Source organism: Euleptes europaea, chromosome 14 (genome assembly GCF_029931775.1).
Source record: "Euleptes europaea isolate rEulEur1 chromosome 14, rEulEur1.hap1, whole genome shotgun sequence".
In the NCBI taxonomy this organism is placed as follows: Eukaryota; Metazoa; Chordata; class Lepidosauria; order Squamata; family Sphaerodactylidae; genus Euleptes; species Euleptes europaea.
In genome coordinates this window covers 49,702,471-49,773,440 of record NC_079325.1, presented here as the reverse complement: position 1 = coordinate 49,773,440, position 70,970 = coordinate 49,702,471, and the positions used below count along the sequence as shown (strand labels likewise).

General features: G+C 45.8%; 3 protein-coding genes and 1 non-coding gene across 4 annotated transcripts in view; 1 reads left to right on the top strand and 3 right to left on the bottom strand.

Annotated features, from left to right (window-relative positions):
* Positions 1–14,304, bottom strand: part of ST6GALNAC4 (ST6 N-acetylgalactosaminide alpha-2,6-sialyltransferase 4) — a 19,702-nt gene extending 5,398 nt beyond the window's left edge. The window contains exons 1-3 of the mRNA XM_056860553.1: positions 14,256–14,304; positions 2,791–2,976; positions 1,180–1,592 (exon numbers count right to left, since the gene is read on the bottom strand). Of these exons, the coding sequence (XP_056716531.1) occupies positions 1,180–1,592; positions 2,791–2,976; positions 14,256–14,267 (611 nt within the window). The 5' untranslated portion in view covers positions 14,268–14,304. The remainder of the gene's footprint in view (positions 1–1,179; positions 1,593–2,790; positions 2,977–14,255) is intronic.
* A 23,262-nt stretch (positions 14,305–37,566) lies between these two features.
* On the bottom strand, positions 37,567–59,999 carry PIP5KL1 (phosphatidylinositol-4-phosphate 5-kinase like 1). The gene is made up of 10 exons (XM_056860158.1): positions 59,979–59,999; positions 55,879–56,079; positions 54,078–54,128; positions 51,646–51,800; positions 48,843–48,967; positions 47,921–47,955; positions 45,557–45,612; positions 43,426–43,538; positions 40,017–40,179; positions 37,567–38,137 (listed from the first exon to the last, which is right to left on the bottom strand). The coding sequence occupies exons 1-10, from the start codon at positions 59,997–59,999 to the stop codon at positions 37,567–37,569; spliced, it is 1,491 nt and encodes a 496-aa protein (XP_056716136.1).
* A 6,802-nt stretch (positions 60,000–66,801) lies between these two features.
* On the bottom strand, positions 66,802–70,349 carry DPM2 (dolichyl-phosphate mannosyltransferase subunit 2, regulatory). Its single transcript, XM_056860157.1, has 3 exons — positions 70,194–70,349; positions 69,279–69,381; positions 66,802–66,916 (listed from the first exon to the last, which is right to left on the bottom strand). The coding sequence occupies exons 1-3, from the start codon at positions 70,347–70,349 to the stop codon at positions 66,858–66,860; spliced, it is 318 nt and encodes a 105-aa protein (XP_056716135.1). The 3' UTR covers positions 66,802–66,857.
* On the top strand, positions 68,182–68,253 carry TRNAV-CAC (transfer RNA valine (anticodon CAC)). Its single transcript has one exon. It is a non-coding gene; the product is annotated as a tRNA-Val (tRNA).
* Positions 70,350–70,970: the final 621 nt, after the last annotated feature.

Below are 70,970 nucleotides of genomic sequence, written 5' to 3'. Positions count from 1 at the left end.
TAAACACATTGAACATATGAAGCTGCCTTCTACTGAATCAGATCCTTGCTCCGTCAAAGTCGGCATTTTCTACTCAGACCAGCAGGGGCTCTCCAGGGTTTCAGGCAGGGGTCTTTCACATCACCTACCTGGCCTAGTCCCTCTAACTGGAGATGCCAGGGATTGCACCTGGGACCGTCTGAATGCCAAGCAGATGCTGTACCACTGAGCCAAAGCCCCTTCCCTAAGCTCTCCAGGGTCTCAGGTTGAGGTTTTTCACATCACCTACTTGCCTAGTCCCTTTAACTGGAGATGCTGGGGATTGAACCTGGGACCGTCTGCATGCCAAGCAGATGCTCTACCACTGAGCCACAGCCCCTCCTCCTTCTCGATCGCCTTCTGTATTTTCCTCTGCTTTGCTGCAATCTTTCCTAAACCTGGTATGGTACGATCAACTGCCTTTGCATACTTTGCAAAAAGGGGGGAAATGTGCATCTTTGCAGGTCCCATCCATATCAGTGTCCTTTTCCTTGCTTCAGTCCCCCAATGATATTCCTCCCCCCCCCCTCTGTGCCAGTGAAGGACTTAAAAAAAGTCATGGGTGGGCTGGGACAAGACAGGTTTGGGTTATGCCACTGCGTGGATGCTCCATCACCAGTACGAAGGCCTCTACATTTGCAGCAGTGATGGAAGAAGCAGGAAAATCATTACCACGTGGATGCAGCCATAGTCCCTGGCTACATGCATGCCGACGCAGTCGTTTAGAACAAAACCATCCCGTATTCCCAGCTGCGGGGATAAGAACAGCACGAGACAACAAAAGAAGACTCTGCAGAGACCTCTGATGGTGATGAAGAAGATGATGATGATGAAGAAGAGCTGGTTTTTATATGTTGACTTTCTCTACCACTTAAGGCAGAATCAAACCAGCTTACAATCTCCTTCCCTTCCCCTCCCCACAACAGACACCTTGTGAGGCAGGTGGGGCTGAGAGAGCTCGGAGAGAACTGTGACTAGTCCAAGGTCACTCCTTCATGTGGAGGAGTGGGGAATCAAACCCAGTTCTCCAGCTCAGAACCCACCGCTCCAAACCATCGCTCTTAATCACTACACCACGCAGAGTAAAACCTGTAAAGCATCAAAAGACACGTTTCACCACATTCCTCTACCTGTGGGGCGTCCCCACTAAGCAGCTCTCACCTGTCTTTCCCCGTCTCGACCTGGAAGAGGTCGTCACAGTGAGCCATCATCCTCTCGGTCAGCGTGTAGAGCTTTAGGCTGGGGTACATCTCCTTCACCTTGAGGAGCGTCCTGTAAGCCAGGCCCACCTTCTCCCTGCTCATCAGCTTCGGGGGGCCCCAAATGACGTAGACGGTGTCCCGGGCCTGTTTGAAGAAGTAGGACTGGTTCCTCAGCAGCAAGGGAATGCTGGTGTGGGAAACCACCCGGAGGGTGCTCCGGGCCCCGACGTCGTCCTCATAGCCTTGCGTGGGGGCCTGGTTCATACGCAGGACACACTCTTTGTCGTCAATCTCCTTCCCCGAACGCGAACCTGACATCTGCCCGGAGCTGGACACCACAGCGCACTGGCGGCACGGGGTTCGGACCAATGGCTAAAGAGAGAAGAGAAGCAAGGTTAGAAGAAGCTCGGCTTGTTGGAGGGAGATGGCGAGGCTAAGGCTGAGACGACCCCTCAGTGTTTCCTTGGCCAAGCACAAAATGGCAGGAGCGCCTCTCATAAACATTTTTGCTCCCTGCCCACAGCACCCACTCTGGGGGGCATTTAGTGGGTGTGCCAAAACAGCCAACCACTGGTCATTAACAGCTGGTGTAGAGGTTAAGAGCGGTGGACTCTAATCTGGAGAGCCGGGTTTGAATCCCCACTCCTCCACATGAGCGGTGAACTCTAATCTGATGAACTGGGTTTGTTTCCCCACTCCTCCGCATGAGAGCTGTGACTAGCCCAAGGTCACCCAGCTGGCTTCATGTGTAGGTGTGGGGAAACCAACCCAGTTCACCAGATTAGCGTCTGCCGCTCATGGGGAGGAGTGGGGAATCCAACCTGGTTCTCCAGATTAGAGAACACCCTCTGAAGCCTCTTCCATTCTTTTTTCACAGGCTGCTCACAGCCTATTTGGCAGCTGCTGTGATGCCTTTTTTAAAAATGGCCTATTCTGTGTGATCCCAGCCAACTGGGGATTATGCAATGAGCATGACAGTGCTGATGAAGCCAGTCATATTTGGCTACGTCTCCATGTTGTGAGGTCAACTCAGACTGAGGGCAGGGTGCCTTGCCCTCTCTCAGAACGGTGCTACCATTCCCTTCCCAGAGTGGTTTGTTTTGGGTCCATCCCTGCTGGAATTCAGGTACCAAGACCTCTAGAGATCAGTTAAATTTTACCTCATCAGAGGCAAAGAGAGAAGACAAAGAAGAGTTGGTTTTTATTCCCCTATTTTCTCTACCTTTTAAGGAGACTCAAACTGGCTTACAACTACCTTCTCTCCACAACAGACACCTTGTGAGGCAGGTGGGGCTGAGAGAGTTCAGAGAGAACTGTGATTAGTCCAAGGTCACTTCTTCCCCTCCCCACAATAGCCCCACCTACCTCACAGGGTGTCTGTTTTGGGGAGGGGAAGGTGATTGCAAGCCGGTTTGGTTCTTCCTTAAGTGGTAGAGGAGGTTGGCATATAAAAACTAACTCTTCCTTCTTCATAAACCCGTCCTGTGGTGCCCAGAAGGGTAGGGTTCAATCGGTTATCACCCTTAACGTGCCAACAATCCCTGCTGGCCTCAAGGTGTCGATAGCCCACCTTGCCATCAGGAACACTGATGTAGCCCCCGAACTCGACGGCTCCAGACACCGCTGGCAAATGTCCTTCTTGCCCTTCGGGATGCTGGCAGCTGAGCCAACACAGGGATACGCAGAAGCGAGGGCAGAGCAAGAAATAAAGGAAGGAGCAAGTTCCCAGCACGATCAGAGTTAGGAATAGTCGAAGCTGAAAAAGAAGGTCAGAAGCTGCTGTTAACAACAGCTGGAGTCACATCTGTACCTGAATTACCTGGCAGGTAAAGTTAAAAAAAAGTCTGCCCTGCTATTATAAAGTGCTCAGAATATTATATTTTAAGTATGCAAGGAAAGGTGCAACCTGACCCACCCCGAGGATAACAGTATGTTGGTTACTTTATCCTATCCCTCTGGAGAATCACCACATCTAGAGCCGAGTATCTTCTGGAGACAGTGCAAGGTATTTTTCTTCAAGTGGGCTTTTGGGCAGCCAGGCCCTCCCAAACCACCTGACACCATTTCCTGCAGATCCACATGCTTGGCCTTTGGTGAGTCCCCCAAGGAAGATAAAAGCTGTACTGTCGAACGTCGCAAACATGGTGGAACTCCCTCACGGCTCTGACATGAATATCCGGCAGCCTGGATCAATAGGGAGGAGCTGTGGCTTAGTGGTAGAGCATCTGCTTGGCATGGAGAAGGTCTCAGGTTCATCTCCAGTTAAAGTGACTAGGCAAGTGGGTGATGTGAAAAACCTCTACCTGAGACCCTGGAGAGCCGCTGCCAGTCTGTGTAGACAATACTGACTTTGATGGACCGAGGGTCTGATTCAGTATAAGGCAGCTTCATGTGTTCAATGTGTTAACCTCTCCTTTTCTCTTTAAAGGTAAAGGACCGGATCATTACTGACCCATGGGGTGACGTCACATCCCGCCATTTACTAGGCAGACTATGTTTACAGGGTGGTTTGCCATTGCCTTCCCCAGTCTTCTACACTTTACTCCCAGCAAGCTGGGTACTCATTTTGCCGACCTCGGAAGGATGGAAGGCTGAGTCAAACTTGAACTGGCTATCTGAAACTGACTTCTGTCGGGATCAAACTTGGGTCGTGAGCAGAGCTTTTGACTGCAGTAATGCTGAAAGTTAGAAGAGAAAGTGCCAAAGCAGGACTACAACTGAACATCAAGAAAACAAAAGTAATGACTACAGGAAAATTACACAACTTTAAGGTTGACAATGAGGAATTTGAAATTGTTGAAGACTTTCTATTCCTTGGCTCCACCATCAACCAAAAGGGAGACTGCAGCCAAGAAATCAGAAGGAGATTGAGACTGGGAAGGGCAGCCATGAAGGAGCTAGAAAATATTTTAAGTGTAAGGATGTGTCACTGGCCACCAAGACTAGATTAATTCATGCCATCGTATTCCCTATTACTATGTATGGGTGTGAAAGCTGGACAGTGAAGAAAGCTGATAGGAAGAAAATAGATTCCTTTGAAATGTGGTGTTGGAGGAGAGTGTTACGGATACCGTGGACTGCCAAAAAAAAAAAAAATCAGTGGGTTATAGATCAAATCAAGCCTGAACTGACCCTAGAAGCTAAAATGACTAAACTGAGGCTATCGTATTTTGGTCACGTCGTGAGACGACAAGAGTCACTGGAAAAGACAGTCATGCTAGGAAAAGCTGAGGGCAGCAAAAAAAGAGGAAGACCCAACAAGAGATGGATTGACTCCATAAAGGGAGCCGTGGCCCTCAATTTGCAAGACCTGAGCAGGGCTGTCAAAGATAGGACATTTTGGAGGACTTTCATTCATAGGGCCGCCATGAGTCGGAAGCCACTTGACGGCACTTAACACACACACTGCAGGTTACCACTCTGTGTCATGGGGCTATAGTGGTTAAGAGACTTGATTTGGAATGTTGGTTTGTCGTGGTTAAGAGTAGTGGTTTGGAGCTGGGGACTTTAATCTGGAGAACCAGGTTTGATTCCCCACTCCTACAAGAGTGGCAGACACTAATCTGGTGAACAGGGTTGGTTTCCCCACTCCTACACATGAAGTCAGCTGGGTGACCTTGGGCTAGTCACAGCTCTCAGAGCTCTCTCAGCCTCACCTACCTCACAGGGGAGGTGAAGGGAAGGTGATTGTAAGTTGTTTCTCCCTTAAGTGGTAGAGAAAGTCGGCATATAAAAACCAACTCTTCTTCTTTTCTCCATTCCATTTATTTACTAGCTCCTTTGACCAAAGGTCTTGAGCTTAACCATAACAATAATACATAATACAACAACACATAATCAATTTACAACACCCAACGTATACTTAAGGTTAAAACACAGTAGAAACAATTACTAAACATAGCATCACTAATACCATAACAATATATTCCCCCTGAGCCAGTCTCATTGAAATCACAAAATCTGTTTCAACATTCAACTCGTAGTTTACGTGCTTGTTTTATTTTGACGTTTGAGCGACATCACCTCCGCCAAAAATCTTGCAACAGAACTAGTGATATCAGGATGAATATCTCCCATTATGTGGGATATCACCCAGGACTCCAAGGGAAGTTTGTATTTAGACAATATTGGGGTGATCCAACGCAACCGAGGAGCTGACCAGTGCTGACAAAACAATAAGAGATGGTGTAAAGTCCCAATATCTCCAGATTTACATTCACAAACTCGATCTGAGTATGGAGTTTTCGCAAAACGACCTGACATCTCTGCAGTTGGGTAAGCATTTAATCTGGCAAGCATAAAGGCACGTCTATGGCTTGGGATTGTCAGCAAACTCACATAAGAGGGCACGAACTCAGGAGGGGGAATCCCCAGTGCAAGGGTAGAACATACGCGCCTAGCGCGGAATGTAGTGCTAACACACTCAAGATTTCTCACCCTTGACCTTACTAATTTAAGTGCTTCAGAAAAGTTTAAGTTGTTAAGAACTAATGGTGGAAGGTCAAGCAGTACCAGTTTACTATCTATATGTCTTCCCCACGTCCCTCTGTAGTTATCTTCCTTTAATCTATGTAACAGGCCCCCTTGGATGTTAGGAGTTGAGTAGAGAACCTTCAGCCTTAATTTGAAGGCAGCAATCCAGGCCCTAGATTCAAAAGAACACTGTGCAAGTTCCATTCTAAGTGCCGTTCCCGCCACACACTTTGGAGAGCCTGTCAAACGCCGCAGAAAATGTATAAGTATATTGTCAACAGACTCCGTGATTTCATTAATCCAAATGGGAGCTCCAAATAGAAACTGAGGGATTATTTTGGCATTGAAAGCTGTAATAGCCATAGGAACATATTGGCCTCCCCTGGAATAAAAGAATCTTAACAAAGCATTCGAATTAACTTTGGCAGTTTTATTTGCCAAGCTAAGATGAGGTTTCCAAGACAAATTTTGACTAAAAGTAACTCCCAAATATTTAAATTGGGACACCATCTCTAATTCACCCCCCTCAACTTTCCATGGATTTCGTTTTACTTTGATCTTCTTTGAGAAAACCATTACTTTTGATTTACTATAGTTAACTGATAGACCCTCCTGGTTACAATAATCAATAAACCTATTAATAGTCTTACGAAGGCCCACCTCAGATCTAGACAAAAGGACTGTATCATCCGCATAGAGCAAAATGGGAACCTCATGACCAGCTAATATTGGTGCATGATAAGCTGTCTTTTGAATAAACGGAATCACATCATTAAAATAAAAATTAAACAGCATGGGGGCCAAAAGGCAACCTTGTTTCACCCCCTTTAAGAGGTGAATACTATTAGTAAGTTGGCCTTCAACTCCACAACGGACCTGAGCGGTAGGGTTCTCATAAAGCTTAAAAATCAGCCAAAGTAATCTCTTATCTATGGTTGTGGTTTTTAATTTAGCCCACAGTCGGCCTCTAGGCACTGAGTCAAAAGCTGCCCTTAAATCCATAAAGGCAACATACAAAGAGCCCCCTGAGTTTGAAGAATACTTATCTGCAAGATGATATAATATAAGACAATGTTCCAAGACAGAGGTGCCTTTCTTAAACCCAGCTTGTTCCGGATGTATTATTTCTTCAGTTTCTAGCCAATTCGATAATTTTGACTGCAAAAAGGCTGCATATACTTTACCTATTGATGAAAGCAAACTAATAGGACGATAGTTTTTGGGATCGTTTTTTGGTCCTTTTTTATAAAGTGGCACAATTATTGCATGTTTCCATGCTGCGGGAATATCTCCTGTGTTATTTATTTGCGTGAAAAGAGAGGCCAAAATATGGCTCCACCAAGACAGATTTACTTTCAAAAGGTCAACCGGAATTAAATCAGGACCTGGAGCTTTACCTGACCGAAATTGTTTAATTAAGGCACTCACACATTCAGGGGAGACCTGTGGCCAACTATCCATTTGGGGGGGTTCAACCAGTTCCTCATCCAAATCAAAACCAGGGACCGTTACAAAATTAGAAGTAAAGTATTTTTCCCAGATCCCAGGAGTAATGCATGAAGGGATACTAGCCACCGTAGAGAGTCCTCTATTCACTAGATTCCAAAAAGTCTGGGTTTCGTTATTATTTATTGCTGAGATGAGTAATTTCCAGCATTTATATATGTCCAGCTGTTTTTTAAACTTTATCAGGGACCTAAATGACTTCTTTAGCCGTATAAGATCTAACAGATGTATATTTGAGCTGGTATTTTTATATAAGCGGTGAAGAGATCTTATTTTTTTAATACTTTCTCTACACTCACCATCAAACCAGCTATTTTTACGTTGGAATCCTCGGGACGATGATGGTTTTGAATAGATTGGTTTAAAAAGGTTTAAAATATTAGTTAACGATTCTATCATCTGCACCGTATCCCTCTGTTTAAAAAATTCAGTAAGGGCGGACCGACATTGATTTGAATGCATAATATTCACTACAATAGGAGTTAACTCAGGTGACCATCTAACGGGCCTCAAGGCCTTTCGTCCTTGTAATAGGTTTGTTGATAAACCGGGGAATAAAAAACAATCAGGAGACAATGAAAGAGTTAATTGTAAGGGAAGATGGTCCCCTCCATAATACTCTCCTATCTTAAAATCGTGAATTCGCGGTAGCAAACCTTCTGATACTAACATGTAATCAATCACACTGGCCCCTTTGAACGTTACACAAGTAAAATCTCCTGTGGGATCAAACTGCCTGTGCCCATTTAAAATTACCAAACCTTGATTCACAGCGCACTCAAACAATTGTTTTCCTGCAAAATTAACCTTAGAATCTTTTGAGAATCTCTCACACAAATGTGGGGGGGGCAGCTCCGTCGTGGGCCAAACTAACCCAGCTTCATCATTGGTGCCAATACGGGCGTTAAAATCACCTGCTACCAATAATGGAATTCTGGGATATCGCACAGTGATCTTATCCAAAAGGGATCCCAATTTGTCCCAAAGAATCCTAATGTCATTTCTTGAGTTTAGTGGAGGGAAGTAGCTTGTAATAATTATAAAAGAGAACCCTGGGAACTTCAGCAATAAAACAATTACAGAATTAAAAGAAGGGATCAAAGTTATACTTGTGCAATTTAAAATTGAAGAAACCAAGCAAGCCAACCCCGATTTGGGACGACCCCGGGTTGGACCAGAAACGGCATCTACAGTATAAACAACATACCCAGGTACATCAATAGTATCCCTAACCCAAGTTTCTTGTACCAGAATAATATGAAAATCCAACAAATAGGTCCTGACACCAGGATCTCTCAACCTGTTACACCAACCTGTAATGTTCCATGATAAAATTTTAATATAGGGAGGTGGTGGCGAAAACAGTCAGTCTGATAGAGGGGCAGATCCCATAGTTCCCTGACAGGGAGCTGAATTGGACTTAGTATTTCTATTATTGATTAAAACTACTGGTTCTAAGGGGATGTGGTTTGTCGTTTGGATCAGAGGATCTGTTATTTGAGGGAGTTCATCACTAACTTTAGGAGGGAATACATGAACTTGGGGGTGTTCTATTTTTGGATCTGTTTGTACCAAACTGCCCTTCCTAATATCATCGAGCGAAATCACTAAGACTTTAAGTCGGTTTATCAACTCATCTTGTTCGCTAGGAGGGAGAGCACCAAAAGATGATAAAAGAGCAGACTCCATGTCCTCAACTGTTCCAGAAGTTTCCAAGTTTATCAATACCTCCTTTGATTCAGATATAGCAGGGAGTATAATTTCAGGAGTTATAGGAGTTTGCAAGTTCACTACCTTACTAGGAGAATGCAAATGGACAACTTGCATTAAATTTTCTGATCCCTCTGGACTGTCTTTTCTTTGAATTGTTTTATTATTTAATTTATTTCTACCCACATTTTGACATGGTGCTTGGGGATTCAATTTTACTAAAGGTTGGATTGTAGGATTTTTAAAATGTCTCTGAAACCTGACCCCATATTTAATAAATTCATATCCGTGAGCAAGCACCTGGGATGGAATGCTGCTGGATCGAAAGTACAAAAGAAAACGTTCATGTCGCAGGGACCCAAAAATCCGTTCTACCTTAATAAGATCTAATGCAGATGGGTTAGTTTTGAGGAGAAATGCCAGATGATTTGTGGCCCATCGCCTTGTCGACCAATTTATATGTCTTCCTTGATAAGGGAAGACATTAACAACAACACATTTAGAATCATAAATTAGTGACCCAGGGCCTTCTGACTTTCTATCCAGGCCTTCCAAGTACATTTGTTGGTTAGGTCTCAATTCCAAAACTCTGCCTTTGTCCATACTTCTGGTCTTCGTCTGCTTCTCTTTGAAATCTTGCGGCTCATTTTTAAATGGATAGCTGGATTCCTTTTCAGAAAGTAAGACTATTATCTTATCAAGTTTCTCATAAATATTGTGTAGAGACTCCGCAATTAATTGGGACTGAGTTGCTAGCAGACTCATTTCATCAGCTCTGCTAGCCTGCTGCTGTGGAGATGGGGAACACAAATCTTGAGTAGCTGCTCCATTATCAGAGTTAATTGTTTGTTCCAAGAGGCAGACACTTTCTTCCACAGCCAGGCACTCAAATCTATTTGCATGCTGAAATGGGGCAAAAAAGTCCTCCAACCTTGACTGTTTACACACAGGCGTTTTACAGTCCTCTTCAAAAGGGTAAGCTCTTTTAGGGCCCATATCCCAACGTATAACTCAGCTCCTTTGAGTTTCCTTTGCCTTTCGCACTCTTCTATTCCAGAGCTCCTGCTTCACTCATGCAGCACCAACTCGACATTAAAATCACAGAATGTCCGGCTTGGAATATTAGAGATGTTATAATTCTATCTTGGCAAACAGTCAAACTTCGCAGACCCAAACACCGGGCAATTAAACAATCAAGCAATCGCACAGGGAGTAGGTTGTTTAGCGGCCTGCCGTTTCAATCCTTCTTCTTATCCAGAAGAGTAACAACTTAAAATTAGGAAATGATAAAAGCTCACAAAATAAAACAACCGTTTAAAAGAGCAATTTTAAAAGTTTAAAAGGTTTAAAACAACGTTAAAACTTATCTCCAACGGAGTGAAAAATCTTGCAACCGACTTCCTCAAAAGCCGGAAGTCCTCCCCCATTCTTCTTTTCTCTTTAGTACCAAATATCTGTTTGTTCTAATAGCAGGCAATCAGCAGGTTCATCAGTATCTAACAACCACCTCTGCTCTGGTAACCTACATCCATCATTCATAGAAGAGGGCTTTTTTTTTGGTGGGGGTGCTTTAAGCAGGTAGAAGCTTTTAAGAGGCTTGCTTGAGATACAGTAATTGTCTTAAGGCCTGTTAAGAGGAAGCTACCGCAACAAATTAGCAAAGAAGCTTAAAGGAAAGGAGCTCCAGTTTAACTAGAGGAAGGCTAATCAGTTTGCCATCATAACAACAGCCTTTCAAACTGAGTTGCCGTGTGATGAAGAAGAAGAGTTGGTTTTTATATGCTGACTTTCTCTACCACTTAAGGCAGAATCAAAGAGAAGAGAGAACATAAGAAAGGCCCTGCTGGATCAGACCAAGGCCCATCAAGTCCAGCAGTCTGTTCACACAGTGGACAACCAGGTGCCTCCAGGAAGCCACAAACTAGACAACTGCGGCAGCACCATCCTGCCTGTGCTCCACCGCACCCAAAATAATAGGCATGCTCCTCTGATACTAGAGAGAATAGGTATGCAGCATGACTAGTACCATTCTAACTAATAGGCATGAATACCCCTCTCCTCCATGAATATGTCCACTCCCCTCTTAAAGCCCTCCAAGCTGGCAGCCATCACCACATCCTGGGGCAGGGAGTTCCACAATTTAACTATGCGTTGTGTGAAGAAATACTTCATTTTATCTGTTTTGAATCTCTCACCCTCCAGCTTTAGCAGATGACCCCGTGTTCTAGTATTATGGGAGAGGGAGAAAGAGAGGGACAGCACAAAACCCAACTGTGTTGGAGCCATGCACCCAAACAGAGGTTTGTCCTGATATTTGAAAGCAGCCATTATGTCTGATTTATAAGTATGGGATCCAGCCTTGTGTTACACAGCCGTGCACTCTAGAATCAAACTACATGCTACAATTTGTATATATAAATTTTATTGATTTTTTAAATCTATAAATTCTCCATAATTTTGACAACAGCGTAAAAATAATATCACAATCGCAATTATATTGATTGTTGTCTTAATTACCATTAAACATAAAAAATATGACAACTTCCCCATCACCTCCATCTACCTCTTAATAAAGTATTATTAGCCTTCGTTAACATATACTGATCCTAGCATTAATTTCATTCTAAAGTTTCATGTTTTATAAAGTTTTACATTCTGGATCAAAATAAAAAGTAGCCTTCCATTATTCCCAGATCTTGTACATTATCACAATGATTCCTTCAATACTCCCCTTTCCCCCAGTTTCTCCAACTCCACCAGTTCTAGCGTTAAAATGATTTAATCCCTTTATTCTGAAACCTTTGTCCCTTTCCATTTAACATAAATTTAAAATAGCCATGCCACCCGTCCACACTGTCAAAGCCTTCCAATCCAGCAATCATATTTAAGTCAATCCTTTAACCATGGTCTAATACTTCCTTCTGTAACTGAAATAAATCAGTCAGGTATGGGAACAAGATTTCTTTGTTTTCTCTCATTTCCTCAGGCAAGGTGCATATCCAAAAATAATTCTTTCTGGGCTTAATCCCCATCGTGGCTTCAATCTGTGCTCCTTGATCTGCTCTCTTCTTCCTTGTATCCACACGTCCTTCCATGTCTTTTTTAAATGAAAAGTCCATTTCTTGTATGTCTGGTCTCTTTGTCGCCGGCTGGTTACTTTCTTGAACTTCTGTCTTCTTCTTTATATCCTGATATTCTTCCGTGACTTTTTGGGCAGAAGAATCCATTGCTTGTATGTCCATATTTGTAGTCATCATTTGAATTTTCAAGACTTTTATGTCTTCTGTAACCAGATTCAACTTCTGATTACATACCAGTGATGATTGGTCAAGAGTCATCATCACTGAAATCAATTGAGCCATCTGTGTAGAAATCTGTTTTAATTGTTTAATTGTCGCCTCAGAATATTTAGCAAACATGTCCTGTACTTTTTTTTCCATGATTGAATTCAGTAGAATTCCCTTTGATTTCATAAGAGCAGAGCTATGTATTTAGCCAGATCAGGGAGAGGCTCCAGAGTATGTAACTTTATTAAAAATTTGATGGTCATCTAGCAGGAGTCCAGCATGTAGTTAATAGAGAATACTTTATTGTCCAACTTAATATCTTTTTCGGGTTGAAAAAATAAGTATTTAAACTTAAAAAAACTTTTTAAAGTTAAAAATACCAACGAGTTTTACCAGACGCTCTAGATCGGCTGAGCCAGGAAGTATTCCAGGGATTACCTAATCGTAGACCTTCTATCGTCTCTTCTCTATGGTTATTACCTTCAGGAGTGGTTTTGGTGTAACACGAGTAAGACGAATTTCCGGTCTTACGACCTTCTTCCTGTTGATTTGTAGAGCAGTGGAGAGGTAAAGCACAGAGTCTTCCGGTCAAAGGATCCTCTTTGTTGTACACGTGGCTGGAGGACCTTTTTTTCCTCATGTAACTTCTCAAAAGTTCCTCCCTCCCCTTCCTTTAAGAACGCGTCGGATTGGCAGATCTTACATCAATCATTCAAGCTCGTTGTTTTAATTTAAGTTGATCAGTTTGATAAGGCTCCTGCTGCTTTATCTGATGGATCTCATACAACAAAATCATCCAGTTCAATTAAGGGAGAAAAACGGTTACCAGGAATATTTTCTTCAACCCCCTGTTATTCGATGACGCCAGTGAAAGACGAAGGATTCTTATCTACTCACTTGGGCGCCCGGAGGTGAGGCTTTAATCTTAATGTAGTCCTTATGATGTTTATAGGGTGCTGGAGGGTAGAGTCTAATGCCGAAGTTGCGCGCTGGCGATTTCAATCCCTTCGTGCCCACGGGACCAAACGTCTGAAACTCCGGGGGGCTTATTAAAGCTACCTCAGAGTATTCAGGAGGTCAAACCGCATATATGGCTGCAGGGAATTCCTGCCTCTCAGCCCACTTGCAAGGGCTGGGTTGGGGTGCAATAAAACACCCCAAATCACACGCAAACTTGGATACTCCCCAGGAGCCCCTGGGAAGACGCAGCACTCAGCCCAGCTCAGCACCGGAAGTTACATGCTACAATTTGTAATGTGTAGTGTCAGGGTCTCCTCCGCCTGACTTTGCCATTGGGAGTCTATGCGCCGGAAGTCTACAAACTCAAATCAGGAAGTATTTGAATCCCCGCCCCTTAAAATGCTGCTTCTTAATTGGCTGTCATGAGAGAAAAGTTCCCTCCCCACCACACACCCAATTGCTGCATAAAAAAGCATTTTAAGAACATAAAACAAAAAAACAGAGCGATCTGAAAAGAAGTGTGGGGGGGGAGAAATCCAAGCCTAGGTTTGAAAAAGCTTTTCTTGTGCTCAGAACGAGCTCCCAGGAAGCAGGAAGTATTTGAATCCCTGCCTCTGGACATGCTGCTTTGTAACTTGGTGTGAGCGAAACTAAGCTTGCGTGTCCCGCACTTTGCCTTGCGCACGGGGATTTCACGCGGGCTGAGCTCAGGGGAGAGGGAAGAATCGGGTTAACAGAGGAACAGGAAGGTCCGGGATTTGTGAGGGCTGGCAGCAAGGTCATCTCTAATGGAGGTAAAACTCATGCATAACTCCAAGGAACAAACGAGACAGACCGGGGGTGAACATGAGTGAAAGCACCCATGCATAAACCACCTTAGACAGTCATGTGTCTGGGTACGAGTGAGCTAGCCTTTTCCGAAAGGCAGTTCCAATCCCAGTTGTCCCACAGGGCTGCCTCTTTCACATTTTGAACACATACTGCACCATCCCAAAGAAGCATGCAAGGGCAAAGAAGCAGACAGAAAGTTGATCAGAAGGGCTCTTCCCACTGTCAGGGGTGTCACATCTCCTAAAGGCGGCTTTCTTCAGATACTTACAAACACCCACATTCTTTTAAGGTCTTATCAGCCATATATTTGCCTTGGGCCCGGAGGAGTTCAGTGCCCTGTAACAAAACAAAACAAAAAAGACACAGATTGTTCAAGAGATTAGATCTCAAGGTGCACCACAGCAGCAAGGAATATTGATAACCGCCCTACCTGCTGCAGCACTCATTCTGAAAGAATTTTGGTCCGCAGCTATCAGGAGGCAGTTCCAGCCCTGTGTTGAGGGACCATAAAGCCAAGGTCCCATTTAGGAGCAGGTCAAGCAAAAGAGAACCAAAACAGCTGGTGTGAATCTGGACACTCCAGGGCAGCACAACCCACCAGCTCCTTTCTACCCAGTCAGCCAGAGACCAAGAGACAAAAAGCCCTCCTGGGACTAAGATCAAGAAAGTCACCCTTGCAAGGTCGGACGCCTACAAGGTGAGTTCCAGCCTGGTAGCTGTAGCCAACAAAGGCTAAAGTACTGGATTCGGATTGAAGCCTGCTGAATTCAAGCACACCACAACAATATATGTAAAGAGTTTTATTATAGAACTGTGCAGGAATATTCAATAAAAGAGTAGTGAACAGTGAGGATAAAATAATAAAGCTAGAAACCTAAACTAAGCACATTTACAAGCATTGGTTCAAGATCCAGATGCTACCCAGTAAGACTGAATCTAACAGGGTTCCGAAATCCTAAGTCCAAGATAGCATTTCTGGTATGATTCTCTCCCTAATGCTTTTTAACATCTATATGCTACCCCTCGCCCAGCTAGTCATGGGTTTCAGGCCAGCTGGGTGACCTTGGGCTAGTCACAGCTCTCTCAGTCCCACCTACCTCACAGAGTGATTGTTGTGGGGAAGGGAAAGTGATTGTGAGCCGGTTTGATTCTTCCTTAAGTGGTAGAGAAAGTTGGCATATAAAAAAAATCTTCTTCTTCTAATGCTACAGATATGTACTGTATGCACACATTCACTAAACATGAAAAATAAAATATAAACCTGTCCAGCATTAAATAATGTAAGACACCTGCATTTTATGTTGGGGAGGGGGACAGAAGCATAAAGTTACTTTGCTGATGGATCCCAAAACACAAGGTGTAGGAGCAGGTCCCACTTCAAAAAATTTTTTTTGCAAACCACTGGATCAGAGAGTGAGTCTCAGTGGAACTGGGTTGTTTTAGAAGTATGAGGAAGTTTCCGAATGGAGGGGGAAATACTGGGGGCACGGTGCGTGGGTATTAACACCTCGAGTCCCTGTTTAGATTTCTACCGCAGCAGGGAACAGGGCTCATATATTTTGTTCTTTTTCCTCATTTCAGGTTTCTTAGTGAAAGGCGATTACGGACTTAATACTGGAAGGAACTCGGAATGCACTCAGCTTGTGCTGAGCTCCTGATTCAGAACTGGGCACCGGAAACACACAACAGAGCTGAGGCCCACCTCAATTTTAAACCCAGTTTACACATGCAGGGGAATGAGGTAGCACACTTGACCGCACCACTTCAGACAGCAGATACAGGATCACAATCTGGAAGAGCTCCCATGTGCTAAAAATCCAATAGCTCCAACTTCAAGAATCTCTCAACCAAAACGATCAGGGGACTAGAGTAACTGCCCTACGAGGAGCGGTTAAGACGCTTAGGGCTGTTTAGCTTGGAAAGAAGGTGGTTAAGGGGAGACATGATAGAGGTCTATAAAATTATGCATGGTATGGAGAGAGTGGACAGGGAGAAACTTTTCTCCCTCTCTCATAATACTAGAACATGGAGTCATCTGCTGAAGATGGAGGGTGAGAGATTCAAAACAGATAAAAGGAAGTGTTTCTTCACACAACACAATGTTCAATTGTGGAACTCCCTGTGCCAAGGATGTGGTGATGGCTGCCAACTTGGAAGGCTTTAAGAGGGGAGTGGACACGTTCATGGAGGAGTACTCATGGCTACTAGTCAAAATGGATACTAGTCATGATGCAGGCCTATTCTCTCCAGGATTAGAGGAGCATGCCTATCATATTATGTGCTTTGGAACACAGGCAGGATGGTGCTGCTGCAGTCGTCTTGTTTGTGGGCTTCCTAGAGGCACCTGGTTGGCCACGGTGTGAACAGACTGCTGGACTCGATGGATGTTGGTCTGAACCAACATGGCCTTTCTTATGTTCTTATATTCTCTCCCCCCTCCCCGACATTGTTTTCCCTCCTAAAACAGCTGCTTCCCACACTGGGGGAGGTAAGAGTCCTTTAGGTTCTGCAGTGCACTTCCGGTTGTCATGGGAACTGTTTGCTGGCCCGAACTGAGGATCCATGGTTTCAAATTCCTTTATTGAGTCTTTCTGGGGAGAGAGTCACACCTGCAGGTACAAAATCAGAAGCACCCGTCTCCATCCAACAGTTCCCGCCTCTTTCTTTGTCCAGCCTGGTTTTTCCAGTTACTATTGTTCTTCTCGCTTTACCCGGATAGCCCAGACTAGCCTGATTCGTCAGATCCGGGAAGCTCAGCAGGGTTGGCCCTGATTAGGACTTGGAAGGAAGACCACCAGGAAGTCCAGGGCTGCTACACAAAGGCAGGCAATGGAAAGCCACCTCTGGACGTCTCTTGCCTTGAAAACCCTACAGGGTTGCTGTAAGTTGGCTGCAACTTGACAGCACTTTCCACCACAATGTTCTTTCTATTGAGAGGCAGATGCCAAGAAAAGCCGAAGAAGTCTAAGTCACACATGCTGAACAATGCACTTTCAATCCACTTTCAGTGCACTTTGCCGCTGGGTTTTACGGTGTGAAATGGCAAAATCCCCTTGCAAGTGATTGGTAAAGTGCATTGAAAGTGCATTATCCAGCATGTGTGAAAGCACCCTATGTTGAAAATGCATTTAACTCCAAAAACACATTGCCTGAGGCGGCAGTCGTAGGGAGATATGCCTGGGAGGAGCCCCACTGCATAAAACTGGACTTATTTTTGGAGTAGCCTGCTTAAGATTGCTCCCTGAGTCTCAGCAGATCTGGCAGAGCTTGTTAGGGCACTTACCAACTGACCTAGCAAATACTGTCAGTGGTCAACTGACCCCCTATAATTTTAGCATGGTCAGATATTCCACAAAGGCCGAGGACAGTGATGGTTTCCATCTGGCTGGCCTCCCCTCCTCCTCCTCCCCCCTTCCTTCCCCCCCCTTACTTTATTTTTGAATTTTTATTTACTTGTCTTTTATTGGATTTTGTTTATTGTTTTCCCTCTGTATGGTTCCCACTATTGTTACTGTCATTACTATTGTTACTGCATTCTGTCGCTGCTAAGGTTTGAAGGCGCCTGGATTTTATTATGGTTAAAGTTTTTAATTGTAAATGTTCTTATGTTCTTATGTGGACTGATTATAAACGGTCTTTAAATGGCTGGGAGCTGCTGGGAGCCTGACCCGGTCAGGAAAGGGAGGTCTAAAAATCCAATAAATTAATGGCAAGGGCACCCGTGCCTAAAGAGTCAGCCTAACCTGACAGCATCCGGGATCCGTTGATAGCACAGGCAGCAGCGTGGGCCCCTGGCTTCCCATTTGCAACCACATGCAACTCAGGCACACATAACCTCATCCGGGAGCAAAGATATCCTTCCCTGACGTTAACAATCGTGACTTTTTTTCTTTTCTTTGTTTTGCTGTCAAGTTATAGGCGACTTATGGCAACTCCGTAGTGTCTTCAAGGCAAGAGACATTCAGAAGTTGTTTGCCATGGCCTTCCTCTGCACAGCAACTGTGGCATTCCTTGGTGGTCTCCCATCCGAACACTAACCAAGGCCGACCCTGCTTAGCTTCCGATATCTGATGAGATCGGACTAGCCTTGACTATCCATGTCAGGACCTTTTCCAGCTCCAGTTCCAATGCAAAAAGAGCGCTGGTATGCAAATGAGCATTTAGGCGTAACTTGATTATAACTTTCAGTGTATCTTCAAAGTGGCTGTTAAGTAGTAAACTACTGATCGAGTAACAGCCTTATCATTACCAGACAGCAGACAGATTAAGTGGTAGTCGTGAGAATGTACAGGAAAGTGTGAAATCAATGGAGTAATCAAAGAAGATCTTAGAAGAACATAAATCACAACTGAATAAAAAATGGGTGTTTCTGTCTTGGTCTTTCCACATATCTGTTCGATCGAGCTTCCTAGGAATCTGCCAAATAATTTGTTGAGGGGTAAGGCATTATGTCTGGCCAAGAAGAAAAGTCTGCGAAAAGCAGGAATGGTTAACCAAATAAGCTGGGAGCACTGGAAAAGATGGGGGCCCTTTTCAAGACTGCTCTTTGCCATCAAGTCACATCTGACTTATGGTGACCCCCTAGGGTTTTCAAGGCAGGAGATGTTCAGAGGTGGCTTGCCATTGCCTGCCTCTGCATAACGACCCTGGTATTCCTTGGAGGTCTCCCATCCAAATACTTGCCAGGGTGGAGGCTGACTGGCCCAAGGTCACCCAGGAAGTTACCATGGCAGAGTGGGGTTCGAACCTGGGTTTCCCAGATCCTAGTCCGATATCTTAACCACCACACCATGCTGGCTCTCTTTCACAACTGCTCATGTTTTTCATGTTCTATAAAACATGTTAAATACTTGGATTTACTCGAGATGTTGGTTCAATCTTTATTATAGCCCATGAGCCACACAGAAGCAGAACAAACAATGTTAATTAAGTCGCTAAAATTATATCTCTACATATGAAGAAGAAGAGCTGGTTTTTATATGCCGTCTTTCTCTACCACTTAAGGGAGACTCAAACCGGCTTACAATCACCTTCCCTTCCCCTCCCCACAACAGACACCATGTGAGGTAGGTGGGGCTGAGAGAGTGTGACTAGCCCAAGGTCGCCCCGCAGGCTTCGTGTCTAGGGAAGGGAAACAAACCCAGTTCACCAGATTAGCCTCTGCTGCTCATGTGGAGGAGTGGAGAATCAAACCCGGTTCTCCAGATCAGGCTCCACTGCTCCACCACATATATCATTCAATGTAGTGTATCAAACAAGAAAGGGGCCAGAGGTTATCAGAATAAATTATACGCAACCCGTTATCTCAGCCCGTATTTTCATAGCATTGGACAGAAACTTTGATGCTTGTGCAGCAATTCTTTGATCAACCCCAGTAAAATTTTAAGAGTCTTCTGCTCAGAAAACAGTTGTTTTTAATCACCCAAAACAGGTTCCAATAAACCCAGGTGTGCCCAAACATAAGATCTACAACGAAGTAACTCCTGAGCCAGTGATCTGATCTAATTATCAGAGCAGGGATGAAACCAGAGCAGGAAGGAACCAACTGCTCAGCCTTTTAAATATCTCTGGCGTACATTTAGCAGCATTTATGGCGTACAGTTGGCCATAAATGCTGCTAAATTAATTACCTTCTCAATCCTGCGCTTCATTATAGTCACTGAGATTGGCCCAGGATACAAGGCAAAGCTAATGCGCCCGCCCCCCCTCGCAACAAATTCTTTCAAACTCTGCCTAGTTCCACATTTAAGTTTATAGCCTTTGGGGTTTTCTATAATGAGCTTAACAGCTCCGCTAACAATTCTAAATACTTGGCCCCAGGGTAGGATCGGACAGGTCACAATCCATGAACAGGATGAAGCTCAGAGAATCTGGTCATTGCCTAGAGGGGGGGGGCCCTTATGGCACCCCCACCCACCCTCTATACCCACCTTAGGAGGCTAGACAGATATGAAATCAATTAAAATATATCAGACCTGTCAAATAATCCCGGCAACCCCAACTGTTGCAGTTTAAGTATTCTTTCCCCAAACGTCCACATACTCACCGCGATGGTTCTTTTCACGGGATCTCGGCTTCTCAACACCCACCTCCCTGAAGAAATGAAAGCAAAAGGACAGAATTAGTGTTGCTCCAACGTGTCAAATGACTTCACTGTTTCCCAACCCCCAACTGTGCAGAAACCACAGTAGAAGGAGAAGAAGAGCTGGTTTTTATATGCCCGACTTTCTCTACCACTTAAGGGAGACTCAAACCGGCTTACAATCCCCTTCCCTTCCCCTCCCCACAACAGACACCCTGTGAGGTTGGTGGGGCTGAGAGAGTGTGACTGGCCCAAGGTCACCCAGCGGGCTAGGAGTGGGGAAACAAATCCAGTTCCCCAGATTAGCCTCCGCTGCTCATGTGGATCCAGATCAGAGTCCACTGCTCCAAACCACTGCTCTTAACCACTACACCACGAGCAAAACTCCACTAGCCCTTTAAAGACTAACAACATTCCTGGCAGCTCATTTCTTCAGATACCGCTAGCTTTCGTGAGCCACAGCTCGCTTCTTCAGATACAGCGGCATCTGAAGAAGCGAGCTGTGGCGGGCGAAGGCTGACACCCTGCCAGGAATGCTGTCAGTCTTTAAGGGGTTCCTGGGCTCTTGCTCTTTTCTACTGCAGTAGTAGAAAAGGGCCAGAGTCCAGTAGCACCTTAAAGACTAACGAAAATATTTTCTGGCAGGGTGTGAGCTTTCGTGAGCCACAGCTCCCTTCTTCAGATACAGCTAGAATGTGAATCTATCTGTCTTTAATGCACAGTGGGTCACTGTGTTAGCCTGTCTGCAGTGGTAGAAAAGGGCAAGAGTCCAGTAGCACCTGAAAGCCTAACGAAAATATTTTTTGGCAGGGTAGGAGCTTTCGGGAGCCACAAAAGAGCAAGAGTCCAGTAGCACCTTAAAGACTAAGAACAATATTGTCTGGCAGGGTAGGAGCTTTCGGGAGCCACAAAAGGGCCAGAGTCCAGTAGCACCTTGAAGACTAACAAAAACATTTTCTGGCAGGGTGTGAGCTTTCGGGAGCCACAGCTCCCTTCTTCAGATACAGCTAGAATGTGAATCCATCTGTCTTTAATTCACAGCGGGTCGCCGTGTTAGCCTGTCTGCAGTGGTAGAAAAGAGCAAGAGTCCAGTAGCACCTGAAAGCCTAATGAAAATATTTTCTGGCAGGGTAGGAGCTTTCGGGAGCCACAAAAGAGCAAGAGTCCAGTAGCACCTTAAAGACTAACAACAATATTTCCTGGCAGGGTAGGAGCTTTCGGGAGCCACAAAAGAGCAAGAGTCCAGTAGCACCTTGAAGACTAACAAAAACATTTTCTCAGTGGGTCGCCGTGTTAGTCTGTTTGCAGTAGTCAAAAAGGGCCAGAGTCCAGTAGCACCTTAAAGACTAACGAAAATATTTTCTGGTAGGGTAGGAGCTTCAGATACCCAGCGGTATCTGAAGAAGTGAGCTGTGGCTCACGAAAGCTCACACCCTACCAGAAAATATTCTTGTTAGTCTTGAAGGGGCTACTGGACTCTGGCCCTTTTTGACTACTGCAAACAGACTAACACGGCGACCCACTGAGAAAATGTTGTTGTTAGTCTTTAAGGTGCTACTGGACTCTTGCTGGCAGGGTAGGCGCTTTCGGGAGCCACAGCTCCCTTCTTCAGATCCTGCAAGCGACAGACTCACACGGCCACCCCCCCCCCGTGATCTAGCCCCCCCTCCCCGGGAAATCGACTCTGCACATGCTCGGCCGCGCTCGCCCCTTGCTCGCTCTCTCCGCCCCACCCGCGCGCCTCGGTCCCGCTTACCTGGGGACAGCTGCCTGGGGAGGCGGCCGGGGGGGAAGCGCCGTGGATTCCCGGGGGGTGTGTGTGTGTGTCTACTTCCCAGCAACCCCGCCCGGGATCGGGGCCCCCCCGGCTCCAGGCAGCAGCCCCCACCCCAGGAAGGGCCGAGGGGAAGGGGACTGCGGCGGGCCGCCTCTCCTCCCCGGGCCGCCTGGGCGCGCGCCGCAGCAGAGACGCGCCGGCCCGAGCCCGGTCAGGGGGTCCGGGGTCCGGGGAGAGGGCGGCGTTTGTGGCCGGCCGGCCGGCCAGTCGATCCCGGCCTGGGCTCCGAGCCTGCCCGGCCCCGAGCAGCCTCCGCCGGGGCCGGCGGCCGACGTGGGCCGGGGAGGAAGGGGAGGAAGGGGCGGCGGCGGCGCCTCTCCAGACCGCTGCGCAATTACGCACGGGCCCGGGCATGCGGGGCTTGGCTGGCTGCCGGCCGGCCGGCCGGCCTCTCCCTTCCCGGCCCGGGAGGGGGAAAGGGGGCCGGGAAAGGCGCCTCGGGAGGGCTGCCGGGGCTTGGGGGGCCGGGTGCTTTTTTTTCCCCCTTCTAATTTTTTAATTGTTTTTTTTTATAATATTTTTATTGCATTTTTAAAAAGAAAATTTAAAAAATATATAAATAAATAAATACACAAAATCAAAGAGAAGGAAAAAAACTACATCTAAAAGGGAGGGCTGCTGGAGCTTGGGGGGCCGGGTTCTTTTTTTTTTTTCCTTCTAATTTTTTAATTGTTTTTTTATAATATTTTTATTGCATTTTTAAAAAGAAAATTTAAAATATATATAAATAAATAAATACACAAAATCAAAGAGAAGGAAAAAAACTACATCTAAAAGGGAGGGCTGCTGGGGCTTGGGGGGCCGGGTTCTTTTTTTTTTCCCTTCTAATTTTTTAATTGTTTTTTTTATAATATTTTTATTGCATTTTTAAAAAGAAAATTTAAAATATATATAAATAAATAAATACACAAAATCAAAGAGAAGGAAAAAAACTACATCTAAAAGGGAGGGCTGCTGGGGCTTGGGGGGCCGGGTTCTTTTTTTTTTCCCTTCTAATTTTTTAATTGTTTTTTTTATAATATTTTTATTGCATTTTTAAAAAGAAAATTTAAAATATATATAAATAAATAAATACACAAAATCAAAGAGAAGGAAAAAAACTACATCTAAAAGGGAGGGCTGCTGGGGCTTGGGGGGCCGGGTTCTTTTTTTTTTCCCTTCTAATTTTTTAATTGTTTTTTTTATAATATTTTTATTGCATTTTTAAAAAGAAAATTTAAAATATATATAAATAAATAAATACACAAAATCAAAGAGAAGGAAAAAAACTACATCTAAAAGGGAGGGCTGCTGGGGCTTGGGGGGCCGGGTGCTTTTTTTTTCCTTCTAATTTTTTAATTGTTTTTTATAATATTTTTATTGCATTTTTAAAAAGAAAATTTAAAATATATATAAATAAATAAATACACAAAATCAAAGAGAAGGAAAAAAACTACATCTAAAAGGGAGGGCTGCTGGGGCTTGGGGGGCCGGGTTCTTTTTTTTTCCCTTCTAATTTTTTAATTGTTTTTTTTATAATATTTTTATTGCATTTTAAAAAAGAAAATTTAAAATATATATAAATAAATAAATACACAAAATCAAAGAGAAGGAAAAAAACTACATCTAAAAGGGAGGGCTGCTGGGGCTTGGGGGGCCGGGTTCTTTTTTTTTTTCCTTCTAATTTTTTAATTGTTTTTTTTATAATATTTTTATTGCATTTTTAAAAAGAAAATTAAAAAATAAATAAATAAATAAATACACAAAATCAAAGAGAAGGAAAAAAACTACATCTAAAAGGGAGGGCTGCTGGGGCTTGGGGGGCCGGGTTCTTTTTTTTTTCCTTCTAATTTTTTAATTGTTTTTTTATAATATTTTTATTGCATTTTTAAAAAGAAAATTAAAAAATAAATAAATAAATAAATACACAAAATCAAAGAGAAGGAAAAAAACTACATCTAAAAGGGAGGGCTGCTGGGGCTTGGGGGGCCGGGTTCTTTTTTTTTCCCTTCTAATTTTTTAATTGTTTTTTTTATAATATTTTTATTGCATTTTAAAAAAGAAAATTTAAAATATATATAAATAAATAAATACACAAAATCAAAGAGAAGGAAAAAAACTACATCTAAAAGGGAGGGCTGCTGGGGCTTGGGGGGCCGGGTTCTTTTTTTTTTTTTCCTTCTAATTTTTAATTGTTTTTTTATAATATTTTTATTGCATTTTTAAAAAGAAAATTAAAAAAAATAAAAAATAAATAAATACACAAAATCAAAGAGAAGGAAAAAAACTACATCTAAAAGGGAGGGCTGCTGGGGCTTGGGGGGCCGGGTTCTTTTTTTTTTTCCTTCTAATTTTTTAATTGTTTTTTTTATAATATTTTTATTGCATTTTTAAAAAGAAAATAAAAGAAAATAAAAAATAAATAAATACACAAAATCAAAGAGAAGGAAAAAAACTACATCTAAAAGGGAGGGCTGCTGGGGCTTGGGGGGCCGGGTTCTTTTTTTTTTTTCCTTCTAATTTTTTAATTGTTTTTTTTATAATATGTTTATTGCATTTTTAAAATGAAAATTTAAAAAATATATAAATAAATAAATACACAAAATCAAAGAGAAGGAAAAAAACTACATCTAAAAGGGAGGGCTGCTGGGGCTTGGGGGGCCGGGTTCTTTTTTTTTTTCCCTTCTAATTTTTTAATTGTTTTTTTTAATAATATTTTTATTGCATTTTTAAAAAGAAAATAAAAGAAAATAAAAAATAAATAAATACACAAAATCAAAGAGAAGGAAAAAAACTACATCTAAAAGGGAGGGCTGCTGGGGCTTGGGGGGCCGGGTTCTTTTTTTTTTTTTCCTTCTAATTTTTTAATTGTTTTTTTTATAATATTTTTATTGCATTTTTAAAAAGAAAATTAAAAAAATATAAATAAATAAATACACAAAATCAAAGAGAAGGAAAAAAACTACATCTAAAAGGGAGGGCTGCTGGGGCTTGGGGGGCCGGGTTCTTTTTTTTTTTCCTTCTAATTTTTTAATTGTTTTTTTTATAATATTTTTATTGCATTTTAAAAAAAAATTAAAAAAAATTAAATACACAAAATCAAAGAGAAGGAAAAAAAACTACATCTACAGAGCACTGATTGACTACTAATACATTATTATATTAAAAAAAAACCCATATTGCCCTGGGTCCAAATCCCACCCCCCACCAGAGTGCCCTTCACCATTGGGCTTCCGATGGAATGTTGTGGCAATTCATAAAAATTCACTTATTATATCTTTAATTTAAAATCACATTGTACTATAATTCGTTAATTATATTTTTAAAATCCGTTTTTGCCCATTTATCCCAATATGCAGTGGCCGTTGACCATGTCGATTTAAATTCCTCCATATCTTTACCGTGTAAAGAGACTGTAATTTTGGCCATCCGCCAAAAAAATTGTTTAATTTTTTTTATTGTTTTTTTATAATAATTAAAAATATATATAATACACTTAAAACAGAAAAAAAGAAATAAACGTACAAAACATAAAATTGCAAAAAAAGAGAGCACTTATAAAGCCGCCGTAGTTACAATTGCGTAATAAAAAAAATTACAAAATACAGTGCTCCGTTACCCACCCACCCCCCAAACAGTGTTCCCACCACCTCTGGACTCCCGGAGAAGTGCTTTGACAATATATTGTCGAAGGCTTTCACAGTCAGAGATCATTGGTTCTCGTAGGTTATCCGGGCTGTGTAAAAAATACCAAGACCACGGTTACACAGCCCGGATAACCTACGAGAACCAATGCTTTGACAATGTTTAAAATTACTGTTATTATCTCCATGTATTAAAAAAACAAACACAATCTATAATTCATTAACTATACTTGTAAAATTCATCTTCGCCAATTTATCCCAATATGCGGCGGCCCTTGACCATGTTTTTTTTAAACTGTTCCATGTCTTTACCGTGTAACAAATCTGTACGTTTGGCCATCCGCGTATACGTCCATATTTTCTCTCTCCAGTCTTTAAAAAAAAAAGAGGGCTGCCGGGGCTTTGGGGGACGGGTTCTGAAGTGCCTATAAACTTCATTTATATGGGAAAACATATATTCTTTCACATGTATGAACACTCGCAGAATTAGAAGGTGCTGTGCTCAGGTATGAGAGCATAAGCATCAGGCACATATATATTCTGCGCACGTGTGTAAAGGCAATGCCCCATGTAGAAGGGGTAAAAAGAATTAATCTTTGGTTCATGTTCACTAGTATGTGAATATGAGTTCGCATAAGCTGGCAGCCGTTGCTACCAGGTGTCAGGGAGCTCATCCTGCAGGCCTGGTACAACCAGGCTCCTTAACAAGGCCTAAGAACCAGTGATTGAAGACACCAGAAGTGTCAGAAAGGAATGGTAAGTTTCGTTTCTTCATTAGGAGTCATAAGGCCATCTAAAGTGAACGCCTTAAGACCACTCTCATAGGACATGCAAATGAGAGCATATACGACTCTAATATGTATTGGCTCTAATGTTCTACGCAATTGTAATTATTGCTGTCAATCCTAACGTCTGTAAAACATGCTGTATTCCTTTGTTCTGGGTGGGCAATGCTCTGATGCTTTAAGGGCATTTTCCACACACGCTGCTCTTTTATTGGCCTATAAAAGAACGGTTGAATCCTGATAACCTCTCCTGAATTACTTTATTGGGCAATTGAGGTAATTGAGGCATTTCAGTTCGTACACGTGGGGACTTGATCACACAAGGTAAGAGGAGACCAGAGGTCCGAGAGGGTCGACTTGCCTGCAGATCGCGCGTCGGAAGGCTCCTCTCGGCAAGTCGAAACCCTGCCCGGCAGGAAAAGAGACCGGGGTGACCTTGCTCCCTGCGGCACTAGCTTTCTATCTGCAAGGAATCTTCGTGCCTAGGAACGCGCGGCGCTGCAAGCTGCCGCCTGCGATCTATTCTGCCGCCTTGGTTCTCCTGCTGGTTATCCCCGGCTTCTCCAGTTAAGGGGACTAGGGAAGTAGTTGATGTGAAAGACCCCTGCCTGAGACCCTGGAGAGCTGCTGTTGGTCTGAGTAATGATATGGTAAACCAGAGGTTCATGGGGGAAATAGAGACCCGAACCGTTATTTCAAGAAAACAGTTTATTCTGGCAGCTGCGACCCAGAGGCCCTAATGGGCAGAAATCTCTTGAGTCCCGATGATACTGGGGAAGAGATATTTATCCAAATTCAAGTTACGACAATACATCAACAAGTTACGCAAACCTGATTGTATTACAGACAGAAAGGCGACTCAGGACAGTTGCAGTTGCATCCAATTTCTCCTATCACTGTTTATCGTTCACTCTGACACTCCAGGACAACCCGCTTACTTAAAGCACACAGAGAGCAAGCCTGTATCTAGGTAGTCATTCCTTCCCCCAGCTTCCTTAGCAGTCTGGATGCCAATTATTACCAGGAGATCTTTTGGGCCACTGTTACAGTAACCAATACTAACTTTGATGGACCAAGGGTCTCATTCAGTATAAGGCAGCTTCATGTGTGCATGTGCTTGCTGAACTGAGTCAGGGAAAGCGACATCGGACTAGAGCAGTGGTTCCCAACCTTTTTTTGACCAGGGACCACTAGGACTTTTTTGCTCGGTGCAGGGACCCCAAGGTTCAAAATAAAAATTCTGAGAATTTGAAAATAAACTTTAATCATAACTGTTAGTTAAACATTAAACTTAGAATAATATTTGAATATATATATATTTTATAATAGAGAACTTTTAATTGAAAATATTTATTTATTATGGGTTTATAACTTTGTTTCGCGGACCTTAATTTAGTTCTCGCGGACCTCTGGGGGTCCATGGACCCCCGGTTGGGAACCAGTGGACTAGAGTCTGCCCAACCCTAGTGTAAGATTCTAACCGCTACACCACACTGCTGCTAGACCTCAAGGTTGGGAAAGATCCTGGAGAGCCACTCCGAGTCCGAGTAGGCAGCCCTGCCCTTGTCAGATATGGACTATAGATAGGGTTGCCAGCTCCGGGTTGGGAAATACCTGGAGATTGGGGGGGTGGAGCCTGGGGAGGGCGGGATTTGGAGATGGGAGGGACTTCAATGCCATAGAGTCCAATTGCCAAAGCAACCTTTTTCTCCAGGGGAACTGATTTAAATCGCGTTGTAATAGCAAGAGATATCCAGGCACCACCTGGAGGTTGGCAACCCTAAATATAGATCCCATATCTAATACCAGTTGCTAATGGATTAAATGCTTCGCTAATGTGGGTGCTTCTAAATCTGCAGGATCAAGAACCTGCATTCGCAACTGCCCCTAAAACTTTCTCTGTGTGCAACAACTTCAGTCTGAAATGTCCTACGCCATGTTTACAGATGGAGCTTGCGCCTCAGCAGTGTCCCTGCAAAAAGCAGAAGTAACATGTAAGCTGAAGTTCAAGAACATAAGAAAGGCCCTACTGGATCAGACCAAGGCCCATCAAGTCCAGCAGTCTGTTCACACAGTGGCCAACCAGGGGCCTCTAGGAAGCCACCAAACAGGGCGACTGCAGCAGCACCATCCTGCCTGTATTCCACAGCACTGCAGATAATAGGCATGCTCCTCTGATACTAGAGAGAATAGGTATGCAGCATGACTAGTATCCATTTTAATTAATAGCCATGAATACCCCTTTCCTCCATGAATATGTCCACTCCCCTCTTAAAGCCTTCCAAGTTGGCAGCCATCACCACATCCCGGGGCAGGGAGTTCCCCCATGGCCCTGAAGCAGATTGCCCTGTGCCATCCCGAACATCACTATGCACTCAGCCTCTTCCTTCACTAGGGTTGCTAGGTCCCTCTTCACCACCGGCGGGAGATTTTTGGGGCGGAGCCTGAGGAGGGTGGGGTTTGGGGGGGAGGGAGTTTAATGCCATAGAGTCCAATTGCCAAAGCGGCCATTTTTCTCCAGGTGCTCTGATCTCTGTCGGCTGGAGAACAGTTGAATTAGCAGGAGATCTCTAGCTACTACCTGGCAGTTAAGAAAACAACAGCACCAGCTCAATGAATCATGGCCAAAATATATTGCCTGGTAACAAATATTTTTTGTTACCAGGCAATATATTTTGGCCATGATTCATTGAGCTGGTGCTGTTGTTTTCTTAACCTAGTTGTTTCAGCACACGTTGTTTTTCATTAGTGTTACTAGACTACCTGGCAGTTGGCAACCCTATCCTTCACCCTTCCCCAACTGGTGTGATGAAGTAAGGGGAAGTAACCCTGATGGATGGGACCTGGCAGAGATTGGAAATGATGCCAACAAGGCATTTTAGAGGCTAAGAGGGAAAGGCTAGGAGAGGGCTATTTATGGCTACTAGTAAAAACAGATACTAGTCATGATGCATAACTATTCTCTCTAATATTAGAGGAGCATACCTATTATATGCAGTGCTGTGGAACATAGGCAGGACAGTGCTGCTGCAGTCGTTTGTGGCTTCCTAGAGGCACCTGGTTGGCCGCTGTATGAATGGACTGCTGGATTTGGTGGGCCTGGGTCCGATCCAGCCGGGCTTTTCTTATGTTCTTATGACTAAAGAGACAAAGAAACAGCAGAGAAGGGTGGGGGAGACTGTGATATCATGAGCCCTACAAAGGAAGGGAGTAGAGACAGCTGGGCAGAGTCCTACTTCCGGTCATCAATGGCGCTTTCCTGCTCAAGCAGGGAGCCAGCATGGTGTAGTGGTTAAGAGCGGTGGTTTGGAGTAATGGACTCTGATCTGGAGAACCGGGTTTGATTCCCCACTCCTCCTCCACATGAGCGGAGGCTAATCTGGTGAACTGGATTTGTTTCCCCACTCCTACACATGAAGCCAGCTGGGCGACCTTGGGCTAGTCACACTCTCTCAGCCCCACCTGCCTCAAAAGGTGTCTGTTGTGGGGAGGGGAAGGTGATTGTAAGCTGGTTTGATTCTTCCTTAAGTGGTAGAGAAAGCCGGCTTATAAAAACTAACTCTTCTTGTGCACCCAACCAGCCTCATTGGAGCATTCCTCCTTGAGTCGACTTGCACAGTCAGGCGTGGCCTACCTGAACTTTTGGTAGGTGTGAGTGTCTGTGTATGTAGCCTAGGATGTGTGTTTTCAATAAAGCTTTATGTCAGTTAAAAGGATCCTTGCCTAGGATCTGTCTCTGTTTGCTCCTGGATTCGAACCCCCAAAATCTGGAGCCGACCCTGCTTAGTTCGTGAAATCTGGCTAGCCTGGGCTATCCACAAACTCTTTAACCTTTCCTCATAGGGAAGCAGCTCCAATCCCTAGGTCATTGTTTCTTATTTCGATAGTTATACCATGCTTTTATTGCCAAAGGGTGTGCAAAGCCGTTTACGACCTTGTTCTTCCCACCTCCATTTTATCCTCACAGCAACAATTCTGCAGTTAGGCTTGGCTGAGAAAGCACAGTTGGCTCACGGACCCCCCAGCAACCTTCCTTGGTGGAACAGATTTGAACCTGGGTCTCAGATCTTAGTCCAGCCCTCTAACCGCTACACTACACTGCCTTTCTCTTTTCTGCATCATTTCATAAAGAGAGACCGAGTGTCAGACATGCATTTGTGAATTGGTCCTCAGATCTCTCTCTAAGGTGCTGATGTACCTTTGCATTGGAGATCCTGCCATAAATCCAGGGCCGGCACCCTCCTCCTGGGACGGAACCCTCCTCCTGGGACAAATGCATCCAACTCTTTTTTTCCTCTCCTTCCCAAGACGCTTGTCCTTTCGGAATGGGGCAGTCTGCCCTACAAACAATTTTATGGGAGGGGAATTTAAACTCCCTCTGCCATTCATCCCCTTGGCAACCGATACACCGGGCACCCGCAAGATCCCAACCTTGAGCACTTGATACATTCTCCATCATCTGATAACACTGCTGGCTGGTCTCCAGTGACTGTTTGCTGCTTGGTGTCCACTGAAACATTTGCTGTGTAGCTACTCAGGCTGGGCTGGAGGGCTGCTAATTTTGGGCTTTTGTGCAGATGAGTGTGAAATCACCCCAACAGCCCTAAAAGCTACAGCTGATTTACTCACCGTACAGTCAGGGCTGATTCCACATACCTGCAGCCAAGACTCTTGGCTTTAGACCCAACCAGGCCGACTAAGGGATTTATTTGTTTACTTCATTTCTAGAAGAGTTGGTTTTTACATGTCGACTTTCTCTACCACTTGAGAATCAAACCGCCTTACAATCTCCTTCCCTTCCCCTCCCCACAACAGACACCCTGTGAGGCAGGGCTGAGAGAGTTCGGAGAGAACTGTGACTAGCCCAAGGTCACCCAGCTGGCTTCATGTGTAGGAGTGGGGAAACAAATCCAGTTCACCGGATTAGCCTCCGCAGCTCGTGTAGGAATGGGGAATCAAACCTGGTTCTCCAGATTAGAGTCCACTGCTCCAAACCACTGCTCTTAACCACTACACCACGCTGGCTGTCCCCTTCCTTTCTCCCCAATGGGGACCCAATGTGGCTTGCACCATTCTCCTCCATTTTATCTTCACAACAACAATCCTATGGAATGGGCTAGTCTGAGAGAGAATGACTGGGCCAAGATTACCCCATCCAGCAAGCTTCAGTGTCAGGGTAGGAATTTGAACGTGGATCTCCAGATTCTAATCTAACCATTACACCACAGTGCTTCTCTCCAGGGATGCCCGTAACCTACCATGCCACTGACGGGCGTGAGCTGAGTCCCTATGATAGCCTCAGTTTAGTCATTTTAGCTTCTAGGGTCAGTTCTGGCTTGATTTGATCTATAATCCGCTGATTTGGGTTTTTTTGGCAGTCCACGGTATCCGTGACACTCTCCTCCAACACCACATTTCAAAGGAATCTACTTTCTTCCTGTCAGCTTTCTTCACTGTCCAGCTTTCACACCCATACATAGTAATAGGGAATACGATGGCATGAATTAACTTGATCTTTAATAAACAATACACATTAACCATCTTCTACTTGGGCAGCTTCAGAGGTTCCTGTGATCTCCAAAGCTGGTTGTATGTTGAGCTTGGGATCAGCACTGTGCATACAACACTGTGGCACCCAGAAACTGGTTCTCGGCAACACTCTCCTGACCAAACATAACACACCGCTGAAATTGCTCTTTGGGGGCTGTTCTGGCAACGATGCATTTCCTTCTGCGGGGCCAGGCACGGCTTTTCCAACCCGGATACGCTCAGAGCACCAGACCTGATAAAACTCAGGCATTTGCAAGGGTTACGTGCCCATCCAAGATCATACCCAGATTAGCAGATTTGCTACGGATGTTGCAAGTCTAGTATTTGTGAATGAGAATTTTTACCGGGGGGAGGAAAAATGGCAGCGGCGAGGCGGCAGCGGTGAGATTATCTCCTCCGATAAAAACCGAATAAGCACAATTCAGTTATCTAGCTGTATGAAGCCAGCTGAATTGGGAATAAGTTGCTCTAATAAAACAAGAGAGCTGGCTTAGTATCAGGTGTTTATACAGAGCTGTTTCTCTTCTGCTAGTTGCTGAGACAAGGGTTGTGCATAGTATTTTGTGGAGAAAGGAGATAGCGTGGGCTGTAGACGCAATACATTCAGCTGCGAATATTGCTGTAAAGTCATTACGGGAGGAGGTATTTGTGAGTGGCTCTACCTGCCTGGGGGAACCAGAGCCTCTGACAAAAGGAAGGCTAATGCATCTTAATGATCCTGGACTTCACCCTTTAAGAGCCCTTAATCTGGGGGAAATGCAGTGGAAGAGATGAGCTGGAGGGAGAGAGCCACTGGGTGTCTGTGTGGAAAGGAAGCACCTTGTCAGATGCTTCCAGACAGAAGAACGGAAGTGGATCAGACCAAAGGCCCATCAAGTCCAGCATTCTGTTCACACGGCAGCAGGCCAGCTGCCTCTAGGAAGCCCATGAACAGGAAGATTGTGGCAGCATCCTGTTCTAACAACACATACAGAGGTATACTGCCTCTGCTACTGGGGGGAGTACATAACCATCTTGACTAGTAGCCACTGAGGGGGGGAGCAAGCACTTTCTGTGAGCAATCTGGGACATGGTGGGAACAGAGGTTGTTTATGCATGGGAGTTTCACCTGAGGTTCGTTGCTCACTGGACCGACGTTTTCCTTTTGGGAATCTATGCACCAGCAGTCTCCAAGCTCAAATCAAGAAGCATTTGAGTCCCCACCCCTTGAAACACTGCTTTGTAATTGGCTGTAGTGCCTACTGTGAGAGAAAAGCCCCCCCCCCAAAAAAAACCCAATTGCTGCATAAAAGAGCATTTTAAAAAACGGAGCTCACTAAAAGGGGGGGGGGACTCAAGCCTCGTTTCTAAAATCCTTTCTTCTGCTCAGAAAGAACTCAGAGGAAGCAGGGAGCATTTTAATGCTTGGCACGCTGCTTTATAATTGGCTGTAGTACTTTCTGTGAGAGAAAAGCCCCCCTCCCAGAAACACAACTGCCGCGTAAAAAAGCATTTAAAATAAACAGAGCTCTCTAAAAGGAACGGGGGGTGGGGTGGGGGGAGACCCAAGCCTCATTTCTAAAATCCTTTCTTCTGCTCAGAAAGAACTCCAAGGAAGCAGGAAGCATTTGAATACCTGCCCCTTGAGACACTGCTTTGTAATTTGCTGTAGTGCTGTCTGTGAGAGAAACATCACTCCCCCAAGCCTCTGTGTCCCACGCTTTGCCTTATGCATGGAGATTTTACCTGGGCTGAGCTAAGGGGAGATGGAACAATCGGGTTAATAGAAGAACAGGAAGTCCCAGGATTTGTGAGGGTTGGCAGTGAGGTCATCTCTAATGGACAGAAAACTCGAGCATAACTCCAAGGAACAACCGAGACAGACCGGGGGCAAACATGAGTGAAAGTACCCATGCATAAACAACCGAAGAGAAAAGAAGAGTCACCAGGAGTTGGCTGAAGCCATTGGAGGTGCAAGATTTATTTCTCTTGCTGGGGATCTGATGTGGGGTAATAGATCTGCTGTCCTGTATGAGGGCCTCTTGACCTCCCATGATCTCCCTCTAAATAAAGCAAATGCTACAGAACAGACTCCGGTGCTGTCTCCTCCAAGGAGAACCAATCTGGCTAAGCGAGAACCAATCTGCAGACTTGGCCAACCTGAGAAATCAGCAGTGGCTGAACATGGACTGACCCAAACAGGACACAGGATCTTATTCCAAGACACTGAAAGTCTGGACAATTCTACCAACTATTTTGTCAGATTGCACAGAGAAGCCACTGAAATTCATAAACATCAGCACAACTTTAACAGAAAAGAAGAGAGTTTCAGAATGAATAAGGCTTGGTTTCCTGTCCTGAAAACCTCCAGACTAACAAAGACCACAGTCCACAATAGCCATGCGGATTAGCCTTGGATTCCACATGTTAACAGATCACTTCAGGATACAATGGTTCCACATTAACATACCACACCCTCATTAGCAGATTATCTTGATTCTTACAGGACAATGATTTGCACATTACCTTTAATACTTGCAGGACAATGACTCAGCTCAAACCCAACCCCCTTCCGACTATATATTACTCTTCCTACACACTTGACACTGAGAGACACTGTCCTTCAGTGTTACTCCTCTGAAGACGCCTGCCACAGCTGCTGGCGAAACATCAGGAAAGAAAATACCAAAACCATGGTTTCACAGCCCGGATAACCTACAAGAACCAAAAAAGAACTGTTTCTGACATCAGGGAGCACAGGAAAGCCTTCGAAATGGGAAATTATTTTGGTGCCTTGCTGTGCAGTGAGGGGAAAGAGGGACAGCTCCAGCTGACAAAGGTCATTTATGCATGGGTATTATCACTCACATTCCCCCCTGGTCTGTCTCAGTTGTTCCTTGGAGTTATGTATGAGTTTTCTGCCCATTAAAGATGACCTCATGCCCAGCCCTTGCAATGTCCGGGTCTTCCCATTCCTCTTAACCTGACTCTTCCCTCTCCCCTGAGCTCAGCCAGGTGAAATCCCCATGCATAAGGCAAATTGCAGGGGATACAAGCTTGATTTCTCTCACAGCCGATTACAAAGCAGCATGTCCAGAAGCAGGGATTCAAATACTCTTTGCTTCCTGGGAGCTCTTTCTGAGCAGAAGAAAATCTTTTTAAAACCGAGGGTTAGATTTTATCCTCCCCATTCCTTTCAGATTACTCCATTTTTTTATGTTGTTGTTCTTAAAATGCTTTTTTATGTGGCAACTAGGTTTTTTTGGGGGGGATTTTCTCTCACAGTAAGCACTACAAGTAAGTCAATTACAAAGCAGCGTTTCAAGTGGCGAGGACTTGATTTGAGCTTGGAGACTGCTGGTTTCCAACAGGAGTGGGTCCAGCCAGCAACAAACCTCAGGTAAAACTCCCATGCATAAATGACCATGGATGCTGTCCTGCCCAAATATTTCCCAGCAAACAGTATCATCGCCACTGGGGAGTTGCACTCCACCAACCATGGCCCTGCCTCACCAGCTTTGGAGGACGTTTGGATTCTAGCAGACCACAGATCTTAGCTGCCTGAGCTGGCCGGGAAAAAGGCTTTGCTTTAATGCATTGCAAGGCAGGAAGATTCAGAAGGAGGAATAGAGACATAGAATCTACAGTTCCCCCTCCCCACAACAGATGCACAGGGCTGGTCTCACGCCCTGCTCAGGAGACAGGGAAATGATTTGCTTGTATTACCTGTGAGGCACATAGAGCTGCAAAAATGGGGGGGGGGGCGGGGGATCGAAAGAGGCAACATCATGATTGTCAAAGGCCTAATGAGCTATCCCATGGGAGAGTGCAAAGATCTGTTCTCTACTAATGGCAAGAAAAGATCTAACAGGCTTAAGGGTTACAGACGCACCAATGCTGGTTGAACATTGGAAGAAACTTCCTAACAGTGGTCATTTATGCAGGGGAAGTTTGTGTTTGGTTTGCTGCACAGTTTTCTGATCTGAATTCTCAAACATCATATGCGTGAGGGCTCCCCCCCCCAAGAAATTCCAGGAGTACCTTGTAATTATGCATCCCCACTGAATCATGGAATTTCTGAGTCCCTCCTCCTGAAAATGCAGCCTTGATGCAGTTTACTTGGAGGGGGCGGGTCAGATTTAAAGGGATTGCTCCCTGACTGCGCGTGTGCTTTTGCAAAGCTGGGTATTCCTCCCCTCCTTTCTTCAACAGCTCCCTGCCAGGAGTTGCCTTTCAGCCTCTCTTCAGTTGGTGTCTTCCTGTACATTTCATGAAGGTTTCACTCCCTCTTTTGTGATTCGCTTTGAGGGAGGGACAGACATGTGGGAGGGAGTAGCCAGAATGGGCATGGGGAGAGAAACCCCGAAGTTAGGCCTATGCATGGAAATGGCAGGGATTTGCCTCTCTCTTGCCTCGAGGCAGAATTTAAATTCGTTATAAAACATCATCCTAGAATTGCCGGGAAAGAACAAGGCGGGAGCGAAGTGACTTCTAAAGCAGTCCAGCAGGGATCACGAGCTAAATACCCCTGCATAAATGGCCAGTGAGAACACTTCCACCATGGGACAAAATTAGGGGGGGTATACTCTGCTTTGCTGGAGATTTTGATGCACAGGCTGGCCAGTCATCTGTAAGAATGCTCTAGCACTGGATTTCCTAGACTGAGTCCTTGACTCCTTGCCGCTCTAGGACTCTGATTTTTCCAAGGCATCCTCCCAAACAGTCATCTCGTCTTGACCATTGCCTCTTACCGTAGGTGATATACACCTTTGCCCGAACACATCGTTGACCCAGGCTGATGTTGTTTCTTAAATAAAAAAATAAACCAATCCATTTCTCTGGAGTGTTTATATCCTTTAATAAGGAGCAACCCTTTCCCCCTTCTTCACCATCAATGGAATGGTACAAATGTCTTTTGGGCCTCGAAAGGCCAACCGCGGTGTGACTAGATCCCCTGAGCAGTTTTTAATCAGTAAATAGCATCTAGAGGAAGCACCTAATATAGCTGGGGGGGGGGGCGGCATGACATGGGTCCCCTTACCATTTTCAGGAACTCAAACAGGCTCCTTGGAGAGGTCACCGTTACCCCACCCGGAAACATATAGGCAACCTGTATAGCGTACTCCCTCCCTCAGTAGCACAAATTGCTGCTCAGGGTGGTATGGTGGTATTAGGCTCGGGAGAACAATGCCAAGGAGGAAAGCCTGACTTCCTCCTTCCATTGCGGCACAACCCTGATCTGAATCAGCTCCACCCAGCCCACAGCTGCTATTTTCCAGTGCAAAAGCAATGCAGAGAAACCATTCAAGGACCTGATGGCATCTTGTGTTCTCTGAGTCTCTTGGCTGTTTCCTCTTTTCTTGGCCTTTCATTCCATTTGTCTCCCATTGAGAAGTTTCTGTACAATCAACCAAAATTTTATCACTGCCGATTCCAGTGTCCCCAGTTCAGGTTCACGGAGGTTTCAGAGGGACACAGCTGCACACACATACACACGGACTATCACCGCCAAATGTTCCCAAGCAAAGCTCTGTGCTCTCCGGCCCAGAATTTCTCAGCGGCATCAACCAGCGGTCAGGATGGCCGCAACGTTCCTCGGGATGCTGACATACCCAGGGCTGAAAAGTTGCCACTGCAGCTTTGGCTTCTGGAGGAGTTGGAAGGGACCGTGGAGAAAGATGAAGGATGCTGCCCTTTCCCCTCCGCCTCTGGCCCAACTGCATTCATGTGGTATGTTCTTCTACCCACTGGCAAAGCCTCCTTGCATAATGGGAGGGGCTAACAGTGGAGAAACTCTTTCCTCGATACCTGATGCTTTTCCAGAGATGCTCCAACTTTTTGCGGCAGCTGTACACCGTGAAGAGGTCGATGATGCCGACGAAGTAGCGAAATTCGGGCCCGTCGATCACATGCAAGGGGTTCCTGCAATTGGGCAGGAGGCGCCGGTTCTGTGCCAAGTGGAGGCAGGAGTCGGCGATGTTTGTCAGGTTGGCATTTTGCAGGCTGGCATCCGTTCTGGGGACAGTCATGGGCAACTGTTCACTGCTGTTCGCCTGCATCAGGTAAGTTATCAGGGCCTCCTGGAAGAAGTTCTCACTTGGTTCATGAAGTGACCCGCCAAGCAAGTCCAAGTTGGATTTCTGCAATATGTGAATAAATTTGTGTAGACTGCTATCAACAGGGAAATTATTAATCTGGGAAAGGCTGGAGGGCTGCATCATCACTGAAGGGAAGCGATTCATTTCACTGGGTTCTGCGACTTCGAGAACAAGAGAGCTGCGAGGGATGAGCGACCTGTTGAGAGGAACCAAGGAATTCCACAGAGCAGTGAGAAAAGGAGGCCTGGTGGTAGAGCACCTCCATCGCATACAGAAAGCCCCAGGTTCAATCCCTGGCATCTCCACTTACGAAGGATCTCAGGTCTGGCAAAGACCTTGGAGAACACAGAAAGATGCTCCTGGTCATTTTTTTATTATTATTTATTACAGCATTAAAAAAGGGACAATCCAATCCAAATATCAACCATATAGAAGTATAGAAGACATAAAACATATAATATTCCAAATCCAGAAATCACTTTATGTACCACCGCTATCTGATTCTAGACTTTTAAGTATATTTTCCATTCTGGAAATTGTAGGACTCCAGATTTCCTCTAAATCCTCTACGTTTTTGTCATTTTGGTAATAATTCAATTTAATCAAGACATAGGTCTCCTTCACTTTGTCAAACCAACTAATTAAATCCGGTGAATTTTTTTCCTTTCTAACATCTAGCAAAATTTACTCTTGCTATTGTTAACATGTGGAGGAATACATCAAGTTATTTCTTATGCATGGTCGGTAAACAATTTGAATAAAGTTATTTCTGGGTTTGTAGGTATAGGTATTTCCAGACCTTGAGATATAATTTTAATCACTTTCCCCCAATATGTTGTGGCTCTAATACATTCTGGCAAAGACTTTGGAGAGCACAGAAAGATGCTCCTGGTCAGATTTTTTTTTTTTTTGCGGTCAAGTCCCAGCTGATTTATAGCGACCCCGTGGGGTTTTCAAGGCAAGAGACATTCAGAGGTGGTTTGCCATTGCCTACCTCTGCACAGTGACCCTAGATTCCCTTGGTGGTCTCCCATCCAAGTGCTAACCAGGGCCGACCCTGCTTAGCTTCCAAGATCTGATGAGGTTGGGCTAGCCTGGGATATCTGAGACGATAAGACCATTTTAAACTAAAATGAAAGAAAAAATCCGACTTGAAATACGGCAGCATCACTTGCTGGGACTTTTTGATATTTTATTACGGACGCTTAATTAGCTTAGAGCCCCCGTGGCACAGAGTGGTAAGCTGCAGTACTGCAGTCACAAGCTCTGCTCACAACCTGAGTTCGATCCTGATGGAAGTCGGTTTCAGGTAGCCGGCTCAAGGTTGACTCAGCCTTCCATCCTTCCGAGGTCGGTAAAATGGGCACCCAGCTTGCTGGGGATAAAGTGTAGACAACTGGGGAAGGCACTGGCAAACCACCCCGTAAACAGAGTGTGCCTAGTAATCGTCGGGATGTGATGTCACCCCATGGGTCAGGAATGACCCGGTGCTTGCACAGGCAACTACCTTTACCTTTTTAATTAGCTTGGCAGCTGGGGAAAGAAAGAGAGATAATATTGTTTTCAATCAATAAAGGACACACTCTTTCACATCCAGATGAATCACAACAGCCAGGTCTGGAGGTAGGGTTGCCAGGTCCCTCTGTTCCCCTCTGCTTTGTGGGGATGTGGTTAAGGGTGCGCGATGTGCGTGCGCACGACTCGCCGATGGCACTTCTGTGTTTACCTGGAAGTGATGTGGAGACTCTAGCAATCTCTGCCAAAACTCTATGGTTTCCACAGAGTTCCGGCAGAGATTGCTAGAGTGTCTGCATTGCTTCCAGGTAAACCCAGAAGTGACGTCAGTGCATCGCGTGGGTTGTGCATGTGTGTGTCATGTGCCTCCCCCTCCATCTGAATCTCTTTCGTCCGCCGACCAGCTGAGGGTCAGTGTGCAGCCTGGTGGATTGGCGGGCTTTTGCCTGCCCCCACTGGGCAATTGGCAAGCCTATCTGGAGGATTACTTGGAGTAACTCTCCAACCCGCACCTGGATCTTGGCCACCCTAGCCGAGACACCCTTGCTTAGAGGGCTCACCTTCTCGTCCTGGCGATGATGTCGGCCAAGGTCTGGCTTAGGGCCTGCTCGTCCTCGTGGAGTGGCTGAAATGCCACCAGGAGGCTGTAGTCTATCACGTCCAGCTCCTTGAGGAACTGCGTGTCCAGCTCCACTTGACGGGTAAACCACGAACGCTGCTCATCTGTCAAGGGAGAAAGCAGGTTGACTGCAATGTGGCCAGAGCAGAGGGTGGGGAAGAGCGGTCCACTGAGTGGTTGCCGAGGCAACTATGCACACCTAGCCTGTTCCCTGCCATCAATGGTATGCATCAGACCGGCATGTCCTTTTGGATCTGAGCAACTGCCGGCCAATTCTAGACCCAGTTGCTCCCCAGTCCTAGCTCGGGATGGATATACCTCACTAGGGGCAACAAAGTGCGTTGAATCAGGCCTTGCTAACAGCAGCACTGGCGTGGGGTGGGTTGTCTTCATATGGACAGGAAATGTACGACATTATAATTAACTTTCACCCATACCACGGCTCCCACATTGTGGCCTGCCACAGCTGCTGCTGCTTCTTTGCTTGTCTTTTCTTTTTTGAAGCAAAAGACCCATCACACATTTCCGAGGAAGGCAGCAGGAAGCCGTCATGGGATGTTTTTGCGCTGTCATGGGTTTCCTTTCGCACCGAAATCAGAAACTACATTTTGAAGCAGGGCAGGCAATGGGGTTCTGATGTGGCGCTGATGAGTGCTGGAAGTCTTTGGCCCATCCACAACTAGTCAGTCTTGGAGGCCAAATACTAAAGTCCTGGGGTTGTTCATAATTCAGCATCAGTGACCACAGTAAAAGCTTATTACGGACAGAGTGATTTTTGCCAAGGTAGAAACTGTCTATCTAAACCAATTAGTCTTTTTTCAAAAGTGTGTTTTAAGAAAAAAAGAGGTGAGTTCTGGAGGCTGCGAGGGTCAACAACAGATATATTTTTAGAAAATGATCACTAAAGGAAACAGCCTTCCAGTTGCCACCTTTTGGGGTGTATGGCCGGCCCTAGCCACCCTCCATTTGAGCTGCACTGCTTCAGATTACCAGTGGGGGCTCACATGACCAAATGCTCTTCTATTTGAAAAAGTCCCTGCACATAGAAATTTAGCATGTGAATTCTGTGATTGGACCCTGAAACGCTAGCTTTTTACATGCAGGATTTAAAAACAAAACAGCAGCTACAAAGAAGACTTCCACCCTGTGAGCCCATATGGGTCTCACGACCACAGTGGGTACTAGGATGTGTCTGATGTCTAAGAAACTGAAAGTCAGCATAGGAAACCTGCCTCAGGCAGCTTCAGTCTGGAAACATGCTAACTAAATAAATGTACTAATAAATTGGCTTTTTCCCAACTGGCAGATGCAGGCTTGAAAGGGTTTTGGAGGCAAGGCCTACTTAGAATCCCTCTCCCCTAAAGTTTTGGTGCGCTGGTGAGTGGATGTAACTTAGGGTTGCCAGGTCCCTCTTCACCACCGGTGGGAGGTTGTTGAGGTGGAACCTGAGGAGAGCGGGGTTTGGGGAGGAACTTCAATGCCATAGAGTCCAATTGCCAAAGCGGCCATTTTCTCCAGGGGAACTGATCTCTATTGGCTGGACATCAGTTGTAATAGCGGGAGATCTCCAGCTAGTACCTGGAGGTTGGCAACCCTAATGTAACTGAGAAGACTAGACATTCGTTCTTCCGCCACAGACTCCCTGGATGGCCTTGGGTTAGCCACTCTCACTGGCTGAAACCAATAGAAACCAATATCACTATACAAACATGAGTCTATTTTAAATACATTCATTAATGATAAACTCCATTACATATGGAGTACATATTGAAACAAGGAAAAATAATCACGAAACCTTGTCAAAGCTTATGCATTTAGGTTATAATATTTGTATAAAAGCTCAAAGCTTATATATATGTAATGGAGTTTATCATTAATGAATGTATATAAAATAGACTCATGTTTGTATAGTGGTATTGGTTTCTATTGGTTTATATTCAGGTACCACTCCCCTCTTTATATATTGGTACTCTCACGGGCTTGGCTGCTCCCCGTCTGAAATACGGAGGTAACAACACTGGCTCGCCTTACAGGGTTGTTGTGAGAATTACAGGAAGAAATGGGTGAAGTGCTTTCAACACTGGAAGTGCTGCCCATATGCTCAGGATTACTACAGGAGAGGAGGGGGCCTGCTGCATTTCTGTCTATTGTCTAGCTCTCTTTAAAAGCATAAGGTTAAGATGCAGCGATCCATGGGCACAAGAATTTGCCTCCTTCCTGTGTTCCCCTATCCTCAGCATCCCTTTTCGATCCCAGGAAAGTCCATTCCTGGGGTTGGGCGATCCATGTGGGCCAGGAGGCTGCTCTGAGGAGGGGGAAGGGGGTGAAATTGCCCTCGCCTCTGCCTTCTGTCTCTGCAGTCCCCCTTCTAGACTAAGCAGGAAGGGTAATAGTTTGGCCCCTTCCCCCACCTCAGCACAGTTCCCCGCCCCGCATGGCTGTTGGTTCACAAAGGTTCCACAACAAACTTTCCCAGGGTTGGAAGGGATTGGCCAGGTTGAGAGGAGCGTGGAAAAGATCCATAATAACCATCAGGGCCTTTTGCTGAGGGACTGCAGCCTCCAACTCATCAAGAACACAGGCCATTAAAGAGAGACAACCTGAAAGTGCCAATGTAAACACTGGGCAGGAAGCCCCCCCTTAGGAGCATCCCACCCAAAGTATTACTACTTCAGGACTCTGAGTTAGAGTCTTTTATGCGTGGGAGTTTTACCTGGGGATCGAGGCACTCTTGACCCACACTTTTCTGTTCCGAATCCTAAAAATGCTATGCATGTTGTTGTTTGCCCTGGAGAAAGTCCTGGTGTTTCTGGAGTACTGCAGAATCACCAGCCAAAATCCAGAAGCGTCTGAGTCCCCGCCCCTTGAAAACACTACTTTGTAATTGACGGTAGTGCTTACTGTGAGAAAAACGTCACCCCCACCCACCCCAGCTCCCCTCTCCCACATTTTGGTTTATGCATGGAAATGGGGACGATTTGACCCAGGCTCTCAGGGGAGATAGAAGAATCGCATTAGAACAGGATCGGGATGACCCGGACGTTGCGCGGGTTGGGCACGAGGTCATCTCTAAGAGACGGAAAATTCATGCATAACCCCAATGAAAAACCAAGTCGGACCGGTGGAGAAAGTAAGTCAAAGTGCCCATGCATAAAAGGCCATAGAAACCCTTTCCCCATAAACTTGGGGATGTGTATGCATGCACATGCTCAGAAACACTATTTCCTTGGTTGCTGCATCACATGTTCCATTACTGAGCCTGGAGTAGCAATTAGTTCAGGTCCAGCAGGAAAAGGCTGTGCCCAAAACCCAGCCCACACCAGGGAGAGAGGAGAGGAAAGAGAACCTACCGAGGCAGAGGGTCTTCTCTCCAAAGTTGAGATCCTTAAAAATCATGATTATCTGACTGCCCTCTGGGGGGGCCTCTGCCCAGCGATCAAGTTGACAACCCTTAATATCATACCTGCAAGTTGAGAGGGGGGGAGGAAAAAGGAAGATGGATTAATTTCACAGAGCAGCCAAATCTTTTAGTACATCCTGCTGCCCTTCCACCTTCAGCCATCACAATGGAAACTGGAAAGGGACTAGGCAAGTAGGTGATGTGAAAGACCTTTCTGCCTGAGACCCTGGAGAGCAGCTGCCTGTCTGAGCAGACAATACTGACTGCGATGGACCAAGGGTCTGATTCAGTATAAGGCAGCTTCATGTGTGAAAACAAAACAGGACTGACTGAATACGTTCCTTCCACACAGATACCTAGCACCTCAAGGTGAAGGCTGCATTAGAAATGACACCCACTAGGCCTTGCTAGGCATGGCAACAGCAGGCCCCTACTTTAGAGCATAGAGATGTGTGTATGTGATAGGCCTGAAAGGCCCAGGCCCTAAATAAAGATTCAGACCCTCATACTGGAGTAGGGTTGCCAACCTCCAGGTACTAGTTGGACATCTGCTATTACAACTGATCTCCAGCCGATAGAGATCAGTTCACCTGGAGAAAATGGCCACTTAGGCAATTGGACTCTATGGCATTGAAGTCCCTCCCTTCCCAAACCCTGCCCTCCTCAGGCTCCCACCATTTTCAACCAGTCTGACGCAGCATACATTCTAACACAGGTATTTTATGCGTGGCTGTTTCACTCGCCATCACCCCTCTCACAACTTTGGGTCTTTTTGTTGATTATGCATGCCGTTTCTGACCGTCAGAGGTTGCCTGCTCTCCCCCTGCCTTCCCCCCCCCCCGCGTTTTCAAAGACCTGTTTTATCTCGAATTTGAAAATGTGGACAAAATGTGGGGAAAGGCAGGGGGAGAGCGAGGCATGCATAATCAACACAAAGACCCAAAGTTGTCGTAGGGGTGACGGCGAGTGAAACAGCCTCGCATAAAAGACCACAGGGATCAAATCACTGTCATCGCTTGCTAAAAAGTCTGGACTAGGTTTCTTCAGGTCAAGAGACTTATGCCTGGTGACCACAGAATCCCGTTGCAGAAATCTTTGATCTTCTTCCTTCTCTGCTTGGTTTCCAGTGGGTGCCAAAGGCACACACAGAGAGCCCTGCCCCACAGATCCTAAAAGGGAGGAAGGACTGCATCCTGGGTAAGCCACTTCCCAAAACGTACGCTGCTCAAGTCCCACGGCAGCCTCTACAACCACCTGCGGTTGCCACAAATGACCATCCTTAGTTTAACACTCTGCTCAGATCTTGGCCGGTCACTCTTGAAAAACCTTTAATGGCATAAGTAATATTACAATTGTTACAAAGGTACATAAAATATGCAGTCATTAAGATAAAAACATAGGCCAGTAAATTCCAAAAGTAGAAATTACAAACTTTGGGCTTTTTGAACTTTCATCACCTCCACTAGAAAATTGGCAACATCTAAGGTAACCTCCGGATCGGAATCATTTAATAAAAATTGACGTTTTGCTTGGGTAGATAGGTGATATTTGGAAAGAAGCCAATTTTTTAACCATTTCCCACGGGGTGTTTCATATAAGGGGCAGACCAACAGAATATGATCAATTGAGTCCAGGGAATAGGTATCACAGGGACAAGTCCTATCCTGGATTGGTATTTGTTGATACCTTCCATATAACATCCTTGAAGGAAAGGCATTAACCCAGCAAGAGAGAAGGCTCTGCGGAGGGGTGGGATGTCCAGCGTATGAAAATAATGGGGAATATTGTTGGTTAAATTCTTGAGGCCCAACATTGCTGGAGAGCAGACCAAGGGTTGAGTGGGGAGTAACGTCTGACGCTCCATATCCAAGAAACGCTGTTTAACAATTTTAAAAATGTGGGCCTCACTAGTTAAAGCCAGGTCTTCCACAGAGATTCCAGATGATCTTATTTTAGACAGAATTAAACAATCCCAGGAGGTATTATGAAGTTCTTTTAGCAGCAGAGACATCAGAGAACCACGCTCTGTTCTAAAAAACAGTTTAAGTCAATAACGAATGAGATCTTGGCCGGTCACTCACCGCTCGACAATCTTCCCGTGAGGGTAAAAGACACTCTGCATGATGATGAAATATTTCTACAGAGAAAAGAGGAAAATAAAACAAGTCTAGTTGTACTGATGAGAGCCAACGTGGTGTAGCGGTTAAGGTGTCGAACTAGGATCTGGGAAACCCCAGTTCAAATCCCCACCCTGCCACGGAAACTTGCTGGGTCATTTTGGGCTAGTCACACACTCTCAGCCTCAACCCTGGCAAGGGCTTGGATTGGAGGCCTCCAAGGAATACCAGGGTATTCGGGCAGGTTTTTTTGTTTTAAAAATCAAGTGCCAGGGGCCACAATTACAGTCAGAGTCAACGTGCAAAGGGCTGTGTGTGTGTTAAGTCCCCCCCACCCCAGTAGGGTTTTCCCAAGTTACTATTTGCCCCATTGACACAAATATCTGACCTTTGTTGGGTTGCCCCCCTGGGGCCAATAATTGCTCTGCAGTGCTAATTTAGGTCAGGGAAGTGGCATGGAGGGAAGACTTAACACGCACGCACCCCCCAACAACAACACCCCCTAGTTTTTACTGGGACCCCCATAACCTGATTGTTCTAGGGGGGGAAACCAAACTCCCAGTGAAGACTTGACCCCTTAGTTATCTGCTCTGATGGTTTGTATGGGGAACATCCCACGATCAGACCTGTCATCGACAGCTAAAGTATCTTGGGTCTTCTATACGTGGCTGTTTCGTCACCCCTCCAACGACTTCAGGTCTTTGTTTGGATTATGCATGCCGTTTCCGATCGTCAGAGGTCGCCTCGCTCTCCCCCTGCATTTCCCCACATTTTCAGGGATGTTTTATCTCGAATTTGAAAATGCGGGGCAAAACGCAGGGAAACACTGTGGGCAAAAACGGACGGTCGCTTTAGCCTCCTTTATTCCCTGTTTCAGCCAGGATTCAGCCAGGATTGAACGCATGTTCGGCAAAAACGCATGCGTTCGATCCTGGCTGAATCCTGGCTGAAACAAGGAATAAAGGAGGCTAAAGCGACCGTGCGTTTTCGCCCACAGGGGGAGAGCGAGGCGACCTCTGATGGTCGGAAACACCATGCATAATCAACACAAAGACTCGGAAGTTGTCAGAGGGGTGACGGCGAGTGAAACACCCATGCATAAAAGACCTTAGGCGTTAACTAGCTGAAATGCTAGAAGATCCATTAAACCATCTCTGGCTTGTTTTTCTCAGTATAAAGGAGCCACAGGGTGGGTGTGGAATCTCACTTCAGATTGGGACCAACACACACTGTTGGGGGGGGGGGGGAATCTGGACAACTCCTTCCCCCTTTGTAATCTGAAATGCCCCCCTAGATACTGCATTTTCCCCAGGCTGCTGCTTTGTGATGCATGTATGTTTCCCTGGCAAATAGGAGCTGGAGGTGGGAGGGACATTTGGGGCCAGGGAAAAAACACAGTGGGAAGAATCATATCGAGTTGGAAGGGGCCAAACAGGCCAACCCCCTGCTTAATGAAGGATGAGCCTAAAGCATCCCTGACAAGTGATTGTCCAGCCTCTGCTTAAAGACTGCCAGTGGGGGGAATTCGCCACCTCCCAGGGCAGTTGATTACACTGCAGAGCTACTGTAAAATGAGCTCCCCTAGCCATGATCTGAATCATCATCTCCAACTGCTATTAAGTCATTACAAACACACACACTATGGGGATCATACATGGATCTTCCACCATCTCTTTTTCTACCATGTTATAGCCATGCTGGGAAAGGCCTCCCTGACAGTCAGAGCACTCAGTACTCAGAAGAAGGAGGTGAAGAAGAAGAGTTGGTTTTTATACGGCGACTTTCTCTACCACTTAAGGAAGAATCAAACCGGCTTACAATCACCTTCCCTTCCCCTCCCCACAACAGACACCCTGCGAGGTAGCTGGGGCTGAGAGAGCTCTAAGAGAGCTGTGACTAGCCCAAGGTCACCCAGCTGGCTTCACGTGTAGGAGTGGGGAAACCAACCTGGTTCACCAGATTAGCGTCCGCTGCTCATGTGGCGCAGTTGGGCATCAAACCCAGTTCTCCAGATTAGAGTCCACCGCTCTAAACCCCCACTCTTAACCACCACACCACGTCGGCTCTCAGAACCAGAGAACAGACTCAATGCTACCGATAGCTAGGGCTGCTAACATCTGGGGGGGAGTTCTCCCAGAATTACAATTGATCTCCAGACTACAGGGATCCGTTTTGAGATCTCTGGAGGGCAAACTCTACGACATCCCATTTCCACTAAGCTCCCTCCCTAAACTCTGGCCTCCCCAGGCATTCCCGCCCTCCAATAAGCAGGAATTTCCCAAACCAGGCTTGTCAACCTTAGACAGCTACCATTTTAAGACAACCTACCTTCTTCTGGTGGGGAACAAGGATACTGTGGACCCCTATGGGAAGGAAGAAAAAAGCCTACTGGTGAGAGAGGAAATATTTCCAGCCTAACCCCCTGAAAGTTATCACTGTTGATGAGTTTTAGGCTGTTTTAATTCATAAAGAGCCCTGCTGAATCAAGCCAAGGGCCTATCCAGTCTACTACCCTGTTTCCTAGAGTGGCCAGCCAGTCTAACAAGCAGAGCATGAAGATAGGGCTGTCAACCTCCAGGTGCTACCTGGAGATCTCCTATGCTTACAAGTGATCTCCAAGCAACAGAGATAAGTTCCACTTGAGAAAATGGGGCTTTGAAACATGAACCTGATGGCATTATACCCTGCTGAAGTCCCACCCCCTAAATCTTGCCCTCCCCAGACTCCACCCCCAAAATCTCCAGGAATTTCCCAACCCGGAGTTGGCATCCTTACAAGGCCACAGCAGATTCAAAGATAATCTGTCTCTAAATATGGATGTTTCATTTCACCATTATGGGTAATAGCCATGGACATACCTTTCCTCCTCCATTAATGTACAAGAAGGAGAAGAGTTGGATTTTATATGCCAACTTCCTCTACAGTTTAAGGAGAATCAAACTGGCTTACAATTGCCTTCCCTTCCTCTCCCCACGACAGACACCTTGTGAGGAGGGTGAGGCTGGGAGAGTTCAGAGAGAACTGTGACTAGCTCAAGGTCACCCAGCTGGCTTCATGTGGAGGGGTGGGGAATCAAACCTGGTTCTCCAGATTAGAGTCGATCGCTCTTAACCACTGCACCCCATATATGTCCGGCTTCCTCCCAAGCCACCTAAGCTAGCAGCCATCTCCATGTCTAGTGGCAGCAAGATCCATACAATCATTACCTATTGCATAAAGGAGTGTTATCACCCCTGGGTGTGCGCCTTACCGAGGAATTTGACAAGAAGGGAGTGGGGGTATCGCTGCAGGTGCTCAAAGTATTTGGACAGATTTGAGATGAGGAAATGGATTTCGCGCTTGCTCTGTGTCTTCACGAAGAAGCATTTGTCGTTGCTGTGGAGAAGGGAGAGGGTTACCATGCCAGTGGCTGAGGCGAGATTCCTCGGCCCAATTTGCACACCAGCTTGGGCCCTACGTACGTACCTGTGTCCAGCTCTATACACTTCTCTAGCAGTCATGCAAGTATTTAGAGGGCATTGCATCTCACTTTACTGTTTTCCGTGGCACACAGCTAGGCAAAGAAAGGCTGGCAGGGCCCAGATTTATTTCCCCTTTACCCGTGGATAGGGTTGCCAACCTCCAGGTAGTAGCTGGAGAGCTCCTGCTATTACAACTGATCTCCAGCCAATAGAGATCAGTTCGCCTGGAGAAAATGGCCTCTTTGGCAATTGGACTCTATGGCACTGAAGTCCCTCTCCTCTCCAAACCCCGCCCTCCTCAGGCTCCGCCCCAAAAATCTCCAGGTATTTCCCAAACCAGAGCTGGCAACTCTACCCATGGACTCTGTTTTTGCTTTTGTGTTGTTGTTTAAAACAGACACACACACCCTTTTACAGGATAGAGACGTGAATACTGTATATGGACCCCTTACACACATGGGTTGCCAGGTTCCTCTTTGCCACTGGCAGGAGGTTTTTGGGGTGGAGCCTGAGGAGGGTGGGGTTTGGGGAGGGGAAGAACTTCAATGCCATAGAGTCCAATTGCCAAAGCAGCCATTTTCTCCAGGGGAACTGATCTTTAGCAGGAGATCAGTTGTAATAGCAAGAGATCTCCAGCTAGTACCTGGAGGCTGGCAACCCTAACACACACACAAACTCTTCATCATGTTTAATTTGGCCTTGAGAAAAAGCAGTTTTACAAGACACAGAGAGAAATCTTGTACAAGATAAAACATGGAGGTGTGTGGGGTCTCTCTCTTAAGGACCTGTGGTGGACAGGATTTTCTGACTTTGTCTCCTTACAGTCCAGTTGCATCTTTGTCGATGAATTAATATTTCAGTTTCCTTATGCTGCGTCTGCGATTTTAAAGCCCTCTTACTGCTTCCGTCAATGGTAGTTAAATTGAATTTTATGGCTGGTTTCATTTTAATGGCAGGCTCTGACTTGATATTATGGCTGTTTTTTTGATATAGTGTTTTAATCATTGATCTTATCCTGTATTTTATCGTTTTTTCATGTGTCATGTTGGAAGCTGCCTCATGAGCCCCATGGGTTAGGTGCCCAGGTTATAAATTTGCTAATAATGAACACATCCATCCAGGAAGCAACTAGGAATGTACAGATATATGTTTATTTTTGTTCTCAAAGCCTTTTCATTTCACCCGTTCTTTGTGACAGCCATGCCAGACCTCTTCGTTTCTTCCCATCCCATTTTTACACGATGCATCATTTATATACAACTGATGCAAAACAGTTAAATGGGAAACATTTGGGCACAAGGAAGCAGAAAATGGTATGGGAAGAATGACTCAAGAGTTCAGTTTGCACAAGGGGGAAGCAAAATCAAAACAAGTCAAAACCAGCAGGGATGTCAAATCCAAAACAATCCCTAAACTAGGATTGCCAACCTCCAGGCACTAGCTGGAGATCTCCTGCTATTACAACTGATCTCCAGCCGATAGAGATCAGTTCACCTGGAGAAAATGGCCGCTTTGGCCATTGGACTCTATGGGATTGAAGTCCCTCCCCTCCTCAAACTCCACCCTCCTCAGGCTCTGCCCCAAAACCTCCCGCCATTGGCTAAGAGGGACCTGGCAACCCTATTCCCCAACTCTCACCCTCCCCATGCTTAGGGTTGCCAGGTCCCTCTTAGCCAATGGCGGGAGGTTTGGGGGCAGAGCCTGAGGAGGGTGGAGTTTGGGGAGGGGAGGGACTTCAATGCCATAGAATCCAATGGCCAAAGCAGCCACTTTCCCCAGGGGAACTGATCTCTATTGGCTGGAAATCAGTTGTCAGCCAACATTAGTCAATTTGAAATACGAGCCTCTTTAGAAGTTATGTCATACACAGCTGATGAAGTCACCGAAACGTGTGATGACCGGCTACACGTCCGTTTGTTCTTTTCGTTCTGGACACTTCTGATCTTCAATTATTGGACCTTTTTTATTTCACAGGCATTGCCTAGGAATTTATTTTTGAGGGGTCCTATCTTCTTTATTGCTTTATTTATTTTTGTTCCCCTTGCGTAGGGATATATGCTAGTTTATAAACGTGAATTTGGCTACTCTATAGACTGATTTTATAAGTCCGTCAGCATCATTACTTTCCTGTTATATATGTACTTACTGTGACTGTGGAATTAACAGTTGCATAACAAATGGTGCATGGTTATACAGTTTGTATATATAAAAACCACTCCTTATGTTTAAATTGTTTTCCTCTCATGTTTATTACTATATATTGGCTAATTCCAGCATTTAAATTGTGAGCTCACGTGCCGCCATTTCTTCCAGTCTTCACTAAACTACGGCATAGGTTTTTTTCTCCAACCAGTACCTGGTGGTTGGCAACTCTACCCAGGCTTCACCCTTAAATCTCCAGAAAATGCCCACATTGGCAAACCTAGTTGCCTAGCTTGGACCTGGCTGGGAGGAGTGTAGGCCCAGGAAGGAATGGGTATACCTTGTTTAGGGAGGCGAAAATACCTCCAACCAGCCTCACCTCTCACCCCTTGGGTGAGAACAAATGTTTGCATTCCTGTGTCCCACATGCGACCAGGAGGACTCACTTACGTGAGGAAAAAGTTGGCAGTGCTCTTGGAGTTGCTGATGAACTGCAGGTAGGCGCTTTTGCAGCTCAGAGATTGCTGGTAATTGCTGTCCTCCATGCCAAGGAACTCCCTGAACTTGGCAAAAGCAGAGCCTGCGTACGTCCTCATCTCAAAGCCCTGCAGCGGTACACAACCAGGGAGAAAAAAGGGTTCATGGGGGGCGTCACAGAAGCCGGGGGCCCTGGAGGGGGAGGGGTCAGCCACAGAGCCCCTTTCCCTTGGGCTGCTGAATGCCCTGCCCCTCCACACCCCATTTCTGCTTCCTTTAGGGTTGCCAGATACCAAGTAATTGCAAACACTGTATGGAACAAAGTGTATTAAAGTGCCTAAGGTGACTATAAATAAATACAAATAAATATATACAAATATAGCTAAACAGTCCCAAAGGTACAAGTATCAAAAGTTCATAGTAAGTCGAAACTGGAACGATGTCTTCATGTATGAATGTTGTTGAAGGGGGACGATCGTTTCATTTCTTCTTCAGCCCCGTTTTTGTTAGAATCACTTCACATGCATGTTTCCTTATACAGGCATTTAATATATTTTCAATTCTCCCATAGGGATGAAGGAAGCAACTTATGAATATAAATAATATTCAGTTCCACGTGGGATACATCAATTAGTAAACATAGTTGCACAGACGATTTCAACCGTTCCCGAAGGGATAAAAATGTTAACATTTGTATCCCTTCGGGAACGGTTGAAATCGTTTATTTGTATTTATTTATAGTCACCTTATGCACTTTAATACACTTTGTTCCATATAGTGTTTGCAAGTTCTTCTAGCCTGATTCTGTGCTTATTTCCTAACCTGTGGTAACAGTACAGTGGTGTTTATTTTGGTTGCTCAGATACCAAGTAATGGCAATTTCCATAGTTTTTGGAGGAATGTGTAAGAGCATCCCCGTCACTTCTGGGTTTACCCCAAAAGTGACATTATTGTGCTGGTCACCCCCTCCCAACTAGGGTTGCCAGCTCTGGGTTGGGAAATACCTGGATATTTGGGGGGAGGAGCCTAGGGTTCCCAGGTCCCTCTTTGCCACTGGTGGGAAGTTTTGGGGGTGGAGCCTAAGGAGGGCGGGGTTTGGGGAGGGGAGGGCCTTCATTGCCATCAGAGGTGGATCTACTGTGAAACTAAGCAACTTTTTTAAATGAGTGAAATACTCAACAAAATCGATGGGAGTTTTTTAGTGAAAGCATCATAAGCCAATGGGTGGAAGTACTTAATATTGACTTTAGAATATTCTCTAATACCCATTTCATATGGCCTGACAATGTCCTTGTAATTGATCAAATTTTCTCGGGGGCTTGCAGCGCTCAAACCCCCAGCTGCAAGGGCCCACTGAGCTTGCCTGAATCTATTCACAGCCTTCATTTGGGCAGCTGGATCCTCATATCCTTTGTTGGTGCACAGCTTAATAGTTCTATAGTTTTATTTCATCACTGTATGGCCCATTTTCAAGGACTCCACCCCCCACCCTGTTCTCCACCATTTGGGCCTCAAAGTCCTTGCAAGGGCAGCAAGGCCCTTTGGACCTTGTGGGATGTTGCCCTATTGTTGCTGGTTGCGAAGGCCCCCCCCCCATAACAGTTCAAGCTTCAGGGCCCCAGAAATGTAGGTCTGATTGCCATAGAGTCCAACTGCCAAAGCAGTCATTTTCTTCAGGTGAACTGAACTCTATCGGCTGGAGATCAGTTGTAATAGCAGAAGATCTCCAGCTACTACCTGGAGGTTGGTAACCCTAACTGGCGGGTGGTTTTTGGGGCAGAGCCTGAGGTTTGGGAAGGGACTTCAATGCCATAGAGTCCAATTGCCAAAGCGGCCATTTTCTCCAGGTGTACTGATCTCTAACGGCTGGAGATCTGTTGTAATAGCACTGAAATCCCTCCCCTCTCCAAACTCTGCCCTCCTCAGGCTCTGCCACAAAAACCTTGGGGAAAATGACAAGGAACATGAGGCCTCTGTCCATAGTTCTGTATGTGTGCATTTGTGCAATCTAAATCTGACCCCCAAGAAGAGCATTGGGCAGATTTGGGTCTACATATTGCAAAATGTATTCTGCCACTGTTCCCAGGGAGAGAGGGTTGCCAGGTCCCTCTTCGCCACCGGTGGAAGGTTTTTGGGGCAGAACCTGAGGAGGGTGGGGTTTGGGAAGGGACTTCAATGCCATAGAGTCCAATTGCCAAAGAGGCCATATTCTCCAGGGGAACTGATCTCTATTGGGTGGAGATCAGTTGTAATAGCAGGAGATCTCCAGCTAGTACCTGGAGGTTGGCAACCCTAGAGGGAGGGGATTGAGATATGTGCAGAAGCAGTTCCCAGTTAGGAGCCAAATAGGGCAGTGCTTTGGGCTCTGCTTCTCCATCCGCTCAGCCACGCATCTTGTTACCTACCTCGTGGGCCTGTTTAAGCACTGCAGTAAAATCCACCTCAGTGAGGATACCCTGGCGGACAGAGAAGTGGGGAGAGAAGGGGTGAGATGCCAAAATCAACACACTTACAAGAGAAACCATTCCTGTCTACCATCTTTTCCTTTGGCCTACCATTTATTTGTTACAGTTATGCTTTTTCAGAAAACTTCCTATGTTTGTCAATAAAATCATGAACATCAATTAAAGAAACCCAAGCCCATTGGTAAGATTGCCAGGTCCCCCCTCTCCTCCGACAGGAGACTTTTGGGGCAGAGCTGAGGGGATCTCGCTGACGCGCATGCGCGTCACTTCCAGTTTGCTCTGACAGGCAGCAGCTCTCCAGGATCTTTCACGTCGCCTCCTACCAGATATGGAGATACTGGGGATTGAATTGAACACCTCCTCCACGCAAAGCCGAGGCTCCAGCACTGAGCCACGGCCCTTATCCAAATCATGGCCACCATTCCAATGCCTAAATGTGGCCCCTTTTTCCCCACGCACAAGTGGAGCAAAGCAGGACTCTCTTGCATAAGCAGGTCTCCAAGGAACACCCCCCCCCCCAAAAAAAAGTCCGACCTCTTCCAGGAGATGGAAGCCATCTGACATTGGCCAAGGAGTGTCTGGCCAGCCTCGTCCAGGGCCAGGACTTTTTCTGCCCTGGCCCCGCCTGGTGGAACAGCCTCCCTAGTGAGATCAGGGAGAATTCCACAGGGCCTGCAAGACGGAGCTATTCCGCCGGGCTTATAGTTGAGGCCAGGGACAGTTTCTCACTATAAATACTGGCCTCCCTCATCTCTTCTCCTCCCCCACTGCTGAGTTCCCCCCTTACTTATACCATTTTGGAGGTGATTACATCTAATTGCCCAACTGCAGAGGGTTATTTTTTATTCTAGCGCCGTTGAGGACATTATTGCCCTATTATTGATATGGTTCGGGCTATTATAACGTGTATTTTAAATTGTATTTTAATATTTTATTGTTTAGTGTAATTGTGAGCTGCCCGGATCCCGGCCTTCGGGCTGGGGAGGGTGGAGTAAAAGTGCAATAAATAAATAAATGCAGGGTCCTTTGAGTCTATCTCTCATTTTCCTACTAGGAGTGATGCCTAGAGGAGGTCATGGGGGCATGCTGCTCATGTGTTCTGCTCTGCTCATCACTGCCACCCCATCACACATCTATCCTTGCTTTTAAATTGTTTTGGTGTGTCATCTGGGGAACACTCAGACCCCATCAACAACATGCTTCGACTGCCCTAGTTTTCTGCAAAACCGAATGGAGGGACCTTAAGGATCCATATTAAGAATCTGTATTAAAAAAGGTAAAGGTAAAGGTCCCCTGTGCAAGCACCAGGTCATTCCTGACCCACGGGATGAGGTCACATCCCGACATTTTCTAGGCAGACTTTGTTTACAGGGTGGTTTGCCAGTGCCTTCCCCAGTCATTTTCCCTTTACCCCCAGCAAGCTGGGTACTCATTGTACCGACCTCAGAAGGATGGAAGGCTGAGTCGACCTTGAGCCGGCTACCTGAAACCGACTTCCGTTGGGATCGAACTCAGGTCATGAGCAGAGATTGGACTGCAGTACTGCAGCTTACCACTCTGCGCCACAGGGCTCTGAGAATCTGTATTAAACAATCTCAAATATGTGGCTGTGGATATTTTCCTGAGAGCCTACTGGTGGGAAGAAATCCATGGCCACGGCTGCGGAAGGTCGGGGAGAAGTCGTGTCTCGTGACTGAAAAGACAAAGAGGGTCAGACCCTCGCACCCTGACCCATGCTCACTGCTGTTGGTGGATTATCCCTCGCCTCCTGGATCGCCTCGTTCAGCCCCTCTTTCAGCATGCATGTGAACGTGTAGAACTCATGGCCACGGTTGATCTCAAAGAAACCCAGAAGCTTCCATTCTTCACGGATTCTCCAGAGGCTCCGAAGCTTTTTTGAATGAGCCCGCGTCGCCCTCCTACCCCTGTCTGAGTAGTCAACCTGCGGGGTGGGGGGACACAGAATAGGGAAGACGTTAGAGAAAGCTTCATGCCTAACCTTTCTACTTCAGCTCCTCCCTTTCCCCCTTACACTGGGAATTTACACCTGAAAGATTCATGATGGAATTCACACCATCCCTCTCTGTCTGAACTCCCCTCCCATAAGATGAAGTCCCAGTATGATTTTTCCCTACACATATCCGAAGAAGTGAACTGAGACTCACAAAACTCATATGATAACCATCTTCAAGTACTTGAAGGGCTGTCATATAGAGGAGGATGCCGAGTTGTTTTATGTTGCTCCAGAAGGGTGGACCAGAACCAACGGGTTGAAATTAAATCAAAAGGGTTTCCGTCTAGACATTAGGAAGAATGTGTCTAGACATTAGGAAACCTTCCCTGGAGGTTTTTAAGCAGAAGCTAGATGGCCGTCTGTCAGCAATGCTGATTCTATGACCTTAGGCATATCATGAGAGGGAGGGCACCTTGGCCATCTTCTGGGCATGGAGTAGGGGTCACGGGGGTGAGGGTGGGGGAGGTAGTTTGGAATTTCCTGCATTGTGCAGGAGGTTGGACTAGATGACCCTGGTGGTCCCTTTCAAATCTATGATTCTATTATTCTATGAAAAACCTATATTGAAATAAATGTCGTTAGTCCTTTAGGTGTCACTGGACTTCTGTTTTATTTTGCAATGGCAGATGTCCACAGACACCCCTTTGCAAAGCACATACTCTCTAACGTATCATAGCAGGAAATAGGGTCACCTCACCCCCAGTGTAACACCAAGACTCATATCACGCAGTCACCTTGTTTGTGGCTTCCTAGAGGCACCTGACTGGCCACTGTGTGAACAGACTGCTGGACTTGATGGGCTTTGGTCTGATCCAGGTTCTTATGTTCACACTGTCCATACCCTCCTCAGTATCGCATCTTGCCAAATGCTGTACTAATTTCTCCAGCAACTGTCTTCTACCAGTTTCAAAGCAAGGAGGTGGCTTTTGGCAGACACGCTAAACCAAATCAAACAGTTAACTGTCTGATCGTGCTATCAGCGGTTCAAACACAGCAAGTGCTGCAATGTGTGGAACGCTGTGCTCAAGCCACACAAAAGTGGTGATGCTAAAATCACCACCCACTGACTGGAAAACCTGTGCCCATTCTGGCTTCCCTCTGGTTCTGGGTAGATTATTTCCAAGAGCACAATTGCCCTTACCTAGGCTTGCCAACCTCTAGGTAGGGTTTGGCGATCTCCTGGAATTACCACTGATCTCTAGACTACAGAGATCAATTCCCCTGGAGAAAATGGCTGCTTTGGAGGGTGGACTATATGGCATTATACCTTGCTGAGGTCCTTCCTCTCCCCGAACCCTGCCCTCTCCAGGCTCCACCCCAAATCTCCAGGAATTTCCCAAACCAGAGTTGGCAACACTATTGTTGTCATGCTTAAATAACCGGTGGGGGGGGGGAGATCCTCTTTTTTCTTGACATGATTGTGTACATTGCAGTGGGCTTAGAGGAGTAATTTAAAGATATTGTCGAAGGCTTTCACGGTCAGAGTTCATTGGTTCTTGTAGGTTATCCGGGGTGTGTGACCGTGGTCTTGATATTTTCTTTCCTGACGTTTCTCCAGCAGCTGTGGCAGGCATCTTCAGAGGAGTAACACTGAAGGACAGTGTCTCTCAGTGTCAAGTGTGTAGAAAGAGTAATATACAGTCAGAAGGGGGTTGGGTTTGAGCTGAGTCATTGTCCTGCAAAAAGTATCAAAGGTAATGTGCAAATCACTGTCCTGTAAGAATCAAGATAATGTGCTAATGAGAGTGTGGTATGTTAATGTGGAACCATTGTATCCTGAAGTGATCTGTTAACATGTGGAATCCAAGGCTAATCCGCATGGCTATTGTGGACTGTAGTCTTTGTTAGTCTGGAGGTTTTCCGGACAGGAAGCCAAGCCTTATTCATTCTTAAACGCTCTTCTTTTCTGTTAAAGTTGTGGTGATGTTTATGAATTTTAATGGCTTCTCTGTGCAATCTGACAAAATAGTTGGTAGAATTGTCCAGTATTTCAGTGTCTTGGAATAAGACCCTGTGTCCTGTTTGGGTCAGTCCATGTTCAGCCATGCTGATTTCTCAGGTTGGCCAAGTCTGCAGTATCTTTCATGTTCTTTTATCCTTGTTTGTATGCTGCATTGTGTTTAAATATAATCTGTTCCCAGACAATTAACTAAAGAAACATAATATAGGGTAGACAATTCTGGGTTGGGGAATTCATGGAGATTTTGGGGAAGGAATCATAGAATTGGAAAGGGCCACACAGGCCATCTAGTCCAACCCTCTGCTTAATGAAGGATCAGCCCTAGAGCAGGGGTAGGCAAACTGCGGCTCGAGAGCCGCATGCGACTCTTTGGCCCCTTGAGTGCGGCTCTGGGCTGCAGGATCGCGGCCACCCACCTGAGAGAAGCCACCTTCCCCAGCTGCGGAGGGCGCGGGGGGGGGGGGCTGGCTTCCTTCGGCAGAGGATCGGGGTGCACGTCGCGGCGGAGGAGAGCCTGGCATCCCTTCCCTGCCCCGGCCGGGCTCTTTTAGACGAGCAGAGCTGCTGGCTACACTTGGGAGTATCCTACGGGAACTAATGAATTGATTACATGTTGTTTGAGATTTTCTTACGTAGGAAACTTGAATAGAATTGGGGCTGAAGAAATTTTCTTGAAACGGCCGTCCCCCATCTACACCTTCTATTATGAAGATCCAATGATACATGTACCTTATGGACTTTTTTTAAAAAAAGAATTTTTTACAAATATATTAAGAAAACTATATTGCATTGAGACTGCATCAAACATGGATTGTGTATTTTGTATATATTTGTAATAAGCGTTACTTGTGTGTATTCCCACTTGCTTGTTTTTGCATGTTTAAACACAATATAGTTGTTTCCTTGTACTTATTGTTCCTGTGCTGTTTTCCAAACCTTGCGGTATTGGCACGGAAGTGCTTTGTTTTTTGGGTTAGTACCTGGATGTTGGCAACCCTATCTACAGGAAGTATAGGTTATAAACTGGGAGGCACTTCTGAACTTAACAATGATTTCTTCTTAGGGCTGCCAGCTTTGGGGTGGGAACTTTCTGGACATTTGGGAATGGAGCCTGAGGAGGGCAGGGTTGGGGGAGAGGTGGAACCCCATCAAGGTACAATGCAATAGAGTCCACCCTCCAAAGCAGCCTTATTCTCCATTTGAAATGATCTTGTTAGTCTGAAAATCAGTTGTAATTCAAGCAGATCTCCAGGTAGGGTTGCCAGGTCACTCTTCGCCACCAGCGGGAGGCTTTTGGGGCAGAGTCTGAGGAGGGTGGGGTTTGGGAAGGGACTTCAATACCATAGAGTCCAATTGCCAAAGCGGATATATCTAGGGGAACTGATCTCTCTCAGCTGGAGATCAGTAGTAATAGCAGGAGATCTCAAGCTACTACCTGGAGGTTGTCAACCCTATAAATTTCTGATACTCATAATCCATAGACATTAAGAACACCCCCTAGGGTTGCCAACCTCCAGGTACTAGCTGGAGATCTGCTATTACAACTGATCTCCAGCCGATAGAGATCAGTTCACCTGGAGAAAATGGCCACTTGGCAATTGGACTATGGCATTGAAGCCCCTCCCCAAACACCCCTTCCTCAGGCCCCACCCTCAAAACCTCCCACCAGTGGTGAAGAGGGACCTGGCAACCCTACCCCCAGCTTAATCTACCTCGGAGGGCTTTGTGAGAGAAGGCGGAGCCACGTGTGGCATTCTGAGCTCCTTGGAGGAAAATGCACTGGACCGACAGGTAGAGAAATAGACAGGGGGGAAAAATGGAGGTGGTGGGAAAAAAGGATAAATGTCAGGAAAGGCCGTCTACGTACCTGGAGTTCCGGAGAAGCCATGATAACTGATGGTACAATCCCTTCTGATGGAAACAAGTCGATGGGGGTGGAAGCAGAACCTGATGGTTCTAATCACCCTGGAAACCACAGAACCGGCCGGCAGGTGGGAATTCCTAGCAAAGCCGGTCAGGAGGGCAGGTGCCTTTTTGATGGCAGCACAACTCTTGGGCAAAGACTCCTCTCGCCAATCGACACAGAGATCTACTGGTGATCTTGCAAGTCTGCTAGAGTTCCATGACGTTATGATCCTCCCTTTCCTCCGAGGAACTCCTCCAGGGTGGTGCAGTGGTTAAGAGCGGTGGTTTGGAGCGGTGGACTCTGATCTAGAGAACCGGGTTTGATTCCCCACTCCTCCACACGAGTGACCGACGCTAATCTGGGGAACTGGATTTGTTTCCCCACTCCTACACATGAAGCCAGCTGGGTGACCTTGGGCTAGTCACACTCTCTCAGCCCCACCTACCTCACAGGGTGTCTGATTGTGGGGAGGGGAAGGGAAGGGGATGGTAAGCCGGTTTGATTCTTCCTTAAGTGGTAGAGAAAGTCTGCGTATAAAAACCAACTCTTCTTCTTCTATCCTCGCTATAACCCTGTGAGGTAGGCTGGGCTGAGGGCCATAATAGAATCAGAGTTGGAAAGGACCACCAGGGTCATCTAGTCCTACCCCCTGCACAATCCAGGACATTCACAACTACCTCCCCCCACCCCACCGCCAGTGACCTCTACTCCATGCCCAGAAGATGGCCAAGATGGCCTCCCTCCCATTAACTGCCCAAGGATGGCCATCTAGCCTCTGCTTAAAACCCCCCAGGGAAGAAGAGCTCACCACCTCCTGAGGAAGCCTGTTCTACTGAGGAACTGCTCCAACTGTTTGAAAATTCTTCCTAATGTCTAGACAGAAGCTCTTTTGATTTAATTTCAACCCGTTGGTTCTGGTCCAACCTTCTGGAACAACAGAAAACAACTCGGCACCCTCCTCTATATGACAGCCCTTGAAGTAATTGAAGATGGTTATCGTATACCCCCTCTCAGTCTGCGGGAGAGCAACTGGCTGCACGGTAGAGTGGGAGTCCCACTTGGAGGTAGGGTTGCCAGGTCCCTCTGTGCCACTGGTGTCCAACTGCGCTTGAAAAGGTACCTCTAATCTGCCTCCCCTTCTCCAGTATCCCTTTTTGTGTCCCTTCCACTGTTTCAGTGGAACCAAGGTTGGTGTGACAGGTGTTTGTTTCATTTTACTTCATTTATACCTGACCCCTTCTCCATGTTTTCCTTGGAACACCCCTTTGAGGTAGGCTAAGCTGAGAACATAACTGGTCCAAAGTCTCCCAATAAGTTCCATGGCAGATCCTAGTTCAGGGTAGGAAAATTCCAGGAGATTTGGGGGTAAAGCATGGGCAGGGTGTGGTTTGGGAAAGGGAAGGACCACAGCAGGGCTATGAGGCCATAGTCCACCCTCCAAAGGTACCATTTTCTTAGTGTTGCCAACCTCCAGGTAGTAGCTGGAGATCTCCTGATATTACAACTGATCTCCAGCCGATCAAGATCAGTTTCCCTGGAGAAAATGGCTGCTTTGGCAATTAGACTCTATGGCATTGAAGTCCCTCCCCTCCCCAAACCCCACCCCCTTAGGCTCCGCCCCCCAAAACCTCCCTCCGGTGGCAAAGAGGGACCTGGCAACCCCACCGCCAGTAGCGAAGAGGGACCTGGCAACCATAGGCTCCTCCCCCCAAATTTCCAGGTATTTCCCAACCCAAACAAAAGGTGATTGCATCTAGGCAGGGTGGACAAAAGGGCTGGCAGGGTGGAAGCTTCACCCATGCCTAGGGATGCCAACCTCCAGGTAGTAGCTGGAGATCTCCCGCTATTACAACTGATCTCCAGCTGATCGAGATCAGTTCCCCTGGAGAAAATGGCTGCTTTGGCAATTGGACTCTATGGCGTTGAAGTCCCTCCCCTCCACAAACCACGCCCTCCTTAGGTTCCGCCCCAAAAACCTCCCACCGGTTGCGAAGAGGGACCTGGGCACAACCCTACATTTTCTCCAGTGGTCCAGAGAAGGGTCATAGTTCCAAGAGATCTCAAGGCCCCATCTGTAAGTCGGCAACCTTAAGTGCCATGTGAATATACTTGCCTCCATAGTAGATTCCGGCGGGAAGATTCAACTTCTATCTAAAAAAAGAAAAAAAGTTCAGATGAACCACGCTTAAGAATATTGGAGAAGTAATTTTAAAATTATGCTAAAACGTAAATCTTAACATGGCATGGTTAGCACCTTGGGTGCCATTTTCCCAAGATCTCGTTTTGTCTGCTATAAACTTTACTTAGATAATATTGTCGAAGGCTTTCACGGTCAGAGTTCATTGGTTCTTGTAGGTTATCCGGGCTGTGTAACCGTGGTCTTGGTATTTTCTTTCCTGATGTTTCGCCAGCAGCTGTGGCAGGCATCTTCAGAGGAGTAACACCGAAGGACAGTGTCTCTCAGTGTCAAGTGTGTAGGAAGAGTAATATATAGTCAGAAAGGGGTTTGGGGAGGAGAGGGGCTTCCATGCCATAGAGTCCAATGGCCAAAGCAGCCATTTTCTCCAGGGGAACTGATGTCCATCGGCTGGAGATCAGTTGTAATAGCAGGAGATCTCCAGCTACCACACACACTTTAAAGTTTAGACATTCAGATATAAGCGCTGAAATTCTTGCAATATTGTCTTCAGAGAAAACTCTCAGTCTCAGACTTATTCTGTGGAACTCAGAAAAGCATTGCAAACACATCAACACGCTGTGACGGACAGGAGCCCCTCCTGCCTCTGAATGAAAACCTGCCACTCAGATGAGTCCATAGGAATGCGGCTCCAGCATCCAATCACCTTCGAGGAGGGGGATGAGATCCTGGAGGGATCATAGAAGGGAGATTTGTGATCTGCCTCAGGGAGAGAGCAGGGACAGCTCAGGTCTGGCACAGGAGAAAGAGCTGGCAGAGTAGTTCAGGTCTGTCTCTGGGAGAGAAAAGAGTGCTCAATTGTTAGACCAGTCTCTGGTGATGGGCAGACCTTCTACAATTTAGTCTGCCTCTGGGGAAAGTACAGGCTGGGGTGGATGTAGGGTTGCCAACCTCCAGGTACTAGCTGGAGATCTCCTGCTATTACAACTGATCTCCAGCCGACAGAGATCAGTTCCCCTGGAGAAAATGGCCGCTTTGGCCATGGGACTCTATGGCATTGAAGTCCCTCCCCAAACCCTGCCCTCCTCGGGCACCGCCCCAAAAACCTTCCACCGGTGGCGAAGAGGGACCTGGCAACCCTAGGTGGATGGAATCCTGTGTGTGAGAGAGGATCCAAGCTAGTGGCTAGTCAATAAAAAGTCTGGGCCTGAAAGCATTGTAGAAAAGTCTAATTACTCTCCGAAATCATAACCAGTTTACATTTTTGTGCCCCAGCCAGGTTTCTACTTTGTCTTCCTGGAGACATGTGCCACTGGTTTGTTCCTTTCAAACCAGTCCGTAAATAAATACATTTTCTTAGTCGTTTCTATATTAATCCAGTCTCGGTAATCTCAATCATCTCCTTGTGCACCCCAAAACTTACCTCGCAGCAGCGAACCCAAATCCTATATGCTTGCCAACTGCAGATCACATGGAAACTGAAGGGAAGGTTTATAGTTCAAAACGAACCTAGATCCCAAAAATCTTAGGAGGCTGAGTGAGTCCCTTCAGTAGGGGAAAAAAAGGCTTGTTGCGCACACACACAGAAACCAGCTGAAGCCTGCAAAAAAACAAAAAAACAAACAAAAACAAAGCTCAGGAATTAATAGGTTTTTAAATACATTCGGATCAGCATATTTTCAGTCATTGCTGTATCTTTATCCTGCTCTTCTTCCAAAGGAGCTGGGGGGCGCGGGGGTGGGGAGAGTATCTTTTCCATTTTACAATCATGCCAAACCTGTGAGGGAGGTTCGGCTGAGAGACAGAAACAGATTATCCAAGTGTTATCCAGAGAACTTCACAGCAGAGTGAGCATTTGAACTCAGGACACCCCAGTCCGAGTCCAACATACTGTCATGCCACACTGGTTATTCTAATGCTGAGAAGGCAGAAAAATAGGGGAAAGTCCCTACCTCTACCTTGTTTTCAGGGCTTAGCTCTGTTCTGTACTCAAGAAACCTTCCCTCTCCATCCCACCAGATCCCCAAACTTTCCTTCCACTATCAGTTCAGTACTCTGGTATAACCTTATTCCAAGATCCATTGGAGACAGGGAGGCGTGGAAGACAGCATCAACTCCTGCAGTCTGTGAGCATCGGCAAGTCCTTCGTCCAGTCCCGGGGATGGCCAAGGCCCTTCCCTTCAGATTCCAGGATTCTCCTTTGCCACTCTTCACCCTCTCCTGGCTATGCTGCAGTCAGCCTGGAGAACACAGCAGCACCACGACATCGACAGCAATGCAGCTAAGACGGGAGGCAGGCAGCCAGGCAGAGGGCCATGGGGGCAGGAAAGAGCAATTGGGCCCAGGAACAAAAGAGGCACAGAGAGCTGGAAAAGTCCCAGAGTGACGGTCAGCACTTTCCCCTCTGGCCTCCCTCCGCTCAACGCTTCCATAGCCCTGCAAAAGGAAGGCAGCTAGAGATGCTTCATTGGCAGGATTTATTTTATTTTTTAAAAGGGCACTGCACACAAGGGAAGCAAAACCGGTGAAGTTGGTCACATTTCCTCCTTCCCCTACCTTAGACCCTGCAATAAACATGGTAGGTTAGGGTTGCCAACCTCCAGGTGGCTAAACAAAAACACAAAATCACCTGCGCTGTAAAGTTGCTACAAAATAAAGACCAGCACGCAGCTCAAGCAAAAATAATTCAAATAATGTAATCAATATATTACAAGAAAAGGGAAGAAACAACAAGCAAGTGTACAAACAACGGAGAGTGGAAAGACAATGGGTGGAATTAACCAAAAATATATAGTTCCAAACAACTTTATGCAATGTCTGAAAAGACATTGCATAAAGTTGTTTGGAACTATATATTTTTGGTTAATTCCACCCATTGTCTTTCCACTCTCCGTTGTTTGTATTGTCATTATACTTGCTTGTTGTTTCTTCCCTTTTCTTGTTATATATTGATTACATTATTTGAATTATTTTTGCTTGAGCTGCGTGCTGGTCTTTACTTTGTAACCTCCAGGTGGCGGCTGGAAATCTCCCGCCATTACAACTGATCGCCGGGTGGCAGAGATCCATTCCCCTGGAGAAAATGGCCGCTTTGGCAATTGGGCTGCATGGCATTGAGAATCCAGACCAATTTTATTAGCAGGGCATCTGAGACAACCAGCCACAAGGTGAGACACCTGAGGAGGTAGAACTTTGATACAAACCTGAGGAAGAGGAGAGGAAAAAACCCTACAGAGGCAAAACCTTCAACATGCGCTAAGAAATTTTATTGGGATAAACACTACATGTTTTGGATGCGAAATTCTTCTTTGGTTAATGAAATAAACACATAAACAGAAATTAATGAACAAAACCAATTTTATTCCAGCGGCAAGTCTATCATTATTGTACAAAATCTAATATTGCAGACTGAACTGCTGACATATTGCTCCTAAAACCTCTTAAAGGTTTTCAAAGCTGACACACGTGGAGCTATTCAAAAATGGTTTTCCCACCACCCAATGAGGGTGTATATTCTGCTAGTTTTATCCTTTGGGGCTTTCCCCTTCCCTTCTACCTTATATAGGTACAACAATCCTGCAAAAATGCTCCCCCTGCTGGTCATTCCCCTGCTTATTCATGCAGAGTCAACAAGGACCCTGGGCTGATGTTTGTCCCCATTTCAAACCCACACACAGAGGCCCAGTAAAACTGCAAAACCAGCTTTATTTCTTGTGGCAACGCTCCAGGAAGATGGCCGGGGACTTTCCTTCGCCATATGAACCCTTTTGAAAGCAAGGCAGGCGGATGGCTCCAAAAAACGAAACTACGCATGGCAAAGCAAGCTCTGCTTGCTTGTCTGATGGCAGCCTAGAAAAACTAGCCAGGACAACGGAGGGATCCTGCTTCCAAACCATGCTGTCCAAAGAGGTGCAAGCAGACACTGAGATTCTCCAGCTGTGCCCATGATTTTGCTAGTCAAGGGTGAGGAGGAGGAGGAGGGAAGAAAAAAGAGGAGGAAGACATAGAGGGGAATGAACAGAAGATGCAGCTAAGGGAGGGTCTCTGTCTAGAGAAGTCAAGTTTTTCGGTCTTGGTGCTCCCTTCCACTGACCAAGCCCACATGCATTTCTGTGTGAGTAGGATGGTGATAAATAGTCTGCAACAGATGATGAGATACCCTTCCCTAACCACTGGGAACCGGGACCTTAATTTTGAGAAGGACCTAGGGGAAGTGTACTTGCAGACACGTTCCCATATCTAGACCCCCTGATGGTAGTTTTTCTAAATTTTTCAGCTCTGGGGAAAGCCCAGAAGGAATCCCTGAAACAAAACTGTCTGAATCTAAACTGGAAATGTAGAAGAGGAAGAAAAGGTGAAATATGAATGTGAACAGAGAGCAAAAGTAGCAGTAAACTATATGCTTGGTTCTAGACAGTCATCTGGGCACAGGCCACGGAGCCACGAGGACTGCAACTGGATTGTTTTAGGCATCCCAACAGGTGAGTGCAAAAGAAGAGCATCTTTTCTGGTCCCTCAAAGTGGAACAGCTTTGAGTAGAATTGGTCCGGATACTGGTAACCAAGGCCCCAAAGGGCTGGAGAGTCCCACCACCCTTCCTAGCCACTGGCCAGTTCTCAGGGGCTGAATTGTCCTGCAAGAAATGCACCAGCTGCCACCAAGAGCCTGCCTTTTTCCTCCATGGCTCTTCCCTTTCGTTGTCTTCAGGCGGATTTCTTGGACGGCTTCCGGTTCTTCCATGTAACGATGGCTATAAAAACTCCTAAAGAACACAGAGGAGAAAAATCTCATTAAGGGCACGAGAAGGGTCTGCTTCCTTGCCACTCTCCCCAGAACCAAAGTTAAAATGCTGCTGTCCCAGTACAGGAGGAGGAGGAGTTGGTTTTATAAGCCGACTTTCTCTACCACTTAAGGAAGAATCAAACTGGCTTACAATCACCTTCCCTTCCCCTCCCCACAACAGACACCCTGTGAGGTAGGTGAGGCTGAGAGAGCTCTAAGAGAACTGTAACATTCAGAGGGATGAAACAAAGTGGGATCTGTGCTAGTTAGGGACAGATGATACAGTCTGCAGAATAAAGCGTTACCTGTATCTGGCTGCACATGCAGGGTGAAATGTTGCGACTCCTCCGCAGAGCAACTGCGCATAGAAAATCAGTCTACCAAAGAGAAGGCTATATGGTATTCTTAACCCAGAGTGTTCGTTTCCTATATGTAAAGATTCAACATCCGACCGGCAGCCTGACATGCAGGGAAAAGTTTACCCCCAGGCTCCACGGCATTTATAAATCAGCTCTTAACGAATACCACTTGATCATGACCAAGACAGCGGGTGCATGCAGCACCGCTGCTTAGACATTTGAGTTAGGAAGTCCCACGTTTGACTCACAACTTTGCCATAAATTCACCAGGTCACCTCAGATGAGCTATGCTCTCTCAGCCTCAGCTCCCCACGCACAGTGTGCAGATAAAACTGATCTATCTTACAAGGCTGTTGTAATGGCTGCAACAAAACACATACACTTTGGACACCGTCATTGTAATGAAGACCAGACGCAAGCATTGCAGATGACTTGTCCTTCCTCCTCTTTGTTACATTTAACTCTTGCCTGCATGGAGCTGAGGATGGCACATAAGATTCTCTTCGCCCTCTCCCCCCCTATAAAATTGGTTAAGCTGAAAAAGAAAGCAACTGGCCCATGGTCATCTTACGAGCTTCATGGTCAAGCAGGGATCTGAACCCAGATTTCTATAAGAACTGGCATTCTAAGCACCATCACCACACTGACTCTTGATGCCACCATATATTATGTGGACCTGTCATTATTTAGACTGCATCAGAATCTGTATGAGAGATAATTTCTTTGGAAGTGTGAGACATTTAAAAAGTCACTGTGGCTCAGTGGTAGAGCCTCTGCTTGGCATGCAGAAGGTCCCAGGTTCAATCCCCAGCATCTCCAGTTAAAGGGACTAGACAAGTAGGTGATGTGAAAGAGCTCTACCTGAGATCCTGGAGAGCTTAGGGGAGGGGATGTGGCTCAGTGGTAGAGCATCTGCTTCACATGCAGAAGGTCCCAGGTTCAATCCCCGGTGTCTCTAGCTAAAGGGACTAGGCAAGTAAGTGATGTGAAAGACCTCAGCCTGAGACCCTGGAGAGCTGCTGCCAGTCTGAGTAGAGAATACGGACTTTGATGGACCAAAGGTCTGATTCAGTATACAGCAGTTTCATGTGTTCATGTGACAGGCAAGCCAAATGGAGATTGGGAGCTGGGTGGTGTCCATGGGAGCAAAGGAGAGAGTTTGCAAAGGCGTTCCGAATCTGCTGGTTAATAAATGCCGCGTTGAATAGAAGTTAGCAAAAAATGGGGACATCTGAGTCTGACACTCGGGAACTTGTGAAAATCATGGTCTGAAAAAATCATATATTAACTTTGTCTGAAGCTTGTTTGAAACAAGATTTACCGGAATCTTGTCAATTAATTTAAATTAAACTTTATCAGAGGGATTGGGACCCTGGGTTGTATGTTCCATGCACCAGGCATCCCCCTACGCTGCACTTCAATTGTACCATAATTGGTGGATCGAAGCAACGTTCTGTTTGTATTGAAGCAAGTTAAACTTGTGGATTGGGACCCTGAATGGTGTGATTCACCCGCCAGGAGCCCTGCTCTCTTACACCTTCCCTGTGCCACAGCTATGTCTGATTCGAGCTGAAGTATCCTTCGCATCGTTTTGCCAAGTGAGCGCTTTTGTTTTCAAACGGGAATGTATGGCAACTCACGCTGCGGAATTCAACATCATATCTCTTTAAAGACTGATCTTTAGCACTTGCCGACACTGCCTTATCTACAGCGTTACATGTTTACACATTGGTTGTTCTCACTGATTTTGTAATTTTTAAGTTGTGTGCAAATATATACTTACTGTGGTTGCATGTGTAATAAGTGGTTGAATTTAATAAGTAGTTTATAATGGCCTCCATTGCTGGGGGGTTTTGGCTAATAAATGCGAGCCATGAACTGCCTGCAAGCAGCATATACAGCCAGGGTGGTCAAAGCAAAGTTGCCCAATCAGATAAACACATCCCTCGCAGAGCTTCCACTCCACACAGTGACTTGACTCACCAACAAAGAGCAGCAACAGCAACCCAGCAGCCACAGGGATGATAACCGAGTATTCCCGGGGCAAAAAGTACTTGTGAATGATGTGGTCGCTCTCAATGAAGGGCTGTGGACACAGACACAAACGTCTCAAAGGTAAGGCTTCTGGATTGTCAGGTTACCATAAAAGGCATGGCTACGCATGTACCGCTTTCATCTTTTGCACTGGGAATTTGTGGCCACTGCACCTTGGCAGTGGAGTGTTTGCCCTGCCAGCAGAAGGTCCCAACTTCAGTCCCCATCAGTTCAAGTTAAAAGATCTTGGAGAGCAAGCCTTGGGGAACCCCTCTCTCTGCCTGAATTCCCCAGATAACTGCTGCCACCCCCCACCCCCCAAAAAATCGCTCTGCTAGGACTTTGCATTATAGGAGAATGTTCCAACAAACAATATTTCTCTGGCAAGCTGAAATGGCATGGTCCATCCCACCACATTCCCCTGGATGCGTGAACCAGTTCTCAGGTACCATTTGTTCATCTTTCAATCTCCTCATTCTGTTGATCCTCTTTAAATATTTCTTCTGCTGTACCTCTTTAGCCTGCCTCTCTCTCTCTGCCCCTTTTCTAAGATTCATTTGAATTATTTTGACATGCCACATGACTGTTATGGCAGCTTAGTGGTGCATAATATTCTGAGACTAGCAAGGCAAACTATAGTTGTCTACAGAGCTCTGCCAGGAGTTCTATAATCACAGTGCCATCACAGAGAAGGCCCCACAGAACACCTTGACTGATAAATTATCCACAGAGATGGAATTACAAACAGAGCGTCCTCTAAAAATCCTAAACAGGAAGGAGGACTCTCATAACAAGACCTTTTCCTTAAGGTAGGCCTAGAAATTGAAGCATCTGCGATTACATTACAACAAACAAGGTCCATACCAGTATGATAATCCAGATAGTATAGTAAGCAAAGACAACCAGGCTGAAGGCTACTAAGCCGTACCCCACCACCTGGTCAGTAGCCGTGGCCTGGAACACAAACAGAAGAAAAAGATGCAATTTGCAGCAACAGTTTGAGGTTTCTGGACTATTCATTTATACAATAGATTTAAATGGCACTTAACCATTCCAAAAAATACATCTGGAAAGCAGCATGCAAGTAAAACCAAGAAAGCTCAAGATGAAGTAAAAACCAATTAAGAACAAAGCAATAAAAAATAAAAATGCCCTCAGTAAATAGCAGTCAAACAGTCTACTTTAAAAAAATCAGAATAAAGATCTAACTCTTTTAGATAATCAGAACTGCACACAAACTGAAGAATTATGAAAAACAGTGTTATACTATATTACAGTGATAAAAAAAACCCAGTCACCTATGCTGACTAGAAACTTAATCCTGGCAACCAACATGCAGTATATTCCACCACTGGAATGATACTTTTTAGAAAAGTTACCAGCAGCCAAGAGCAGCAAAGAAAAAGCAAATGAATCTTGCTTGACCAAGAAAACTGGCCCAAGTTCTGAGACTGAGCCTACCTCCACAAGTGAAGGAGAAAAACACCCAGTGCTGTATCAAGTCTATGTAGGAAAGCAGCAGCACACAGGCTCACAATAAAACTATAATAAACAGTGATCTATGTTTCAATTATTATTATAATTATTTACATTATTTACAACATTTAAACAATACCTCTGGACACCTGTTTAAATGTTGTA

Bases quoted from the DNA above. Each gene is read 5' to 3' on its own strand.
- PIP5KL1 (XM_056860158.1), bottom strand. From the start codon at position 59,999: ATGGCTTCTCCGGAACTCCAG. The intron at 43,539-45,556 runs GTGAGTGACCGG...CTCAACTTGCAG, and splicing joins CACGGGAAGATTGTCGAGCG to GTATGATATTAAGGGTTGTC. The intron at 38,138-40,016 runs GTGAGCCCTCTA...TCCTCTCAACAG, and splicing joins ATCATCGCCAGGACGAGAAG to GTCGCTCATCCCTCGCAGCT.
- DPM2 (XM_056860157.1), bottom strand. From the start codon at position 70,349: ATGAATAGTCCAGAAACCTCAAACTGTTGCTGCAAATTGCATCTTTTT. The intron at 69,382-70,193 runs GTATGGACCTTG...CTGTGTCCACAG, and splicing joins CTATCTGGATTATCATACTG to CCCTTCATTGAGAGCGACCA. The intron at 66,917-69,278 runs GTGAGTCAAGTC...TGTGTTCTTTAG, and splicing joins GCTGTTGCTGCTCTTTGTTG to GAGTTTTTATAGCCATCGTT.